The sequence below is a fragment of the Myotis myotis genome, unplaced genomic scaffold (genome assembly GCF_014108235.1).
Source record: "Myotis myotis isolate mMyoMyo1 unplaced genomic scaffold, mMyoMyo1.p scaffold_m19_p_5, whole genome shotgun sequence".
NCBI classification, from domain to species: Eukaryota; Metazoa; Chordata; class Mammalia; order Chiroptera; family Vespertilionidae; genus Myotis; species Myotis myotis.
In genome coordinates this window covers 4965517-5036578 of record NW_023416357.1, presented here as the reverse complement: position 1 = coordinate 5036578, position 71062 = coordinate 4965517, and the positions used below count along the sequence as shown (strand labels likewise).

The following is a 71062-nucleotide window of genomic DNA, read 5'->3' as shown; positions in this document are numbered from 1 at the left end:
GGGGGCATCTCAGCAACACGAAGTTTGGCATTCTGTCCTTTGTTGGGCGGCTCCTTGCTGGACAAAATCTCCAGGCGTTCCTGGTAGCTGAATATCTGGTATGCTTGCTTGGATTTCATTTTCTACTAAGTGCACAGACTGCCTGTCTGCCATCTCCCAGCATCCCATGTGAGACTGGATCTGGTGGACCTGCCTGTGCGTTTGCTGGTACAGCGGTTCCACGTCGCCGGCCCAGCCGGGTCCGGCTCCGGCTTCCTCCGAACCTGAATCTGCTTCTTGAGTGTGTCCCTTATGTATGCGAGGAGTTGAAACCTGCATTCTGCTGGGCTGGGCTGCAAAAACGCCAGTGGTTCTCTTTTTGCCACTAGCACAGCTTGGGTGGGGATGTAAATTGAGTAGAGCAGGGGTCCCCGGGAATCACCAGGGCGGGTCCAAGGGCAATGGCATCTCCACGTCTCCTCGCCTCTCTGTGACTCAGCGTCTCGCATCCCCGAGTGCCGGAGAGCAGTTCCATGAGACAGCCACTCTCGCTCTCCGGCCCATTGCAAGGCCGTCCCGCCTCTCCCTGTAGGGGTCTGGGACCTCAGAATTCCGCCCCAAACAAGCTCAGTGGGCTCGAGAGTCTGCAGCCCCTTCCAATTGAAAAAAACCACGCATCCAGTTGCAGCCCGCCTGGCGCGCAATTCCGTACCTCCGTTCTTGGAGCCTCTGCACAGCCTACTCAGTCTCAATGCTCTTCTTTCTTTCCTTCCAGTTGTAGAGCTTCCGCTGGGCCAGCTTTCCCATGGTTCTGAATGATAACTGTTTGTTTTATAGTTGGTAGTCTCGATGTTGTTGTGGGAGGCAGCATGCTCAGGTCTGTACCTTACGCCGCCATCTTGGTTCTCTCCATAAAATTATTTTCATTGCTACTTTATAACTGTAATTTTGCTACTGTTATGAATCGTAATGTAAACATCTGATATGCAGGATGTATTTTCATTGTTTGCGACCCACAGTTTGAGAACCGCTGCCTCATCTTTGTTTAGAGCCTCATCTTTACATGCAAGACAATATACTAATATGTAAAGAGCTTAACACTGTCAATGGCTTTTAGTAAGAACTTAAGTAATACCTTTTATTATTACTGAAACTACCCGGTGACCTTGGCTTTCCTCTTTAAGTAGCAAATAAAATAACATGTAAAATGATTTTAAAAGTATAGGTTACTATAAAAATACATGGAATATATTGAAATGTAATAAATTTGAAAAATTAACCCAGCATTAATGTTACTCTGGATTGCTGTCCAAATCAAAAGAGGTGTACGAAGTGGGGTGGCGGAGGGGGGAGACTTACCTTCAAAAGTTTCATTCATTAGTTTAGTTTGTTCGCTCATATTTAATGATGCTATATGTGATGAGAGCTTTCTGGCTGTTTCTTTTTAGATTCCACCAATACAGACACCACCGTGTGGATCTTTGTGGCTGTGCTTTCTGTTGTCGTCTGTCTGATTATGGTCTGGGCAGTGGCTATGAAGGGCTATAGGTACTTCATTGTCTATCAACCTTCCTCCCACCATGGTTTATGGGATAATGATTTTTTTTTTTAAAGGCGAAAGCAAGATGATGGAAACTTACAGATAATTCAAGCACCTGATTTTAGCCATTAGCTCCAGTGTGCTACCCATAGGAAAATCTTGTCAGTACCAGCAAAAGTCGCAGAATGAACTCATTTGAAGCTGGTGCTCTTTCCATCAAACTGAGGCTTGCAGTTGGAAAATAGTAAAAAAAAAAAAAAATAAAATAAAATAAAAAAAAATCTGGCAAGAGCAGCTAAAATCAAGAGGAACAGCTAGTGCAAATAATCCACTAATTTACAAATCAGCCCCTCAGTCAGCCAGAGCTAATTTTGATGTTGGCCTCTATAATTATTGTCTTCACCACTGATTGTCAATTTCATGTAGCCCCGCCCCCTCTCCCGCTCCCAGTTTTAACTCCTTTCTACCATAGTCCGTGTAGCAGCTATTTATAGGTAATACTAACCTTTTAGAAATTACAAAGTGATCAAATGAGTCATTTTTTCTATCTCACGCATTATTTTACAGCATGCTGACCTGCGTCTTTCCACCAGTTCCTGGGCCAAAAATAAAAGGACTGGATATTCATCTGCTGGAGGTAAGTGCCAGAGGTGGAGCATGTCTCCTGCCTCTACAATAACGTCTACAATAACGACCTTTACACATGCACACACAGTCCCCATCCGTTCGGCCTGGCTGCCTCAGTCACCCTTGCCCTGCTGTCCCTCCTCTTTAGAGAAAGATGCGTGAGGCATGTGGGTCCTTCCTAGGAGACATTAAATGTCAGAGGGAAGAGAGAGGAAGCCAAGAAAATGAGACAAAACATAGTCATGCTTTCTAGACTTACCAGGTCTATTCATAAGCACAGATGTGAACATTCTGTACAAATAATCAATTTAGAAAAAAAGGTGAATATTTTGTTTAATACAAAAAAGGGACCTACCGCCCCCCTGCCCTCCATCACACTTTGGTGCAAGCTTTCACTTGAATGTTCTTTACAGAAGGTCATGGTGACAGAATAGCCTGCTGCGTTGTTCTCTCTGTTTGGGCCCACAGTTGAGACTGGGTCAGCGCAGTGGGCTGGTGTCTGCCAGGGCCCATTTAGGCTGATTCAAGTGGGAATTAAATGTAAGTGTTTTGAATGAAAAAGTGGGTTAGAACATTTTAAATTTCTCTGCAGGTTGAAATATTTAGTTTCAATTTGACCTTAAGTTTAACACCGATATTTATACAAGCAATTGCCTTTGCAATATATCATGTGACCTAGCCACTGTGAGGCTAACAGTACAAGAATGTGAGAAGTGAGTCCCCGAGAATTTGGCTTGACTACATTCACTTTGACTGCAAATATCATAGCAGGGACTCAGGCCCTGAAATTTGGGTTCCTCGTTCAGTGCTTTAACCCTACTGTCCTTTGAAAACCAGCATGAACATCTCAACTAACTAAATTAAGAACTACTTGACCTTATAGTCACAGGAGCTTAATGAAAAAAATAACTTCTTTTTGTGTCACAAACAAACAAAAAAGAGTCATTGTTTTCTCAATCACATGACCTCCAATCCTCAAAAGAAGCCTCCCATATGACACTGTTATTCCCATTTTACAAATGGAGAAGCTGAGAACCATTGAGCAGCCTGTTCAAAGTCAATACCCATTAGTAAATGAAAAAGCCAAGATTTAGGCACAAGTGCCTGCCCTAAGTCAGAGGATCAGGAAGAAGAGTGGAAAGGAAGAGGAGAAGGCAAAAGGAAGAACGAGGGAGAAAGAGAAAGAGGAGGGAAAGGAAGAGCAAGAGAATGGGAATATACATACTAGCAGGAAGAGAGAGGGGAAATGCAGTAAAGAAGAGAGAAAAGGTGGATTGGAGAGGAAGGGGACAGAAGGAAGGAATACAGAAGTAGGAAGAGGAAATGATGAGAAGCAACTTAACTGCTTCCAGATTCTAGAAAGTAGTGGAGGAGGTTAGGAGACCAGCAGCCAGATCTTAGAGCCTCTGAGTCCCAGAGTAAACGTTTCTTCTTTAACAGTTATGTTTCTCATCTGTGCATATACTGCTGCCCATTAAACTCATGGTCATTACTGCTTAGAGAGAGACGAAGTTAAAATCATGAATTGACTTAAAGAAAAATATTAGATGAATAGAAGTCTAGGAGGTGATTATAGATGGCCTGGTGCGCAAATGTCTACGGTTTGGGAAGTGCTGCTAGACCAGCCGTGGGCAAACTACGGCCCGCGGGCCGGATCCGGCCCATTTGAAATGAATAAAACTATTGAAAAAAAAGACCGTACCCTTTTATGTAATGATGTTTACTTTGAATTTATATTAGTTCACACAAACACTCCATCCATGCTTTTGTTCCGGCCCTCCGGTCCAGTTTAAGAACCCATTGTGGCCCTCAAGTCAAAAAGTTTGCCCACCCCTGTGCTAGACGGTTACAGCTTCCAGCTGCCCGTGGCCGTGAGCACAGCTGCGCTTTGGTGCTGGTTTGGAATGTTCTGAAGCTCACAGCCCTTCTTTGTGTGTCTGTTTTAACAGAGGGGCAAGTCTGAAGAACTGCTGAGTGCCCTGGGGTGCCAGGACTTCCCCTCTGACTGTGAGGACTTGCTGGTGGAGCTGTTAGAAGTCGTTGACAGCGAGAACCAGCAACCGGTGCAAGTCCATTCAAAAGAACACCCCGATCCAGGGCTGAAGCCCACACCCCTGGACCCCGACAGTGACTCTGGCCAAGGCAGCTGTGACAGCCCTTCCCTTTTGTCCAACAATCGTGAGGGGTCCCAGGAAAGTCCCTCCACAGTCCACACTCCTGGGGGCATTAAGGAGCCAGAGAACCCTGAAGGAAATGGTGCCCACACCTGGGACTCTCAGAGCACCAGCGTGGAAGGCCGAGTCCCCAGTGTCTGTGCTGATGGACCCAAATCTTCAACATGGCCTTCATCGCAGCCCCCCAACCAGCACAACCCCAGATCGTCTTACCACAGCATCGCTGATGTGTGTAAGCTGGACCCGGGCACGGCAGGTTCCTCTGCCACCGTGTTGGACAAAACAGACAAGTGTGCTCTAACGTCTTTGGAAACCACTGAGACTGGCGGGGAGGAGAAGGCAGCCGAGCAGAGGGGGGTGAAAAGCTTCCATGCCAAGACTGACCCAGACACCCCGTGGCTACTGCCCCAGGAGGACACCTCCGTTATCTCTGCTAAACCCTTGGATTACGTGGAGATTCACAAGGTCAACAAAGATGGAGCATTGTCATTGTTCCCCAAACAAGAAGAGAACGGCAACCAGGCAGAGAAGGCCGGCGCTCCTAAGACCAGCAAGGAGTACGCGAAGGTGGCCGGGGTGGTGGAGAGCAGCATCCTGGTGCTGGTGCAGGACCCGCCCGCCCCCGACCTGGCTTTGTTTGAAGAACCAGCCGAGGAAGCCCCACCCTCCTTGCCACAGAATCAAGAGGAGAAAGACCTGGCCGCCTTCGCCATGACATCGAGCAACTGCAGACTGGGGGGGCTGGATTACCTCGACCCCGCGTGCTTAAAGCACTCTTTCCAGTGACGGCTTGATCTTTGGCATGGTTGGTTAAAATGTGATTTTTCTTCAGGTACTGCTACAGCGCACATGAAATGTCCTCTCCTAGAGAATGTTCGAGAATGGGGTTCGAATGACACTACTAAAACTCACAGTTCACTCTTCTTCATGCTCCATTTTCAACCAGTGGCCTCTTTTTCCAACAGCTGATTCCGGATTGGATCATTTTGTTTCCTGTGATTTGCTGATCTAGTGTTTGTTTTTAGTTATAAAATCGTATGTTCAATGCACTAGAAGTGCACTGCTTAGTATTCCTGAGGGACTGTGCCAATAGGTAAAGCCTCCGGAAAAGGCGCCCATGGCTGGGCATAGGACAGGAGGAAATGAAGGAGTTAGCATAGCCCAGCGCAGGACGATGATAGATGAGAGAAGAATGCCATGTAAGCTGCTTTTGAAAACCAGTTGCTTATCCTTTGCACTCCTCTCCTATTTTATTGAGATTAACCAAATATAACACATTACACGAAAGGATGCATTCCGGAACCGACACGTCATTTACATCACTTCCTGTTACCTTAGTGACACGTTGCTGACATGCAAGTAAAAATCATGCCTCCATTTCTTTTTCTTGAAATAGTTGGAATCAGGTAAGCCTGGATTCCCCTCTCCCAAATTGTATTTCATCCTAAAGCCTCTAGAAAATATAGTTTTGGAGAGAGATTTTCTCACACAGGAGGCAAGTGAATTTGACGTGATGGATCCTCCTAAAACGGTTTCCTGCTTCATTTCAACACAACAGATAATTTATTATACACCCTAGTCTTCTCTTAGTGGAAAAAAAAAATCCCCAAAGACTAACTTTAATTTCAAAGATAATCACAGCGGGATGGTCATGGAGATACTGCCTTACTGTACATACAGATTCTACTTTACTACAGACCCGTAAGTTTAACAATGTATTTTTGAAGACTATTTTTCTACCACTTAGGTAAAGTAAATGAGTATTTTCTATCTTCCCAGTACAGCTGTTTACGTAGTCAGAGGGTACAGTCTTTTCTGCTGAGGCTGCAGGGAGCATTTACAGTCCATAATAGTATACGCAGTCCCTATTTGTGGAGCAAATGCCATACCAACCAAAGCCCACTGAGGAGTGTGAGGTGGGTGACAAAATTCAATTTCCAATACAGCATAGTATAGTTTACCTGATTCTTTTATCTCCAGATACACTAACCAACAATCACCAATAGTGTGTTAGGACTCTCCACACACAGAAATTTTTTCTCCTGTAATTTAGGGCTAATCTGGGGCTCCTGCTCTTCTCTGGGTGAATATTCTAGAAGTCATCATGAAAAAGGAGGGTGGTGACATCCAGCATACTGTTTTAGAGAGAGAGTTTTGTTTTGCTTTGTTTTTCTGAGCAATCTAGGACAGCAAAGATATTTTCAGCAAAGCCATGAGTTAGTTATCTCTCTGGAGTAGATCCATTTGCAAAATCTTGGCAGAGACAACATTCACGTCAGAAGTTTCCAAATAAATGGTTTGAGAAACAGCACCTGTGGAGTGGTGGGCACAGCTACAAAGACCAGGGTCTGGTAGTAAGAATCTCTGAGTCAGTGCCAGGGGCAGGCTCCCCAGAAGGATCAGAAGCCTGGATCTCCATCTTAAAGAGAGCTTCCATAACTCATGAGCTGCCTCCCTCTCTTGTTTATTCCACCTGATGGCAAATCCTTTCTCTCTGTCCACTCCCCAGCTGGGCTTAGAGAATCTGAGCTCACCTCTGTGAGTTAAGTATTCCACCCAACAAGCCCATGTTGATGGGAACTGGAGGCAGAGGTGACCTGATGGTAGAAAGCGAATACACTGTCCTGGCGTCCAGATTGCAGAAATAATAGACCTGAGGCTCTGTTCTCCCAATACATCAACATCGTAAGGGTACGCGGAACATTTGGAAAAGTTGTCCCCAAGTTCATTCAGCCTCCTAGATCCGTGGTCAGCAAACTGCGGCTCGCGAGCCACATGCGGCTCTTTGGCCCCTTGAGTGTGGCTCTTCCTAAGCCTTAGGAGTACCCTAATTAAGTTAATAACAGTGTACCTACCTATATAGTTTAAGTTTAAAAAATTTGGCTCTCAAAAGAAATTTCAATCGTTGTACTATTGATATTTGGCTCTGTTGACTAATGAGTTTGCCGACCACTATCCTAGATCCTTGCTACTTAAAGTCTGGCCTGAGGACCAGCTGTGTCATCATCACCTGAGCTCTGCATGGAAATGCAGACCTCAGTCTCCCTGGCCCAGAACTACAGAGTCAGAACCTGCATTTGACTAAGTTCCCCAGGTGACCCCTGTGGGTAATGAAGTTTGAGAAGTACCGCCCTCCATGATCACTTCTCCTAAAGGCTGTTTTAGCACATGGAAACTCCTCTCTCGGAAAGTACAAGTCAAGTCTGTTTGACTTTCACTGGACAACACTGTGTGTAAGGAGAAGGCATAATTTTTTAAGATCTATCTGTACTTTAAGATTCACATGATGGCACAGAATGACCTGCGAAAGTACACACAACTTCTAAGAGGGCCAAGGGATATAGTCCACCTTGAGTAGCATTGACCAAGACTCTGCCCTTCAAAGCCAATGCAGACTAAAATGTTCCCCAAATAGGCCATTGTTCTCCAAGATGTATATCAATCACTCTGGTAGCTTGCAAATTAAAAAATAATCTGATTTTGGTATTCATGAAGAAATGTTATGGGTAAAGAGTCAACTTGAACTGAATTCCTATAAAAACACCAATTAGCCACTCACTAAGTCAAGCCAAGACTATATTTCTTTGTCAGTTAGGACTCGTATTTGAATTTAAGTGTTTTTTTCCCATGGGTAGAATATTTTCTATCTAGGAAACAGCTAGTCGGATGGAAAGATGCAGGTTGTGGGTCAAGAGTCCCAGGCTCTAGTCCTAACTATGTCACATTGAACAGATCAATTCCCTTCTCTGGGCCCCAGTTTCCTCTGAAAGAAATATTGGTCCAAATAAATTCTAATGTCCTTTCAAACTCCAACTCCCTGATTCCATGACTCACTATTTTCTAGCCAAGATAATTTAACCAATAAATGCCTTGTATCTTGCTGACAACTAATTGCCCTTCACCGTAGGAGTGCAAGTACCTTCAATGATGTGCGGATGGTTCCCTTTTTGATCATCAGTTCCAATTGGTCCTAACATACCGCACTGTGTATTTTATAAATTACGTAGGTACAGAATCATAGTCTCAGATTGTGTGCAAATATGTGTGTAGCGAGAAGAAGAGGCATGAGATTTTTTAAAAAGACATTTTGAATGTGGCTCTACTCTTTAGAAAAACGATCTTTTGCTGAATCAAGCCATGCTTACTTCTTGCTGAGTCCAGCAGCCCCACATCCCCTTTCTTACAGCTGGCTGCTGATTCTGGCATTCTTTTCTCTCTCCTAGATTACCAACCAACATTGCACAGTTGGTGTAATTTTCTGAATTATGAAAAGTCGCATTTTATAAACAAAAGCCTAAATATTCATGTTACGAAGCACATGGAAAAGGGATAGCCATTGGGTGATATAGGGAAGCCTATGGCCCAAACTGCAAATGTGCTGTGGTCGGTTTTTACAAATGGGTATTAGGCACCTCAACATGAGCACAAGTTCTTCTCAGCCATGTCATTGACACTTAGCTGACTCTTCTTTCTCCTAAGTGCCTCAGGCCAACCCTGGTTGGCAGTTATGGATTGAAAACTTGCCTTCACCGGTTTAGGTCCATCTCTTAGCACCTGTGCAAGCCAAGGAGTTTGACTGCTTTTCCCATGGTGACCCAACTGAATCAGAGAGTCCTGAGAGTTAAGGGGCGGCTGGAGGCTGTGGAGGAAATCTGGCTCTTTCGCTGGCTGCCCGCGGCTGCCCATCGCTTCCAGAAAGACGTGGCCCTGCCTTCAGAAACTTCCCTATCTCCTTAGAGTAGACGAGAAAGAAACAGATTTGTACGCATTCTACAAAGTGCCTTTCTTTACTTTTATATTTTTTTAATGTTTCCTTTTCACAAAAAGTGTATTGATTGGAAAGTAAACTTTCCTTTTTTTATGTAAATGAATGAAGAGGCCAGAATGGAATGATGAAATGGTCTAAAGTCCAACCAGCAACTGCTCAGAGGCTGTTTAAATTTATAGTGTAACTGAATGACCACTGAGTCGATGTGAATCCTGTGACTTCCTTTGATAAGCAGTTGACTCTGGCTAGGGTGTAGGGAGTCAGCCTGCCTCCCCCAGTCTTCAGCTTACAAGCACATTGATGCCCTTATGAAAGGCTGTGAATTGCGTGCCTGGCCCTGAAAAGGCAATGCACACACAATGGAACTGTGCACAGACAAGAGAATGTGAAGGACTCTAGGTTACCCCCCCGTGCTGGCTCATGCAGACTTGCCATTGATAAAGACGCCATGTGTACGTCAGTGAACATATCTCCTTTTCTGCCTTTCAGCTGCGGCACAATTGTGTTGTTGCTAGGGTAGCGGTTGAGCGTTCAGTTTCCAGGTCTAGGGCACATTGCTGCCACTAAACAGGCTGTTGACTTGATGCAAATCCTTTGAACTCTAGCCACCATTTTCCTCACCTATTAAATATGTAGGTTGGCCTAAAATCTTTCAAAGACCGTGTTACAACTCTAACCGTCTCTGACTTTCATGATCTAAGTAAAATCTAGGGTTTCTGGTGAAAGGCCCAAGTACAATCAGAGAAACATTGTTGCTGTGCCCTTAACCTGAAGCAGTGAACAGTGTGGCTGGAGCAATGTTTGAGAGAAAAATAGAGATCCATCCCTCCCAGTCAGATGGACTTGATTTAGCATCCTTGCTTCTCTTCGTGATTGTCCATACTTGTAGGCTCTTTCTTCTCTCGCTGCAGGGCCTATAGTTACTCATGGCTGTAGCAACTTTAAGAACTGCAAAAAAAAAACCTGAATTATCCCTAAACAATGACAATGGCCCTGCAAAAGACTGAGTCAGGTGTTGTCAGCCACCCAGCCATCAAGGCCCAGGTTGAGGGTCATAAGTAACCTAAGTTGGAGATTTGCATGCTTAGAGATTCTAGCTCTATTCATTAATTACTAAAGTAACTCAAAAGCCATTCATAAATCCAAGCGACATTGACAGCTCGGTCCTAGAGGTCTTAAACAGAAACTTAACGCTATAGAATGATTGCTGAGGGCTGGTGGTCTCACCAGGAGTTCTATGTCTAAGTATGGCTTGGATGTGTCCCACGATGTGTGAATCAAGTGGGAGCTCTCTCCTCAGACTGGTGTTTTTCAGGAAGGTGGTTTTTGGCCTGAGATCCTCATAGCATCTATTTCAAAGAAAGGAAAAAGATCGAAAATAGAACATTTTCAGAGGTTTGGGCATCTCGGGAGTCCATTAAATGCTAAACCCAAATTTTATGAAACCTGGTGAATCCATAATCTATTCAGTGTTCTGAATTGAGATGTACATAACTCACAACACCATAGGCCCATGGATTCCTTTGACCTCTGCTCTGATTTCAAGTCAGGATGAGCTGAGACGTGCAGAGTGGTAAAACATATCTTATTCATATGACGTGGCCAATGAATAGAGAGAGACCTTGGATAGTCTTAGTCTATTAGTTAAGTTTCACCTGCTTCTGATTAAACAGAAAAAACAATTAACTCACAAAACTTTGGCTACGGAAGTAGTAATAACAAAAATAATATTTAATAGCTGTGGTCAAATTATGCGTCACCTGGATAAACTTCAAAATATAGTCTGAGTTTTTCCATGCAAATTTCACAAGTCCTGGAGGGAAAGAAAGCATTTTTTTGTTATGCTATCTGAAATTGGAAAACTACATGGCAGAGATACTTCTGAGAAATAATTTGTTTTGTAAAATTCCTGATGAAATGGTTTTTTAATTTTTCAAAATAACTACCTCCCCTTCTTGTCCTAATGTCCTTTCTTCAAAGCTGCTTATTGTTAGAACGAAGGGTGTCACGTCTCATGCTTCAACTCTTTTTCAGTGGTATATTTGTTGTATTTGCCAGGTGATATTCCTGACTTTAAAGCAACTATTATATTATTTTACATTGTCATGCTTTATGTGGTTCAAAAACCCTAAGACACATTGAAATACTAGTGTATAGTCAATCCTCATGTTGTGAAACTCATGTTACACAAACAAAAATAATTATTTAATGACTTACAATCTATTCATATGTAGTTTCAATATGATTGTGTCTGTGTCTGTAAAACAAAACTGAAGGAAATATGTAATCATACAATTCTGTTGAAACCGTGACTACACTAATTTTTTTCTTAATCTTTGTGTAGAAGTAGTATAATATGCCATTTGTACAGCTGAGCTGGGCTGTTAAGTGTTTAAAGTACAACCAACAATTGTTTGAAAGTCAACCAAGCCCTCAGCTTTGCTTCGCGTGACCTCTGATGCTTCTTGAGTGTTACTTGCATCATGGGGCCTGCTTTTGTGCTTGATCGTTCATTTTTTTTTAAATTTCAGAGTCTCGTGTGGAAACCAAAGCAATGTTGAAGCAGCCTGTGTCTTCTGTAAAGCCATATTGAAGTAAAGACTGTGTAATAGCATAAAGTTCCATATTTTCAAAGCTACCACTACCTCTGCTTTGTCTCTTTCCTAGAAAATGCCAAGCAGAATTCTTCACCATTAAGTGGAAAACTAGAAGCCATTGTTACAAAAGCTGTTGGACAGTTGTGTTTGTTTGTTTGCTTGTTTTTACATGAGACAACACCTTCTAATTCACCATTTTGCAGGTTTATGCTAGGTTGTCTCAAGAGCCATTTCTACATCTACTAAAAACTGGATGATGAATAAGGACCAGAAAGAACACATAGTCACTGATGAAAAACCAATAAAACCAGAGAGCAGACTTGTTTCCTAACCATAAATCACCTGTTGCCCAAAGTCATGATGATGTTATCTCTCAGTTTGATTTCCCCAATTCCACGTAGAAATAAGTCTTTTCCTTATTTGATTTTAGACATCAAATATATTATGGTATGGGAAAAGTCAATCATATATCATAACTAATCTTGTTTCAATTTTTAAAATTTATTTATACATGTACTTATTATAATGATGATTTTTTTCTTTTTAGCCTTAAAGAATTATAGATGATAATCATCCAATTTATCCTGCATTTTTAATTCTGTAAATCTTTGGTTATTGAACCTTGTGCTTTCTGTTTTTCCATGGATTTACTCCTTTGTCTCTTTCCATTTTGAGGAGACACCGTGGACAGTTACATCTTTGTCAATCGTATGGGAGATTATGCTAACTGCTGTTACCCTAACATCTTCATCTTTTTTTGCACGCCAGAAACAATGCTTGTCAAACAAAATCGTAGACGTCCCAGTACAATACGGTCATTATATTTCTATTCATGTTATTGAAAATTCCCAGCTCAGTGCCTGGCTCAATAAATGTTTATTTCCCTTGCCTACCCTTCCTCTATTTTTTTTTTTTTATTTGACATGGAAATGAGCAGAATATCGTGTGTGTGGTTGAAACAACTTTCTTGAGGAATGTTTGCTGCAATAGGATCTGTTATCCAGAAATTGTTGGTATGCAAACAATTCCTTTTCCTCCTTTATCGTCATCCTTACTCATGGCTGCAAACATAATGGCCCCCTTTACCTGCCCTTCCACATGACAAGCTGCTCAAACTAGAGGGAGATGGAACATGAACATGGGGAGCAAATCAGAGAAGCTCATTTAGATCTTGTAAAACGGCCCTGGCTGGTCTGGCTCAGTGGATAGAGCATCAGCCTATGGACCAAAGGGTTCAGGGTTCGATACCGGTCAAAGGCACGTACCTCAGTTGCAGGTTCCTCCCTGGTCCAGGCCCTGGTCAGGGCTCATGCAGGAGGCAACCAATCGATGTATCTCTCTCACATCAATATTTCTGTCTTTCCCTCTCTCACTCTCTCTAAAAATCAATAAAAAGATATCCTCGGGTGAGGATTTTTAAAAAATTAAATATTGTAAAATAAAGGAATGACCAAACCATTAAAAAATCATAATAAATTAATTTATTTAAAGCAGCATGGATTTTCCATATTATGAACATCTTTTCTGATGAAGCCCATCAGATTAAGGGCTCTGCTCATGCTTGGGGTACAGAAATAGGAGCTGGTGTGGGTTTTGTTTTACAAACTTCTCTGCCTCCTGGTTCTTTCATGCCATGTTTTCTGGGGCCATGAAGGCTTCCCTGCGTATCACGGTCCAAAACTTGGCCTCCGTCAAACGCGGACTCTCCCGTGCTTAAGTGGGTATCATCCATCTTCAGTACTGGGGCGCACTTTCACTTTTAAGCTGCAGAATTTGGAGGGTCAGCCACCAGACACAACATTCGAATAATTTACGAGGAGCTGGAGAAGCAATATGTAGCTCGTTTTCCAAAACCATTGCGTGTGCTTTTCTAAAAGAAAACGGAAATTATGTATTGCCGCATCTTGCCAGGATTGCATTTGCAACTTTAACCCCACCCGGCTCCCTGTGACTTGCTAGCCAAGTTTTATACATTCTAAATCTCCTCTAGTTTTTAGGGATTGGGAGTAGGGGGTGTAGGGTGAAACGAGAGGGTCCAGGAAATGAGGCTCCTGCAAAGCCCCCAACAGGGACCTCACTGGCCACAGAAGCAGATTCTTGCTGATTGACCCCTGAGAACCTTTCCCAACCGCGCAGGTGGAACTGAGCCTGGTACTGATGTTGTAAAAGACATGCGACACCATAAATCTATCTACCACCTGCCCCGCCCACCGCGCTGTCCATGTTAAGGCCCTTTTCTCTTGTTACTGAGCAGGTTCACATTAAAAGTCAAGCTTATAATCTGACTTGAAGCACAGGTATTTTTTTTAAATGTGATAAAGAAATTTTTAAGAGAAAGCTGTGGGACGTTAGTCAAATAAAACACCCCATGGATGTCGGTTGGCGAGCACTAGAATAAGAAAAGGGCGCGCAGGGATTTTTGTTACTGCATGTACAGATGTGTTTGAAAGAATTTGTGTCCCAGGTACATGGTTAAGGTGACACCTTCGCTCCGTCAGTCATCGAAAATTCCAAGATGAGCTTAAATGACATCTGCCAGTAGTTTTACTTCACGTGACCAATATTGATGTTGTTACTGAACCATGTAGCCTCGTGATGCATTTTTCAATTCTCTTTCCAAGCGACTGCTTGCCATGGCCGCAATGCCTAGTTTAAACTGAACCAATAAATTGCTGCCTGAGTGATGGCTTTGGGAGGTTCTCATTATGTACTTATGAAGCATGTATTTTATGGGGGAAAAAATGTAACTTTCAGAAATTTGTCTTGGCTTCAACAAACTTCATTAGGACTCTAAAAAGGAGGAGAAGAAGAAAAGAACAGCATTCAAGCGTCTCTGGAAATAAAGCACCCACACACATGCTAAAATCTGTGTCTTAGAACACCCACCCAAGGCATTGTTTTCAGGCACACATCCTGTGTGCTCGTCTTTCAACACATTCTCTCATTTTATTTTCCTGCTAATTCTAAATCAAAACTGACATCTTGCTTCCAAGCCAGCTGAATTCTCCATCTTCTCTTTTCCCCGTCTTCACTTAGGTGCCAGACCCCAGCCTTAAACGCGCACACATGCTTGGAAGCACTCAGGAGTTCCTGGGGCTTCTGGGAACAACGGGAACAATCAGAAGGACACGTTCCAAATCTGACAAACACTCAACATTCCCAAAGGAGACTTAGGCCATAAGCCTCAGTGCCAAGGAGCCACACTTCCTTTTGTTTGCTTCTTCCTACCTAGAATTATCTTCCCTCTTCACATGAAACTCTAGTTGTGATTGAATCTGCCACTTATGATCTTTTCTTTATTGCATAAAATATTTTGCACACACTTGAAAACTACGGAGTGATGCAACTATCCACTTACCAACACTTATTATTATTATTAATTTTATTATATTATTTTATTATATTATTATTATTAATTTGTTTCACAAATTAATATTTCATCACATCTGTCCTCTACCATTCTATATAATAAAGAGGTAATATGCAAATTGACCCTCACACCCTCGCACAAGATGGCTGCCCCCATGTGTTCAAAGATGGCCACCACAAGATGGCTGGCAGGGGAGGGTAGTTGTGGGCAATCAGGACAGCAGGGGAGAGCAATTAGGGGTGACAGGGCTGGCAGGGGAGGGCAGTTGAGGGAGATCGGGCCAGCCGGGGAGGATAGTTGGGGGCAATTGGGCCGGCAGGGGAGCAGTTAAGTGTCGATCAGGCTGGCAGGGGTGTGTTTAGGGGGTGATCAGGCAGGCAGGCAAGCAGTTGGGAGCCAGCAATCCTGGATTGTGAGAGGGATGTCTGACTGCCAGTTTAGGCCCAATCCCACAGGGACATCCCTGGAGGGTCCCAGATTGGAGAGGGTGCAGGCTGGGCTGAGGGACACCCCCCCCCCCAAGTGCATAAATTTCATGCACTGAGCCTCTAGTTTTTTAAATAAATGAAACATCACAGATGCAGTAATATTCATCTCTCAGTAACCAAATTTTTGTCTTTCTCTCCAGAGGTAATCACAGTCTTGTAGCTGTTGTGTATTCTTCCTGGCCATTTAAGAAATGCTTCTTTTTTTTTAATATATTTTATTGATTTTTTACAGAGAGGAAGGGAGAGAGATAGAGAGTTAGAAACATCGATGAGAGAGAAACATCGATCAGCTGCCTCTTGCACATCTCCCACTGGGGATGTGCCCACAACCCAGGTACATGCCCTTGACTGGAATCAGACCTGGGACCCTCCAGTCCGCAGGCCGACGCTCTATCCACTGAGCCAAACCAGTTTTGGCAAGAAATGCTTCTTTATGTGTATCTGTAACCAGACAACCAAGGGGTCCGGCTGCCTGTCACTACTTGAGCCAACTTAGCAGAGACAGGGATGAATCATATATGAGCGTTTATTCTAATACTGGCAGCACAGGAGAGCAGCCACCTGCTCTGCCCCCACCATAAGCCAGCTGCTTTTATATATCCTATCTAATAAAAGAGAAACATGGAAATTAGCATACGACCGCTACCCTTCCCATTGGCTAATCAGGGAGATATGCAAATTACCTGCCAGCCAAGATGGAGGCCGGCAGCCAGGCAGCTTGAAACTAACATGAGGCTTGCTTGCTTCAGTGACGGAGGAAACCAACTTTCCCCGCCTGCCTTGCCAGCCTCTGAGCCTGCAGTTTGAAATATTGTAACAAATATAGAAGCTAAACAAAACCCCAGGAACCTGCTTTCAGCGAGCCTGGATCTCAGAGCTGGAGTTACACATTGTTTCGATTATAGAACACAAACAAACCAGATACCTGCTTTCAGCAGCAGAAGCCTCAGAGCTGGAGCCAGAGCTAAAGCTGGCCCAGAATAAAAAAAGAAAAGAAAAAAAGGAGCAGTTGGGAGCTTCAGCCCTCAGCCCCTCAACCAGACTGGCCAGCACCCCAGTGGGGACTCCCACCCTGAAGGGTGTGTGACCAGCTGCAAACAGCCATCATCCCCTCACCCAGGCTGGCCAGGCACCCCAGTGGGGACCCACACCCTGATCCAGGACACCCTTCAGGGCAAACCAGCAGGCCCCACCCGTGCACCAGGCCTCTACCCTATATAGTAAAAGGGTAATATGCCTCCCAGCACCGGGATCAGCGGAGCCGCGAGGCCTCCCAGCACTGGGATCAGTGTGACAGGGGGCAGCGCCCAAACCCCCTGATCGCCCTGTGCTCTGTGTGTGACAGGGGGTGGGGCCACAACCTCCCTATCGGCTTTGCTCTGTTCGTGACAGGGGAAGGCGCCCAAACCCCCTGATCAGCCCTGCTCTGTGCCTGATAGGGGGGAGCTCCCCAACCCCCTGATTGCCCTGAGGCTCTGTGTGTGACAGGGTGCAGCACCCCAACCCCCTGATCAGCCCTGCTCTGTGTGTGACAGGGTGTGGCGCCCCAAGACCCCCCCCCCCCCCGCCACGGGCCCTGCTCTGTGTGTGACAGGGTAGAGCCATAACCTCCCCATCGGCCCTGCCCTGAGTGTGACAGTGGCGGTGCCCCAACCCCCTGATCTGCCCTGCTCTGTGTGTGACAGGGGGCAGTGCCCCAACTCCCCTATCGGCCCTACTCTGTGAGTGACAGAGGGGAGCTCCTCAACCCCCTGATGGGCCCTGCTCTGTGCATGACAGGGGGTGGCGCCACAACCTCCCCATCGACCCTGCCTTGAGTGTGACAGGGGGTGGTGCCCCAACCCCCCAATTGGCCCTACCCTGAGCGTGACTGAGGGTGGCATCTCAACCTCCCGATCCGCCCTGCTCTGTGCATGACACGAGGTGGCACCCCAACTCCCCAATTGGCCCTGCTCTGAGCCCGACCAGGGGCTGCACCTAGGGATTGGGCCTGCCCTCTGCAACCCGGGAGCAGGCCTAAGCCAGCAGGTTGTTATCTCCCGAGGGGTCCCAGACTGCGAGAGGGCACAGGCCGGGCTGAGGGACCTCCTCCCTCCCCCCCAAGTGTACAAATTTTTGTGCACCGGGCCTCTAGTGTGTGTATCTATGTGTATATATATATATATATATATATATATATATATATATGAAATATGCTAATTAACTGCGATGCCGTAATGGGTCAACTGGACAGGAGGAGGTTGCACGCACAGCATCGGGGGTGGGGCGGCAGGGGCCTCCATGCACCTGTGCTGGGGGAGGGCCTGATCAGCAGTGGTCATGGCTGCTTCAAGGGCCAGAGAGGGAGTGGGCGGCGCTGCACGATTTTGAATCACACGCTGGGCTCCTAGTCTATATCTACACTAATAAAAGACAAATATGCAAATTGACTATACCTTTGCTATGCCTTAAGCCACGCCGACCAGCCATTCAGAGCGACTATATGCAAATTAACCCAACCAAGATGGCAGCCGGCAGCCACAGAGCTGGAGCAAGCAGGAGGCTTGGTTGCCCCAATGATGGAGGAAGCCAAGCTTCCCAGCCGGCTGCTGCCTCCTCTCAAGGCAACAAAGTTTCAATTATAGAAGGTAAATAAACCCCAGTTACCTGCTTCCTGTCGCCATGGCCACGGAGCTGGAGTGAATAAAAAAAAAACACAAAAAAAGGAAAGGCTGGGAGCTTCGGTCGCCTGGGGGCTTGGTCAGTCTGAAAACAGCCATCAGCCCCTCACCCAGGCTGGCCAGGCACCCCAATGGGGACCCCTACCCTGAAGGGGGTGTGGGCAGCCTGAAAACAGCCCTCAGCCCCTCACCCAGGCTGGCCAAACCCGCATGGGGTGAGGGTCCCCACTGGGGGGTTTGACCAGCCTGCAAACAGCCATCAGCCTCTCACCCAGGCTGGCCAGGCACCCCAGCGGGACCCCCACCCTGATCCAGGACACCCTTCAAGGCAAACCAGTTGGCCCCCACCTGTGCACCAGGCCTCTATTCTATATAATAAATGGGTAATATGCAAATTGACCCTAACAGCAGAATGACTGGGAATGACTGGTCACTATGACACACACTAACCACCAGGGGGAAGATGCTCAATGCAGGAGCTGCCCCCTGGTGGTCAGTGTGCTCCCACAGGGGAAGCTCTGCTCAGCCACAAGCCAGGCTGATGGCTGCCAGCACAGCGGTGGTGGCGGGAGCCTCTCCTGCCTCCTCAGCAGCACTAAAGATGTCTGACTGCAGCTTAGGCCTGCTTCCTGCTGGCAAATGGACATCCCCCGATATGGCTTTTCTCTCTTATTAATTCAGCACGTAAATTATTACAGAGAATTAGAGAAAATACTTAAATGTTAAATTACCCTCAGATTCTTGGAATGAATTCTATTTCATTATGATGTTTTTCTGCAAACTTTATTGCCTTAGATTTGCTGAAATTTCATTTAGGATTTTTGCATTTATAAGATTTATCTTTTTGCTAAAGTGATCTGTAAGTTAAAATCTTCAGGGATTATGGAAATTCTTTTTTCTTCTTTAATACTATCAATTTTTGCTTTATATAATTGAGGCTATATTATTAGGTGTAAGAGATTTAAGTGTTCAATCTTCCTAATGAATTATCCTTTCATTGATAAATCTGATCTCTTTTATCTTACTGATTCTCTTTGTCTTAAAATCTTTTTTGTCTGATACTGGTATTGCTACATTAGTTGCCTTTCCAGTGGTAATTCTCTAGTGAGTCTCTTTCCATTCATTTACTTTCAATTGCTCAACGTAATTATGTTTTAAGTGTGACTCTTATAGACAGCATATACAATAGTCCCCCCCCTTTTTAATTAAATCTTTATTGTTCAGATTATTACAGTTGTTCCTCTTTTTCTCCCCCCATAGCTCTCCTCCACCCGGTTCCCACCCCACCCTCTGCCCTTACCCCCCGCCCCACTGTCCTCATCCATAGGTGTACGATTTTTGTCCAGTTTCTTCCCGCACCCCCACACCCCTTTCCCCTCCACCCGAGAATAGTCAGTCCACTCCCTTTCTATGCCCCTGATTCTATTATATTCACCAGTTTATTCTGTTCATCAGATTATTTATTCACTTGATTTTTAGATTCACTTGTTGATAGATGTGTATTTGTTGTTCATAATTTGTATCTTTACCTTTTTCTTCTTCCTCCTCTTCTTAAAAGATACCTTTCAGCATTTCATATAATACTGGTCTGGTGGTGATGAACTCCTTTAGCTTTTCCTTATCTGTGAAGCTCTTTATCTGACCTTCAATTCTGAATGACAGCTTTGCTGGGTAAAGTAATCTTGGTTGTAGGTTCATGCTATTCATTACTTTGAATATTTTTTGGCACTCCCTTCTGGCCTGCATAGTTTCTGTTGAGAAATCAGCTGATAGTCGTATGGGTACTCCCTTGTAGGTAACTGACTGTTTTTCTCATGCTGCTTTTAAGATTTGTCTTTTGCTCTTAGCATTTTAATTATGATGTCTCTTGGTGTGGTCCTCTTTGGATTCCTTTTGTTTGGGGTTCTTTGTGCTTCCTGGACTTGTAAGTCTATTTCTTTCACCAGGTAGGGGAAGTTTTCTGTCATTATGTCTTCAAATAGGTTTTCAATATCTTGCTCTTTCTCTTCTCCTGGCACCCCCATAATTGGGATGTTGGTACGCTTGAAGTTGTCCCAGAATCTCCTTACACTATCTTCGTTTTTTTGGATTTTTTTTTTGGTTGTTTTTCTGGTTGGGTGTTCTTTGCTTCTTCATATTTTCAAATCTTTGACTTGATTCTTGCAATCCTCTAGTCCGCTGTTGGAACTCTGTATAATATTCTTTATTTCAGTCAGTGTGTGCTTAATTTCTAGTTGGTCCTTTTTCATATGCTCAAGGGTCTCACTGGATTTATTGAGGGTCTCACTAAATTTATCAACGGTTTCTAGAAAGTTCTTGAAAAACCTTAAAAGTGTAGTTTTGAACTCTATATCCAGTAGTTTGCTTTCCTCCATTTCTGTCATTTGTGACTTGTTTCTTTGTTTCCGCATTTTTTATGGCTTCCCTGTAATGATAGAGTGGCTTTCTGTGCTTGGTGTCCTATAGGCCCAGTGGCTCAGCCTCCCCAATTACCTGAGGTGGACACTCTTGGTGCACCCCTTTATGGGCTTTGTGCACAGTCTTGTTGTAGTTAAGTCTTGATTATTGTAGGTATCACTGGGAGGAATTGACCTCCAGGCTGTGAGAATCAGCTGTGTCTACAGTGGGAGAACTTCTGTGCTAGAGATATCCTTATGGGGCAAGACTTGCTTCAGTGGGGCTTTGGTGCTCACTGAATCTGCCCCCTGAGTGTGTCCCTTATCGATCTGAGGAGTTGTAATCTGGATGGTCCCACTCTGACCACTGGGTACACTGGCTCTTGGATCTCTAAGGAGGTGCTAATTTAGCCTCTGCCTGAGGCTACCCAGCAGGAGCTATGGAGAGATCTGCAAATTCCTCTTCTTTGTTTGGGGTTTGGAGGTGCCCAGATGAGGCCCAGCTGTGAAGCAATGCAAGCTGCTGTGGGGCCTTGAGCCTTCTTTTGGATGTTCTGGTCTCTCTGACCCAGCTGCAGTTTGTTAGGTAATTTTAGATTGCAAAGGGCCAGGCCCTTTCATATGCAAAAGCCTCTGCACACAGCTTGGGTGGGGCGGGGTCTCAGGGAATCAACAGGGTGGAGCAGACAGCTATGGCTGATCCTCAGCCCTGCCCTAAGAGGCCCTGGGTCTCAGTGTCCCGTGGTAATTGCTGCAAGCACCTCTGAGAGAAAGCCGCCCTTGAGTTCCACCTGCTGCCAGACAGTTCAGTTTCTCCCCATATGAGTCTGGGTCCCCAGAGACTCACCCGGCACTGGAGTTCAGAGCAGTCAGGAGCTTGAGACTCCCTCCCGATTGAAAAAACAACAACTGTGTCTTCAGTTGCCAGCCCTTTCCACGTGCGCCTCCGTACCTCTGCACTTTATTTCCGCACCTCCTCTGAGTCTCAGTGTGCTTTTCTCTTTCCTTCTAGTTGTAGAATTTCCACTCAGCCAGCCTTCCTGTGGTTCTGGATGATGTCCGTTTTGTCTTTTAGTTGTATTTTTGAAGTGGTTGTGCGAGGCAGCAATTTCTGGTGTTTACCTATGCTGCCATCTTGGTTTCTACACAATAGTCCTCCTTACCCACAGTTTCTGTTATCTGCTGTCAATTAGAGTCTGAACATGTTAAAAGGAAAATTCCAGAAAGCAACAATTCATAAGTTTTAAATTGTGCACTGCTCTGAATAGCATGATAAAATCTTATGCTATTCCTCCCTGGCTAGCCCACGATGTCAATCATCCCTTTGTCCAGCAGATCTACACTACATACACTACCCACTTGTTAGTCCCTTAGTAGCCATCTGCTGGGGTCCAACCCTAGCAGGTCCAGGGGTCCCCAAAGGTGTGGACGGAGTCAGCAAAGAAGGAATGACATGGAGACAGCGTTCAGTTGATCAGCAGCCTAGCCAGGATCTCTAGGCACGATCTCCAGCCAAGTTCTGTCCAGGATCTCCAGCCAAGTTCTGTAGCCAGGTTCTCCAGCCAGGTTCTGGTGTTTATTGTCTTGTTACATCTGTATTTATACCAGTTGATTTTAATCCTGTCAATTTCTATTGCAAAGGTTAAGGCGTTTCTTATCTCCATTCCAGGGAGTAAAGATTATGTAGCTTAAGCGTGATTGTTTGTAGTTAAAGTGATTAACTACCCACCTGGAACTTAGTTAAGGGGTTTTATCCCATCCCTAACTTCAGGGGAAAATCCCTACCTGGGGAAACAACCTTTCTCGGAGAGGTGACCTTGGTTAACACATAGCGCCAAGAAGGGGAGCAAACATATTAAGAACAGTATGCCATATATGCCAGGTCCCTTGAAACATATGCTGTGCAGATGTTTCTTCCCTGCAGCGACTGTGTCAAGCAGCAAGGATGGACCGGCTTCCAGCAGCCATCTAGGTTATCAGAGAAAGAGGTGGACACCACATTTGCATAACTTATATTACAGTAAATTTTTATAACTGTTCTATTTTTTTATTATTTGTTGTCAATCTCTTACTGTGTCTAATTTATAAATAAGGTTTTATCATAGGTATGTATTTATAGGGGAAAAACATAATATACATAGGGCTCAATACACAGTTTCAAGCATCCACTGGAGGTCTTGGAACAAACACATCCCCCATGAATAAAGGGACTACTGTAGTTAGATTTTTGTGTTCTCATTCTATTTGAAAAGTTCTTCCTTTAGGTGATAAATCAGTTCAATTTTTTTCATCTGGTGCACCTTTTCCTTTATTTTTTTATTTTTTGCAACCTAAATGTCTTTGCAATTTGAATCAGCCAATTCTGAAATAATTATTATAGGAACAAGATATAATTAAAGGTCCTAGAAAGATAATTTACTGTATCTGAGGGCCCCAAGTCCAGGGGCAACTCTTTCTCATTCAAGAGCAACCCCAAACTTAGGGAGGCAAATTCTAAGAAATGCCATCCTGCTGTGATTGGGAAAAACAATATGCTTTGATTGTGAAGTTCAAGAGATGAAGAACTGGAGAAGTCCAACTGTTATGAGAGGGGCCTGTGCACAAAACTATATCTGCCATAACATTCTACCAAAAGAACATTGACTTGGATGTTTATACCCCTCCTTTTAAATATGAGTCTTACTCAATTAAATTATCTGTCAGTCATTCAACCACATCCATTTTTGAGCAACACTTGACGAGCTCTGGAGGCCAGGCCCTGGGCGAGGACACAGTAAGCATTAGGGCATGCTTTCTCCCTCCTGGGGATTACAGTCCAGCGGGAACACTGAGGCAATCCACGTGCCCCCAGGTCTCACCAGACTGACTTTTAAATTATAGTAAGTCCAGCACTCCAGATGAACCTTGTCCAAAGAGTTTGTCCTAATAAATAAACGAAAGGACTTTGACTCGACACAATTTTTTCAAGAAAATCATGACTGCATGAAGGTGATTGCAGGGTTACAGTATCTGAGCCCCATCTCCATGCAGTTATTCTCCTGGCACACCTGCCATCTCTGCACCTCCGTCCAGGCACCCTGCACACGCCATCCTTTGTAGTCAATGCACTGTGAAGACAATCCCTGTCCATTAGGGTTCATCTGAATTTCTCCCCAAATTTGTCCATGTCCTTCCATTCTACCACTTTTAAATGAGTTAGGAAAGGAACAGGATCACTTTGGGAAAACTGTTGTTTGTCCTCAGTAACTCTTACAAAACTCTGCTCTGTTATCGGCAGAAGGACTGGGCAAGAGGCAAAGTTCAGTTCCACTCAGGACTTAATCACTCAGGCTAAATCATTGATTAACCTGTTGAAAAATACCCCCCTATAATCATTAACATGACAACAGAATTTCCATGTTTCCCCATTTTTCAATTATCTTTTCCAAGAAGAAATTCCAGCGTCCCCCTACCTCATGGAATATATTCTGTACCTTCAAAGTCATTCATTATCTGGGAAATGGAGATGGCGGCAAGAGACAGACTTCTTGTTCCTCCTGTTTACCATCCTGTGAACTGTAGCTTTTCACCTCTGCTTCTCTATAAAGTGGAGAAAATGACACCTGATCTGCTTGAAGGAGAAAGAAGAAAAATATCCATAGCAGGTGTCTCTTCAAGCCCCTATCACTGACAGAAAACGGCTGTTTAAAAGGAGTATTGTCTGTGAACCCAGGGTAAGAGACCTTGGATTGGTATTTCAAGGACTCCTAGACTGAGGGTGATGCCCTGGAGGGAATCTGAGTGTTCTTTCCACCCATCCCAGTTTTCAGATTCAATGGATACTACAGTCATTCTAAAGAGGTCAAAAGGCCCAACATCTTGGAAAACCAGTTCTGTGAAATGTTAGTTAAATTATAAATTGAGGACATCTTCTGGAGTACATTTAAAATGCACGTACACTTCAACTTAGAAATCTCTCCTCAAGGAATTTACCCAGAGAAAAACATAATTAGCACAGTGCACCAAAGTCTATGTCCTGGGATGTTGGACAAATAAAGCTTTCCATCAACAGAGATTTATTTCCTAAAATAGATGGAGTCTTCCAGCTTTATCTTCAGCACACAAGGAGATTGGAAGTTGTCACTTCCATTTTTAAACAAGAAGCTGGCAAATTGAAAACCAATGACTTTTTTTTTTTAATACATCAGAGAAGTGAGGTTGCGAAGTGACTGGTCACTCTTAAAATCTAGAGATACAGGCAAATCCTGAGTGCTACAGCCAAGACTTGCTTAACCTGGAGCAAAAGCCACCTGAACCTTAACTGGCAGGAACACTTAAACAGTAATTTTGACAAATTGCTGGAGGACTGGTGTGGTCCAGTGTGAGAATGAGAAACTCCCTGGTTGCCACAGTCTTAGGAAGACCCCAGACTTATATGGTGATGATCCCTTTACACCGCTTTCATGGTGATGATCCCTTCACTGATGTGGCTGGCAAAGGGGAGCGTAATCATTGTGAAATGTGCTCAGAGCCTTCTTTTTAACAAAGATCTATTCTCCAAGGGAAATGACTTTGCCAGATCCCACATCAGCTATGTGAGGGACATCCCCCCAAAGCTCCCTCTAGTCTTCCTGTCTCATCTATAGGATTAGAAAAAAGAAGAACAAATTCCATGGGTATAAGGGCTTCAAGGCACTAAAATGGAAAAATTAAAGCCAAAGAAGGGAGTCAAGAGTGGGATCTTTTTTCCCAGGTTAAACTCCTGGAGAAACACTTGTGAAAGTCACAGTCCAGAGACAGAGGCCCATGAAAAGACTGAGATCACCCATTAGACTTTAGGGCACCTGTATAATAAAATGGACTCTCTTTAAGAAGTTCTTAGGAAAGGCCTAAGACAACAGAGGACACAAAAACAAAGACACTCAAGGAATTTAAGTCCTCTGGCATCTGCAGCTCCAGCAAACACTAAACACATCCAACTCCCAACCAGAAGAATATAAAACATTACATTATAGCTACTGACCTCAGCTTTTCCAATGCATCGTGTCCAGCTTTCATCAGAAGGTTGCGACGTTAACCAAAGTGATAGGAAAAAGAAACACAGTCTGAAAAGACAAAGTAAGCATCCGAGACAAACTCAGATCTGACCCCAGGTATTGGAATCCTGACCATTTAAAATAACTATAATTAATGTCAAGGACTCTAATGAGAAAAGTAGACATTATATCATACCAAATGAGTAGTGTAAGCAGAGAGATGGAAACTCTAAGAAAGGATCCAAAGAAACTGCTAGAAATCAAAAACACCATAGCAGCAATGAAGAATGTCTGTGATGGGCACATTAGAAAAAAATGAGTAGGAAAGAAACAGAACAGAACCCTCAAGAACTGTGGAACAATTTTAAAAGATATACATGTAATGGTAATACCAGAAGGAGAAGAAAAACAGAGAATAGGTGAAGTACTAATGGCCAAGAATTTTTCAAAATTAAATACATAATGGAATATTATGGAAAATAATTAAGAAAGGTGACTCAGGTTTCTATTTTTGCATGAAAAGCTATAGTTTTGCACAAAAAACTACATTATTGACTTTAGGCAGTTTATAAAATGGTATGTATATACACAAGTATACACATATAAAATGATTTCTAAAAGAGTCTTTACTAAAATATAATGGTCAGATTTATTGTGATTTCATTTTCACTTATTTTGTAATTGATTTTTAGAGATAGAGGAAGGAAGAGAGAGAGAAATATCAATTGGTTGCCTCCTCTATGCACCCCAACCAGGGATCTAACCTGTAACCTACATATGTGCCTTGACTGAGAATTGAACCCACGACCTTCTGGTGTACAGGATGATGCTCCAACCAACCAAGCCACGTGGCCAGGACAGGTTTTGCTTTTTTAAAATTGAGGTCCACCAAAGGATGTGGCATTCATTCTTTAGCTCATTTTTCTTTTTAAAATGGTGATTATGTTGAAAAGGTCTGGGCAGAAATACTAAGCATTGGTTGTTTGGGTTAATTGGTTTGACCTTGGAAATCTATTTAGAGGCATCATAGGAAAATTAGGGAAGGAAACTTAATGGGGCACCGATACTGAATGCACAGGTGGGGGCCCTGAAATACCTGTGCCTTACACCTTCACTTTTCCATGTGTGGTGGCTGACGAGGCCCAGCAGAGTGCAAATGGTGGGAGGGGTGCCCGTTGTTCCTGATGTGGGCCATTGGGGTGTTCCTAGGAGGAAGGCTTCAGGATGCGGGGCTGGTGGCCGATGGCACCATGGGGTCCGTGGGGAGCCTGGACAAGCAGAACAGCAGTCGTTCTGGTTTGAAATGGGTGGGTGTGTTGCCCTGACTGGTTTGGCTCAGTGGATAGAGCGTCAGCCTGCGGACTGAAAGGCCCCAGGTTCGATTCTGGTCAAGGGCATGTACCTTGGTTGCGGGCACATCCCCGGTGGGAGGTGTGCAGGAGGGAGCTGATCGGTGTTTCTCTCTCATCGATGTTTCTAACTTTCTATCCCTCTCTCTTCCTCTCTGTAAAAAATCAATAAAAAAATATTTTTTTAAAAAAAAAGAAAGAAAGAAAAGAAATGGGTGGGTGTGTCCTCAGGAAGAGTTAGATTCCATTAAGGAAGTTGATGTGTATGAAATTGTTGTGATGAGACGTCTTATTGTCTTGTTGACCTTGGTTTACTCTAGTTTGGTTGTATAGGTGGCTTTCTTAGTGGCCTGAGAGGGACTAGTTTTCTGTCACCCTTTCTCCATGGGGTTTGGTTCCTAACACATGCATTTGAGCATACTCTTATTATCGGAGAAATTGGGGTTACCCCTTTCTCACTGGGTGTTGGGGGTGGGGTCCTTATGATATCTTAAAAACAAGAATTTTCTGAGACTTGCACAGGAGGGTGAGTGATTTTTATTTGCATGGAATTACATCCCTGACTTTCCAAAGTCCCATTCCAGTCATAGAAGAAGTGTAGCTGGGGTTTCAGTAAAGCTAAAAGCAAAGCCAGTGTCCACAGCTTCCGTTCCATGTTGCAGCCAGGTCCAGTTCAGCATGAGGCTGGTTACAGTACATTAGTCCATTGAGTGTGGGGTCCGCATGGCCCTGGGGAGTGTCAAGCTCTGACTTCCTGGTGAAGCTGTCCAAATGACTTGCCTATGATACTTGGCCTTCCCTTTGTTCCTTTCCTGTTATTAATAACTAGATTGATTACAATGATACCACTCTCACCGTTTAATAATGCCTTCTACAAGGGCAAGACCTGTCCCCTCCCTTTAAAAGTCTGTCTGCCCTTGACGATTATTCTTGGGTGAAGCTCCGTGGTTCAGATACATCACCCCAAATGGAACCCAATTTCTTTAAACCAGTCAGGAACTTCCATGAACTTGTAATGTTTATTTAAAAATATTTGCCACTGTTATTTCACATTGAACTCTAGAAGTTTCACTATCGATGTGTTTAACTTCTCCAGAAAAACTCATGAACATTTTCCTTTCGGGAATTACATCTAAATCCTGGTAACTATTAAAAGGAAGACCTGGTTTATTTCAATGTCGAGTTTTACATTTTTTTCTTAAACAGCCAAAACCCATCTTTCAACTTCTTAAGTTGAGGACATTGTCAGGTACAAGGAGATAAAAATATATAAGCTTACCTAATGTGTTTTTCACCAGTGCTTACCACATTACTAAAATGAAGTAATTTGAAAAAAATGCATTTACCACAAACAATTCACATTTTACAAGAACACATACCAACAAAAAGATATATATTAAACACATCAAATACCTGCCTATGGAGATTGGGGAAGGGGGAGGCAAGAGTGACAAATGGGAATTTAAGAAATTAAAATGTAATAAAAATAAATCACCCTAACGTCTCAGCTCTCGGCTTCTTGCCTCATACAGACACCTACAGGGATGCCCCACTGTCCAGGCAGGGCCTTCCCTAGCCCATTGGTGCCCCTCTCCTTCCTCTTGGAGTGTCCCCTGCCCCATTAATCCCTGTCCTCTTTCTCTACAGCCCCCCCCCCCCATACCAACACCTATTTCCTTACCCATTCACTTCATGCATATTCTCCTTAACTCTCTCTCTTATTCACACCCCTCGATCTCAGTCTCTAACCCTAACCCCACACCCATTACCACCCTCCCAAGCGAGAAGCACACCCCATCAGACCCTGACGAAACACAAAACTAAGAAAACTAGTCCAGAACTCCTTCCCTTTGCCTGCCTGCCTGCCTTCTCTCTCGCCTCTCTCCTCCTTTCTTTCCCCCACTCCCTTTATCCCTCTCTGTCCCTCAGGCACTGCTGCTGGGCTGGTCAGTAACCACTCCAGGACGCCTCTCCCGAGCTCCTCCCCTGCCCTCCTGAGCTCAAAGTCCATCCGGTGGGTGAGCAGGTGAAACCCTTCCTCCGACCTGCTGCGTGGGAATTGGCTTCCTGGGCAGGAGAGATGACTCCAGCCTGGAGACATTTGCCAAGAGCTTTGCGCCTGGAGACTTCCTCACCCTGGACCCCCAAGACATGCCCTTCCCTGAGCCGTGAGTGGAACCCAGGGGGACGTGGGGCAGCAGAGGGTCAGGGAGAGGGAAGGACGGAGCTCTGGAGCCTGTACCTGGGATTCTGAAACGTTAGACCTGGATGGGATCTTAGAGACGGGGCAGCAACACAGCAGTTCTCACCCTGTTGGGTCCAAAGCCCCCTCCCTTGTCCAGTATTTTCCAGTGAAATTGTTGGATAGCAAAAGCTGGCTATACACACTTTCAAAATAAAAACATGACGCCGGAGCTGTAATGTAAAAAGGAAAGGAATGCAACATACAGTATTAACTGCAATATATAGATGCTCAAAGACAACCCCTTTAAAAGACATAGGGCATCCTCACAACTTTCCACCACCCCCTCGATTACCAGCACAGACACTGAGACTCAGAAAAGGGCAGTCATTAGCCCAGGGGCACCCCAAAATCTAGGACTTGACCTTGAATGCATATTCTCCTTAACTCTCTCTCTTATTCACACCTCTCCTACTCAGATTCTTCTCTTTCCAGCAGGAACAGAAAATGGGAGGGGACCTGGGGTAGCCAGCCATGTGGCTTCATGTATTTTGTCCCATGTGCCTGTGATTTTCACATCTCTCATTCCACTAGAACACCACCACGCCCCCAACAATCTCCCTCATGCAAACATGAGCGTCAGTAGCTATCCGCACGTTATGTGCCATAGTGGGACCTGGGCCTCGCGAGCTCTAATCAGGCATAGAAAACCCTTTTCCATTCCCTATTAAGATCAATTTTATCCTCATTTTCTCCTCATATTTCCTTGTTCTCTATCCTTTCTTCCTCCCCTATTTGCTTCTCATTCCACCCCAAAAACTTAATACGCCTGACGTTTTATACTATTATCTCCTTTCATCTTCAACCAGACTTGTAGGTGAGTACCAGTATCCAATTTCACTGATGAGGAGACAGAAGGATAAAGAATGATTAAAAAATTTCGTCAAAGGCAGAAACATAGAAGTGACAACATGGGACTCAAAGCCAGCTCTGTCTGAAAGGCCCTCTAACTCCAACGTCAGAGTGATTCCACCGGGCCCTTCTCACCCACCCTTCTTCCCATCCTGTTTGGATTTCTCTTTTCCCTTAGTCATCGGTCTCTTGCCAAAACATCAATTAACCCCTAAATTTTCTAAGAAAGAGTTAGAATGTTAAAACCCAGGGTTTTATGCTTGATAAGAAGGACACTCTGCTGAAAATACCAGTTGTTGACAAAGCAAGGAGAAATGTCCTCTCTGTGGCCCCCTCCTCTTCCCTCCCCTGGCCCCTGCTGGTTGCAGAGCTGGGCTGATGGTGGCAGCAGGTGTCTTAGAAATGGCAGGTGAGGCTTGTTGCCTGGAGGTCCTGATCAGCTCATTGGAACTCCTTAACGGAGCTCCACTACAGAGAAGGCACCTTGCAAACCCACACCATGTAGACATGACTATCAGACTTTTTACCTTGCCTTTTACAATCCTTCAGAGTTTGGCCCTGGCCAGGTGGCTCAGTTGATTAGAGTGTTGTCCCAATATGCTAAGGTTTTGGGTTTGATGCCCGGTCAAGACATATACAAGAATAAGCCAAATAAACCAATTAATGCATAAGTAGAACAACAAGAGTCTCTCTCTCTCTCTCTCTCTCTCTCTCTCTCTCTCTCTCTCTCTCTCTCTCCCTCTCTCTCTCTCTCCCCTCCTCCTCCCCGCCCTCTCTCTCTGTTCCTTCCTCGCTCTCTAAAATTTAAAAAATCACTAAATGAAATCATTTGAAGTTTGATTTCCACTTTCTTACCTACTGTATCTAGATGTATTCCTGCTTGTGTTAGTTCATCCAACACACTCATTGAACACACTCTTCTTAAGAACTTTCTGTGTGCAAAATACATACCCACTTGATGTATCTAGACTTGAGATGTTATCTAGACTTATTTCACTTATTGACTAATCATTTTTCCTACTTTTTTGCTATCTGTCTTCCTTCCTTTTTTCCTTCTTTCCTTCCTTTCTAAGAACAGGATTTTATATATTGCATTTGGAGCCCTCATCCCACCATTGTATTCCTATCAGTTGGGTGAATGAATGAATGAATGAATCTGCTTTGACTGTTGAAAACTCAGGCTTTCCTTTATCAAATCTTTCTTTCCAATTCTCTTTCCCTCTCAGCCTACTTTCATAATTCCTGTAACCGTGAAGTCAAGAGTGCTTAGATCCTTCTCAATAGGCAACTCCAACTTTGCAGGTAGGAAAATGAGACTGAAGGAGTGAAGGAAATTTGAATTCTTAGAAACACTCAGAATTTTTCTTTTATCTCAGAAAAGTAACTAATGCAGAGAGAGACACAATGAAAAGCTTTTTGAAAGGTGAAATTCTCAGAAAACTTAGAGTTGGTTTTGAGGGGCTATTTTTATGTATGAATAGCCAAAAGCCACTTGCTTTTAAAGTAAGAGCAAATTAATGACATGTGTGATTCTTTAGAGCAGAAAAGTGAATGAGAGCTCTTTGAAAGAAAACACATTCAATGCTGTTACACTTCCTCTTCCTTTAAAAACACAGTTGTTCATTGTGTTTCTCAGGACTGTGACTTCATAGCCACACAAAATACCAACACTTCATCTGTGGATTCAAACCTTCGGGCTGAACAAGAGACCTCATTGCCTCAGCATCCCCAATTATCTTGATACTGACCTTGAATCTTCAAAATTAGCAGCATTCTTTTCCAAGACTATTCATAAAGTCTCTAGATGTCTCTTCCAGCTCTGGTCTTTTCTGGCCCATTATTCCATCAAAATCTGTGCTGGAGGGGAGGGTTAAGGGGGCCAATGAGTAAGGGGAAACGTCCAGGGCTGGAGGTCAGCGACGTGGAGTTTCATTCTTGTGCTGCAGCTAACTAGCTTGGTGACCTTCAACAAATTAATTCACCGTTTTAGGCTGATTTAATCATCTATGAAATGAGTATTTTAACCCAAAGATAAAATTGAAGGTCCCTTTTAGCTCCAAATATTTCACAATTCCTCTGGCTCAGCTTATCTTTGCTTTTTTTCATGGTCTTGTGTAGCCATGGTCTTTGTGTTGTATTTTGGAGAACGGTTTCGTCTTTCTGGTCTATTTGCGCATAGTCTTTATTAATATAGTACATTGCCCAGCATCTCTGTCTTTAATCCCTATAAGAAAAGTCAATAAACATGCATTCCTTGATTATTGACACTGGGGTGGGTCCTGGGATTCAGGCACTGGGCAACGCACCACTTAGAAAGTACCTCTATTAACAGAGGGGACATATTCCAGCAGCACACAGCACTGCAAGAAGTTTGGTCAACTGAAAAGAGAAATGTAGTGGGCATGGGGGGGGGGGGGGAGGAGCTTTCCGAGCTTGTGGCGACCCGGATGACTTCCCCGTGTCTCCCACACCTTTCCTGACTACATTTGGGAGAAACTATCTTTTTTCTCCAGAAAATTCATTCTTGAGATACCTCAGTTTTTAAATCCACCTAAAGATGGATGGAAATGATTTTTTAACTAAGAAATGAAATACCCTAAGGACTTTGGTTCAGGTAACAAACTGTAGGTGATTGATACAAATGGGCCTGTGTGATGGTTAGTTGAGGATCCTAACTCACTTCACTTTAGTAGGTGCTTTCTGGAGATCTGTAACCAAGCTCGGTCTTCATACGAAACCCAGAATGCCTCCATGTGACTTCACGCCTGAGAGGTACCAGGTAAGAGCTCGAGCTTTAGGGAAACCCCAAAGAGGTGGATCTTCTCGAAAAGGCTAAGTTAACTGTTTCCTCAAGAAGGACCCGCAGCCCGGCCGGTGTGGCTCAGTGGTTGAGCATGGACCCATGAACCAGGAGGTTGCCAGTTTGATTCCCGGTCAGGGCACATGCCCAGGTTGTGGGCTCGATCCCCAGTGTGGGGCGTGCAGGAAGCAGCCGATCAATGATCCTCTGTCATCATTGATGTTCCTGTCTCTCTCTCCCTCTCCTTTCTTCTCTGAAACCAATAAAAATATTTATTTTTTAAAAAAAAAGAAGGACCTACAATCAGCCCTGCCTACTGAGCATCCCACCCAGATAGTCTCTCCTTTAAGTCACTGGGAGCATCTGAACCCCCTGGCTCTTTCCAATGCCATGGTGTGAATGGCTGCACATGTTTGTGAGAGAGAGACAGAGCAGAGGAGAGGTGGGAGGCAGAGAGAGACAGAGTGCATCCATGACGATATATCACAGGGACAGAGATAGAAATATGCACATAAGACATATATCACAAAATGGTTTGGCACACATTAACTTTAAACAATGTTGTTCTGATTTTGATTGTCTCATATGGCAATGCATAATCTGGCTTTCCTGAGTTCTCCACCAAAAAATATAAAGTTATTTTGCTCCCAAGCTAATAAATCAGTCTCTCTCTCTCTCTCTCTCTCTCTTTCTCTCCTTTTCTTTTCTTCTCTCCTTTCCTCTCCCCTCCCCTTCCCTTCTCTCTCTCTTTCCCCAAACTTTTTATTCTACGTAATATTCATAGGTTAGAAATTACATAAATAATTGACAGTCAGGAGTGACCCACAAAGAAGAGAGGCAGAGGAGACAGGAGTGGTAATTATGAGCATAAACATCACCAGCACTTCATGTTTTTATTTTTTAAAAATATGGCAACATTTAAAAAAATTAAACCCGACTTATTGCTTCAGATATTCACTTTCAAAGTCTTTTTTTCCCCCCACAGCTAAAATCAACTCAAAGCCAACAAGACTTTCCACTGAGCGGTAGAAATGCCCTGTCCCCTTCTTCATGTCTGATCTAAAAGGGGTCATCGAGGGCCACCTTCCTACTCCCCTACCTGCGAGGAAGGGCCCTGGTGTCCTGCGAGGAGGGTGTGGGCAGCCTCCCACTGGGGAGCATGGGGTGTGGGCAGCCTCCCGCTGGGGAGCATGGGGGGGGGCAGCCTCCCTCTGGGGAGCATGGGGTGTGGGCAGCCTCCCGCTGGGGAGCATGGGCGGGGGGCAGCCTTGCGGGGTCAGGAGAGAGGCGAGGCCCTGCTGCCCTGGCCGCTGTGGGAAGAGCCGCGGGGAGAAGGAGAAGGAAGACTTTGCATACTAGGCGCTGTCTGTCCACAGTCCATGCCCTACAGCCGCGTCCTGGAGGTCTACAGGGAGCACCTCTCCCCCGAGCTGGTGTACTTCCCGGAGCCTCTGCTGCTCCACCAGGGCCACATGCAGTGGCTCTTCGACCACGAGGGAAACAGATACCTGGACTTCTTCTCGGGGATCGTCACCGTCAGTGTCGGCCACTGCCACCCGTGAGTAGCCTTAGAATTCTGGGTTTCCGCTCCAGGAGAGTGTATGGGGAACAGGCAAATGGCCACCTTAGTGATTCGGGCCCTGATGAAAAATTCTCTCTCCTGAGGCCCATCCCAGTGTATGGCTGACACGCTCCCTGCTGTGTCCTGGGCAACAGAAAAATCTTAACGCTGCCCCTTTCCCTTGGCATCGCAAGTTTTAGTCATCTCAGGGCCCGTGCCGTGGGGAGGGCACCGTGTGAGCGGACTGCTGTGCGTGTGGCTGCGGGAGGAGGCTCCTCACTGGTAACTGCTGCCCAAGAGAAGACATGCACGTGGAGAGGCAGAGGCAGAGAAAGGGAAACAGTTCTCACAGCACACGTGTGTGTGGGGGGGGGGGGGGCGGTGAGGAGAGATGGGAGAGCAGTGCCAGCCTAAGGCTCTTCATCAGCTACTCTGAGCCATGGACGAGGAAAGGAAGGAAGACAGGAGAAGGGTGTAACATGGCTGGAAAGTTACATTAGGAACATATGGGCGCATCAATCGTGAGGTTCTCTGCTACCTTAGTCATCAGCCCAACTAACACCATCTCCTAGCAGTCTCCTCCTCCCACACCCAGAAGGCCACCGTACCCTCCCAGCTGGACTGCCAGCACCAGTCTCCACCCTCCCCCACCACTCCATTCCACCTGCACGTGGCTCTCAGATGCATTTCGCTAACAATGCTTTGGCCAAGGGTCTCTTCTGACTGAGCGTTTATGGGCACTCCACACTTTTCCAAAGGGGGTTCCATGGAACACTGACCACAGGAGAGGTTTGTTGGGAAGACGTCCTTGGGAGAAATAAGCTCAGGAAACACTTTAAACTATATCGCCCTCCTGGGGAGAAGTTGTGCACATGAGACTGTTAAAGGCACTGAAAAGTCCTGCAGTCAAGAAATCTGTTTGATCTTGCATTTCTCAAAGCTGTTCAACTATTAACTGATCTTTGGGGTGGGACAGTTCTTAATAACAGATTGGTGCATAACAAACTTCAGCCCTTGCTGTTCTTTAAATCAAGATCAGACATCTGCATCTGGCTTTGCCAGGCATTCCAAGCCAAGTCCTGCCTGTCTATCTGCCCTTAGTTCCTACTGTCCATCAATGTCACCCTCCTTTCACAGAATGTGGTTTCATAGTTACAAAATATTCAACCTTCACCACTACTAAGACCCAGATATCAGAATCTTTACTGAAGGAGAAGAACATTGACCTTGTCTGCATGTGCTTGGCGGGTCTGTAGCTCTTTAAAAAAATAAAATGGGCAGACACCATGCTGGCATCTAGTGACTCTGGCTTCCAAATGATTGAAAGTGTAATTACTAAGAACACCTTGTTGGAAGAGACTCTAAGTCCAAACTCCCCCCTACACGAAGAATTCCTTTTTTAAAAGTTAACCATTTAGTCTCCTTCATTGCCTTTGGAGGCAACGTTGCCAGACACCCGTGGTGGTTAGCGCTCTTTCTCACATGCGGGTGAAATCTTTGCGCTCAGTGGCCAGTGTGTGTGCGGTGAGGGGCGTGCCCGCCTGCAGCGTGGGTAACTCTGCTCCCCGGTTTATCCAGGAAGGTGAACGCAGTGGCACAGAAGCAGCTGGGCCGCCTGTGGCACACAAGCGCCCTCTTCTTCCACCCACCCATCCATGAATATGCTGAGAAGCTTTCGGCACTTCTCCCAGACCCTCTAAAGGTAGGATGCTCCCAGCTCCCGGGGTTGGAGCCTCGATCCCAGAGGCGCGGCCCGAGGAGGCAGGGATGTGGACAGGGAATTGGGTGTGTGCATTGAACAACTGAATAGTGAGCCAGTAGCTGTATCTGGAAGTAATCAAGAAGAAAGGAGTTTGCCCTAGCCGGTTTGGCTCAGTGGATAGAGCATCGGCCTGCGGACTGGAGGGTCCCAGGTTCGATTCCGGTCAAGGGCATGTACCTGGGTTGCAGGCACATCCCCAGTAGGGGGTGTGCAGGAGGCAGCTGATCGATGTTTCTAACTCTCTATCCCTCTCCCTTCCCCTTTGTAAAAAAAATCAATAAAATATATTTAAAAAAAGAAGAAGAAGAAGAAAGTAGTTTACAAATCGCTGGTGAAACCAGCTAGTGTTCACTTCCTCAGCTCCAGGCCTCTGGTCCCCACCCTCATCCCTTAGCAGGAGTCCCTCCCCCTCCCCCACTCTCTCCTTTATGTTCCCCAAGAGGTTTTCACCTTTTTGATTCATAGCCTCTCTGCAAAGTCATTTGCATTTTTTTTTTTTACAAAGAGGGGAGCCATTTTTAAATAAAAAATATACCATTCAGTTCATTTAGTCTAAGAGGCACTTAGAAGTTTTTACTAAATGAGATTCTTCTATATCTGAAATGATTGGATTTTTTAACTGAATTGAGATGATAAAATGTTGACCAAGATTTGCAATTAGGGATTCAATGAGTTAATACATATGAAGTACCTAGGACAGCACCTGTGTTAACTATTATGATTTTACTCTAGTACCCAGATACTCTATTGACTATAGTATCTGGAAGACATGAAAGTTGGAATAATTGTAACCAAAGTTCAGCCCAGTCATGTTTACGAAAGAGCAGAAGCCAGGAAGTCAGCAAGGGCACAGAGCATGCCTACATGCCCGTCCCCAAGCCAGGAGGACTCATACCCTTCTGTTTGCCCCTTTTGTTTGGCCAAGATGAACTGCATTTTTTTGTTTGCTTGTTTTTTTCACCATTCACACACAGCTCAGGCTGGGATACCCTTCGGGCTGCAGGATCAGGGAGCTTCCTAGTCCCAAGCCCTTAGATCAGGTTAGGGTTAGGGTTAGGGTTAGGGTTTGGGTTAGTTAGGTTCAGAAATCAACAGACCTGGTGCTCGGATCCACTCAGCCACTAACCACTGTGTATAACTCAGCACATCTCCCCACCTAAGTATACTGCAGAGCGTCAAACAAAGCCAATGAAAATCCAAAACGTTTCACACTGGGACAATCCCTGAGCCATTTTTGCATCTCTAGCTGTTAGCAGCTGCTCAATGAAAAGCTGTAGAATTACTACAGTAGTCAAATGACAGAACTGCTAGGAAACGCTCCTTAATAATCTGGGCTGGGACAGTCTTCAGCAATTTTGAATGAATGGATAATAAGAAAATAAACTGAAGTATGAGGCCACATGTATTTCCTTCCCTCCAGGTCATTTTCTTGGTGAACAGTGGCTCAGAAGCCAACGACCTAGCCATGCTGATGGCCAGAGCACACTCAAAGAACACAGACATCATTTCATTCAGGTAACCACACCTCGGAACATCCAACTTGAACGGCATTGACTTACCCCAACACTAAATGTCTAGCTGTAAAATACAGCGTGGAGGGTATGTTTCTAATTTTAGGTTTTAAGGCAAGATCAGTCCAATGAATTTTACGACTGGATGACCCCATCCAAATTGGCCTGATCCGAAGTAGGGGTCCCTGACTGCGTAACCAACAGCGTGAAGTCTAGTAATGTCATAGATCTCCTATGGAAGCGAAGGTCACATCACAGCTCTTTTTACTTTGAAGATGTACTTGGATGATGACATATGCCAAGTGGGGAATTACTGGTCTCCACTCATAGAAACTCGTGACTCTACCAGAGGAGCTGGGCCCACTTCATCTCTGCTTGTGATAAGGAGCCAGTCGGCATTCACAGTGCCAGCTGCACCAGGCTTCCACGTTTTCTTCTTTTTCAGTCCATACTTCTGTTCCCTTGGGGGACTTTTGAGAGTTGGTCATTTAATAGGTTAATTATTAACCCTTGATGGCTAAATTATTAGCGTTAGAAATAATAGAACACTAAGAATTTTGCTTACAGTTGCCTCCCTCAGGTAATTTTATATAGCACATTTAAACACGATTACAGCAAGGTTTATGCAAAAGACAGGAGTGAGTTATAGTAAAAATTGATGGAATAAAGAAATAGTCCCATTCTTTCCACCATATTATTCATGGCCATAATTTCTGTCTAGATTTGAAAGAAGATTTCATTTCAGCACAATTTTACTACCAAAGCACACCCAATAGTACAGATTCCATATAAAAAGCACATATAGTGATAGCAGGCATGAGCAAACGTTTGCTATTAAAGAAATATGACTGTAAAGAGTTGTGATGGATATTTTACCTAAAGTAACATTCCAGAAGATGTATGTCCAGGCAAGTATTAACCTATTCAAAGCAGTCACGGTGCCACTAGGGCTCATCACATATCTGTGTCTCCTCTTTCAAGATAGATGACCATCTGTTTGCATAGGATTGGTCTTCATTCAGTCCTAAATCTGAACTTTGCGTGATTTTGATTTGGGAAATTGCCCAAATTCATTTGAAGCCAAATTGATGATTAGGATGATTTATACTGAGTAGGATTGTTTCAGGTTCAAGAAGAAGCAAATCCTGTGTTTCTTCTATGGCAAATCAGGTAGCTTTTAAGGCACTTTTTAAAAAAGAGTCCCCAACGGTGTTGAGCATCAGCTGCATCACAGGAAGAAACATTTGGCTTCTCAAGGTGACTATTTCAAGGACAAATACTCATTGAATATACAGGGTGAGGCAAAAGTAGGTTTACAGTTGTAATATGAGAAACATAATGTATTCTTATACTGGAGGCCCAGTGCCACCGATGGGGTCCCTCGGCCTGGCCTATGCCCTCTCGCAATCCGGGACCCCTCGGGGGATGTCAGACTGCCGGTTTCAACCTGGTCCCCACAGGCCAGGCTGATGGACCCCACCGGTGCATGAATCTATGCACCAGGCCTCTAGTATGCATAGAAGATCTTTGGTTAATCTCTTCCCACCCTCCCCCTCCCCCTTTCCCTCTGAGATTCATCAGTCTGTTTCATGTTTCCATGCCTGTGCATTGAGCGTCTGCCCCCTGGTGGTCAGTGGGCATCATAGCTACCGGTTGAATGGTCGAACAGTCACTTAGGCTTTTATATATATACTAGAGCCTGATGCATGAACTTTGTGCAAGGGGCTCAGCCCTCGCAGCCCCAGCGCCTCGGCTTCATCCGGAATGTCGTCTGGATGGTCCTTCAGCTGTTTGGTCTAATTAGCATATTAGCTCTTTATTATATAGGATAGATTATTTATTAATTATTGTATTATTTCCATATGTACAACTGTAAGCCTACTTTTACTCCACCTAGTATAATTTTTGTCTTGTTGCCGGAAGAGGAGTCTCACTACTTTAGAGTAACCGTAAGTCAGGTGGTAAGGTCAGAGTTCTTGGCTAGATGGTCTCCAAAATCTCTCCTACAATTTCAAATCTATGACATCGGCAGGAAAGATACATAAGTTAATTTGCCTGACATAGGCTTAGAGGATTTCTTAGAAACCACTGGAGTTGCATGAAATGGTGCTCCATTGCATCTCCACGGCCTCCCGGGGTTTCTCCGTTGTCCTACTCCGTGCTTCACAGGCCAGAGATCAAAGAATAATGAACTTAACTCTGTCCTCCGACTGTGTTTTCTCTGCAGAGGAGCCTACCACGGATGCAGTCCTTACACAATCGGCTTGTCAAACGTAGGGCAATTCAAGATGACACTCCCTGGCGCAGTGGGCTGCCAATCAGTGAGTTTTGAGATTTTTTGTCTTATTTCTCTAAAGGCTGCTGGGTAAGCGGAACAATTGACGTTTAAAATAACTGCAGATTTTCCGGGTATTAGCCTTAGAAACGAATATAAAGCCCATCATTCACCCGGGGCTCAGTCTGACTTAATTGTCTAAAGACCGCTGGGGGGAAGTGTTCCTTAGAAAGACCTTCCAAGTCTGAGTAATAGGATTTTTAAAACTAGTTTTACTCTTAAATAAAATCAAGTAAATTTCAATAAATGCATTGAAATTAGATCGCAAACCTTTAAATGCATAAACTGTCTATAAAAATCACCCCTGTCCTCACCTCTTCAGCATCAGACACCTACTTATTCTTATTCTTTCGGATGCCCTCACCCACCGGACCCTTGAGCAAGCTGTTTCCAGGCTGACGTTGAAACCAGTTTCCTTTGTAGAGGCCCACACACCTTTTCCTAAGGAAAAAATGATCCCTGCAGAGCAGAAAAATTAGGTTTTCACCCTAAGTGGGAGAGGAACCTCGATATCAAATTAAGAAACCCTCTTGCCTTGATTGGTACCATGTGCTCCCCTAGTTGGCTGTCTTCTGCTCATGTTTTGCCAAACTTCTCCTTTTGTCCTTTGCAGACAATGTGCCCAGATGTTTTCCGTGGTCCTTGGGGAGGAAGCCACTGTCGAGACTCTCCAGTGCAAACGATTAGGAAATGCAGCTGTGCACCAGGTCCCACGGGTGGGGAGGGAGGGACCTGGTGGAAGGTCGGGAGCGATTAAGTCACTTGGAGAAAGGCTGATGCAATTCCGGGGAAAAGTGGGGAAGGAAACAAAACTAGAAAGCAAGCCCTCATTGAATCACTTCTCATGCCCACTGCCACTGTCCCACCTGGCTGTGAGGAAAAGCACCGCCTGCTCCCACAGCCACGCTACACACAGACCGTCACCTGGTAGTTACTTAAAGGAGCTCTGTTAGCTCTGTTAGCAATAGCTCTGCTATTGATCTTAAAAGAAAACACGGTTGGTGAATCATTTACCCATTTCCAAGGGAGGGAGGGGAGAGGAAAAAGAATACTTTTAGAAATCTCAAAACTCCCCAGGGACTCAGATGCCAGCCAAAATGAGGGCATCTGTCAACACATAGGGCCATTCCTGAAAGCTGCTGACATCTCTCGCCAATGTTGTGAAGGCATTCTCACAGGGAAAACTTCTATTTATCAAACGCATTGTTTTTGCATGTTTTACACGAGGGAGGAGGCATGGGCATGGCATCTGTTCTTTGCTAATCACCAAGTCCCACCTCAGATCTGTCGCCATAGTTCAGCACCGTTCCAGTGGCTGCTCCTCAGGAGAGCTGAAGGGAAGCACTAGATGTGCGGGCTGAATGAGCCTGAATAGAATAGTGAGTGTCACTGTGCTGGAGGGAGAGTGCAAATGGAAGTCTCTAAAAGCAGCTTGGAAAGGAAGAACAGTCGCAGGCATCTTAAAATGCAGATGGGATAAGGCAGATGGAGGTAGAAAGATGAAAGAATGAGCATTGGATCCAGATGTCAGGGGCACAGAACTTAAAACCATAAGGAATTATCCAGCTGTCATTCAAACCCTGTACAGATGAAGAAACCAAAGTCCACACCTAGGAAGCAGCACAGCTAGGACTTGAACCCAAGTCCCTGACTCCAAAGCCAGTGCTCCCAACCTCTGAGCACCCTGGTTTACACTAATATCCCAGCAGGATAAACCCAGGCTTTGAAATAACGCCTGTTCCGCTGGCCGGGATCGAAGAGACACATGAAGTCAGGAGGCCTGGATCCCACTCCCTGCCCGACATGAGAGAAAGCCCCATCTTTTGCTTACGTTTTCTCATTTGAAAGATGGAGATAAGAATACCTGCCTCCCTGACCTTTAATCCCAGGACTTCATGAGATCAAGGCAAGGGAATTTTTGTAGAGGAAGGCAGATCATAGCAAGGCCAAGTACAATCAGACCTGTATATCTTATCTGTATGGCATCAAGAACCAAACTCACTTGGGTTCACCTCACAGACCTCAATATGACTGCAAAACCACCAGCACAGAGCCTAGTAGACAGAAGCACTCAAGGGATGGTCATTCCCTCACCTCCCTGCCCTGTGTCCCCCTCTCTCTCCATTCTCTCTGCCTCCTCCCTCTTTGAGGTCTTTCCCTCAGCCGTAGGCCAACTAGATAGAAAATACCAGAACCTCTCTGGTAGTAATCTCTCTATTGGCAACTAGAAGCTAATTGATAGTGACAGGCATTCATCCCTGCTCCCCTGAACTTGTTGTCTTCAGCATTCTGAAGTCAGCTGTTTTGCTAACTCATATTTTCAAGAGATAAGGCTGACACCGTATCTTTAAATGGAATTGGAATGCAAAAAGAGACTTTAGCCTCTGCTAGTGCTTTTAGGGCCTGAGAAGTTGGTCTTTGCTGTAAAAAGGTTTATTCAAATATGTTTACAAAAACATTCCAACACACAAAGTACTTTGGGTAGAAAGTTCCCATTGTCGGGTTCCTCTTAGGGTCCACTCAAGTGCCAATCTCCATAGAAGATGTTTCACCTCAGCATTATCCCATCACTCCCCACATTGACCTAAGCAGTGGTCCGTTTTGTGAGCCTAATATAGGGGGTCGTGTGGCAGATTGCATTGTCCCCCTTCACCCCCTCCTGAGGGAACTTTGATTCCCAAGTGTTCATTCCAGGCCCTGAATTGCAGCTGTAACCTGTGATGAAATTCACCGGTCAATAGCCACTGACCCCACAATGTCCTCAACCTGTTACTGTTCATGTCACTCTTCTTCACCTTTTGCAAGACAAGTCTTCTTTTTCTTGATTTTTCTTTCTTCCTTGGCTCCCCATTCTGCTTAACTCTTTCTACATCATCAGCTGAAAAAAGAACTCTCCCTTCTCCACGCTGCTGCTTGGCTGGTATCCCACAGAGCATCCACTCTCCACCGCCTTGACGTTGTCATGGTGACACCACTGCATCAAGTCTCTCTCCAGGGCCAGCCTGACCTGGAGTTACAGCAATGAGCCAGTGAAGTAAATGTGAAGTGAAGAAAAGCTCTGATGACAGTGGATGGCCCCTCCCATCACTGAGTGTGTGGGCGGTGGGGGTGGTGGCATCAGGAAAGGTCTAGCTCAGAGTCAAGCAAAATATTATCTTCTCTGGGTTTGGTTTTGTCCAAATTTAAGACATTGGGTTGATTTTGCTCTACCCTTTGATTTCTCTAATTATAAATGGGCTTGATAAACATCCAAATTACATCTTTTGGACATGTGTCTGTCCATCCTTTCAGGTCATCCTAGACTGTTTTCCCTTCCTTTCTTAAAAATAAGAAATTCCAATCTCTAGAGGCATACATTTATTTGTCTACTATATCCTGCCCATCCAACAGTGTAGCTGATGCTAACCATGTGCTTGCTGGGTTTGATATCCTTTCTATTACTCCCTTCTTCACACCCCAACCCCCAACTCTAACTAACCCAGGATATCAGGTAGCTCTGTCAAGCCAGCTTTCCCGAACATCACTTATGGCCTAAAAAATATGTTGGGGGCCAGGTAGTGATTTTCTCATTTTCCAATGAGGAGCTGGAATACGAAATAGATTTATGCTTCCATCCTGAGGGTGATGACTGAAGGTCTCTATTCCTCATCTCTAGCCTTCAGGAGACAGGCTGTAGCCTTGCCTCTAAGTGAGTGTTAGGGTGGGAGCTGGTGACTCGTCTTCCAGACTTCCACTGTCACTTCCTTTGCATCCGCATTGTCCTGGAGGTCCCTCTACTGTCCACGGACATGAGTTTTTATGTTCAAAGAACCCATGGGGCTGTTTAGATCCAAGTTACAGGGGCAGGTAGAAATTCTGAAGGTTCAGCCATGTGGATGTGTCCATCAGGGACCTTTTGCTATTCCAGAGGGGACCGCTTCCTGCTCTCCTCGCTGCAGGGATGGAGGTCACCCGGCTCTAGTATATTCCTCTGTAGACTGAATTCTAATTGTTCTATAAACACGCTGACTAGCTGAAGGCTGAGGCACTTCATAACTTTAAAATTGTGTAGCAACTTAAGTATCAACTAAAGGTACATAGAGTTATTTTCAAATAGATTAACTGCCCCCCCCCCGCCCCCCATGACATTTGAATGAAATCCATGCGGCTGAGAGGATGGGTCTCCTTAGGGGAAGCAGCCATCTATACCAAACTCAATGGCACTTCCGGGCATTTCCTCCCCAGACGGAAGGACGGAGCGGTTTGTTTATGCCTTTGTGGTTGCCTTCGTCGTGCTGCTGGAGCCAGAGTGCGAGCCCTTCTGACAGAATGTTCCCCCTTCAGGAATCAGGACCCTGCCATCCTGGTTTTCTGTATTCCGAGGGACTGCAGGCCATTTGTTCTTCCTGTTTGCTTGGTCTGTGTTTTCCCCACTCCTCTGATGCCACTGCACTCCTTCACACACGTGGGGGCTTCGTTTCTTTGTTGGTTGTTATCCGCAGACTGCTGCCACGCTGAAGACCAGTATATCGAGCAGTTCAAAGATACTCTCAGCACTTGTGTGGGCAAGTCAATTGCTGGATTTTTTGCAGAACCAATCCAAGTGAGTATATCAGCCTGAGATAGTCCCTGAGTTTACAGTTATCAGAGTTTTAACTCAGACATTCTAGAGAATTGTGAAATCCTTTAACCATTGCCGTGTCCCTCTCCAAAGTCAATTTATTCCCTTGGTCCCCTTGGAAGAAAAGAGAGCCCATGATTTTCAACTGACTTATAAATATGCCATCTTCTGAATTTCTGGGCTGGACAGATAAGATAGATAAAACTATAAACTCCTAATATTCTGAACAACAGAAAACCCCAGCAATTTTTAGTTGCTTAATACCCACACTGTGAGCAGAGGCCTTTCTACACGGTGGGACAAAAGTAGATTTGCAGTTGTTTGCATGGAAATAATGCAATAATTAATAAGTCATAATGCAAGAATAAACCCTGTGTTTCACGTACTCACAACTGTAAACCTACTTCTGCCCCACCCTGTATGACCTTACTAAATCCCCTTAATTTACTCTTATTCTAATCTCAGGAAAGCATACATTTGCATTTTTTCCCCAGAAGGCATGGCATAGGAATAATGGCCTCTTTTCACCCATAGTGGAAGCAGTTCTAGAGACTGTTTTAAAAGTTGCTGGAATTCCAATTCCGGTGTAAATGGCAGAATGGGTGTCTGCCTCCTCCCGTGACCACATCAAGTTACCACTAACCTGCAGGACAGTAGCCTGGAGACCCGCCCGAAGAGGAGCTGGCGGAAGTGCTGTAACCAAGGGTAGAAGACGCCAGGACAGAAAAAAAATTTTATTTTGAGTATAAAAAAGTGGCTAAAAGTACTAATGATGATAAGCGATCTTCCTTTGTTTTTTCCAGCCGTGTTGCTGTGCTAAGTCTCCTGGGTTTGGACTCTTGCAGGGGGTGAACGGGTTCGTCCAGTACCCGAAGGGGTTTCTGAAGGAGGCCTTCCAGCTGGTGCGGGAGCGAGGAGGCGTGTGCATCGCGGACGAAGTGAGTGGCCCTGGAACATGCAAAGTGGGGCACAGGGGCAGCGAGGCGCAGGGAGAAGCCCTTTTGATGCCCCTCTGTATTCCAGGCAGAGAAAGGCCAGGGTGGGTACAAGTTAGTGGAGCTTCTGCTATTGGCCGGCTGGTTTATTCGTGGATTAGTCGGTCTTTTGAACAAGTACAGGCAGCAAATTGAAGTCTACCACATATTGCCATCATTGAAAATATCTTTAAATTCCGATTTGGGGTTACATCAGGGGCCACTTAAAAACCACAGAGGAAACTTAATCTCGTAACCAAATCTTCATCAAGTGATTGTTGCCGAGAGAGTGTTAACCATGCTGGCCCCATTCGCCTTACCTTAGTAACAAAACTTGTTTGGCAAGGATATTAAAAAAGAAAAAAGCCCAGCCTCTAAGTTAGAAGAGGGCCACCACTGGGGATACTCAAAAAATAGTTTCCGCCCTAACTGGTTTGGCTCAGCGGATAGAGCGTTGGCCTGCGGACTGAAGGGTCCCAGGTTCGATTCTGGTCAAGGGCATGTACTGGGTTGCGGGCACATCCCCAGTAGGGGGCGTGCAAGAGGCAGCTGAATGATGTTTCTCTCTCATTGATGTTTCTAACTCTGTATCCCTCTCCCTCTCTTTTCCTCTCTGTGAAAGATCAATGGAATATATTTTTTTTTAAAAAAATAGTTCCCCAAAAATTCTAACATAGCTTGAGTTAAGGCCTTCTTGGAACAGCATACTGCCTCAGGGGACGACTTTAAAGAATAGACTTCATTGCTTCTGTGAGCTCTAGCCTGTGTGTTTTTAAAAGAGACCAGTTTACTTATAATCACACCTCATATTAGAGTCTATTAAGAAAGTAATGTTTTGCCTCATGAGACTAGCAATGGCGATCGATGGGCAGAGGATGGCGCCCAGGCCCCCAAAGGTGCTCCTGGCTCCTTCATCCTGATTCCACCAGCAATGGTGGCCCCACCAAGAGCAGGTGGGGAACTCCTATGCTGCATGCAGGTTCCAGATCTGCCATCTTTGCCTGAACCAATCAACTAATCAACTTTCCTCAACTAATCAACCCAACGCAGATCTCGGGCTCCCCCTCAAAATTTTTTTTGTTTTGTTAATCCTCACCTGAGGATATTTTTCCATTGATCCAATGATTTTTAGAGAGAGTAGAAGGGAGAGAGAGACATGTCAATTGATTGTTTCCCACATACACCCTGATGGAGTGGGCAGGGGGAATTGAGCCTGCACCTGAGGCATGTGCCCTTGACCGGAATCAAACCACCTGGACCCTTCAGTCTGCAGATCAATGCTCTATCCACTGAGCCGAACTGGCTAGGGCCCTCTCAGATTTTTTCTGCAGTTTCTACACATGCAGCTGGGTCTCTGTTAGCCTCAGGGGGACTGGACCGCCTCGCCCACCCCCACCGCCCCTCTGCAACCTGCTGGCTCAAGTTTAGGGAACGTCAGCTAATCAAAGTCCTAGCTGAAGAAAGTTAATCTGTTATTAAAAAGAAGAAAAATATATTCAATAGGTTTGCAACTCGCTCCATCAGTGAAAAGAATGAACTTTCACCTTTGGAGTCAGTGCAGCCTGAAGCTGCCACACTTGCCCTAAGCAGAGGGAAGGCAGACTGGATTCACAGGAAACATGAGCTGCAGGGTTTTCTGAGACGTGGTTTTGTCACTTGCGAGAACAAGATGGGAAAGTAACTCAAGGTGACCTTGGAAGGGCAGTTGGAATGGCCAGGCAACGCGAAGACTGGCTGGAACTTTCCGAACACTCCCTGCGTGCCAGGCCCGTTTGTAACGCTTCGCCAGCTAATGCCCCTGGCAGCTCTGTAAGGTACGGCCCATTGTCATTCTTCCTGCTTTCTAGAAAACTGATTTGAACTCCAAGCCGGTTAAATCAGCCTCCAGGGTCGTGCAGTTAGTAGGGCCAGAGCCAGACTCAAACCTACATGATGTCATTTGGGCAAATCCGACAGCTTGCCCAGTGGCCCAGAGCTAGGAAGTGGGAGACCCCCAGGCTGGGGCCCAGGTCTGTCCGACTCCTGGGTCTAAGCTCGGCCACCTGGTTTGCCATCATGTCATTCTAACCCCTGGAGTCCGCCTGGGCAGCGCACCCTGGAGAGAGCGGGAGCCATAAGAAGGTCGCCTGGAAGGAAGCTCATTCAAGTACATTTCAGAGGCAGCAGCTCCGCACCTCGGTCCCGACCTGCAATGTGTGCATTAGAGATGGAGACCGACAGACAGGCCAGGAGACAGAGCCAGGGAGAGGTCAAGGAGCCGTGGCCACAGAGGCCCTGGCCACGTCCGATGGCAGTGGCATGCTGGTTGGCTATGTGCGCTTAGGCGCTCGCCACGCCGTTCCTTCTCCAGACCCTACGTGCCTGCTTTTACCAGGCGCTCTGCGGTGTTCTGGATCAAAGGAGGTGTAAGATACAGCCCCTGGCATCAGACAGGTACCCTGGTGCTGACAGCCTAAGGCGGGAGGTTCCGATGGCAGAGGCGGCTGGTTCCGATGGCAGCATGCCCAGATGCCTTGACTGGGGGCCCTGCTGGGAAAATCAGCCTTGACCACAGGATGATGAGGAAGCTGTGCTTGAAGACAAGAGGAATTGGTGGCATGAAAACAGGGACGGAGTCTTCTAGAAAGAAAGAGCAACATGAACAAGACAACAAAGATCAACTTTGGGCCCTGAGTTACATGGCCCAGCTGGGTCCTCCTGGTGACGGAACCCTCAGGAAGAAAGGAGGTCTCCAGGAAGAGGAAGGCTGTCCTATCCAGGCGGGTGGCAGGTGCCCCACCCCCACCCGCTTCCTGTAATTGCTGCCTCACCCAGCCGGGGGCAGGGGCTGCTCCTCCAGGCTCCACCCTGCCGCCTTGCACACAGGAATCGCTAAGTTTTGCTAAATCATAATGATCCTTGCCAATGCATCGTGTGTACGGCCCTCACAGCAGGCCTGTGACGCGTGGCTACTAGCATTCCTACTTACCAGAGGAAACACAGGTACAGAATGACCTCAGAAACATAGCCAGTCACACAAAGCTAGTAAATGGCTTTGGGGGCCTGAAAGCTCAGTCACAGATGAAGCGTTTTGTCAATGATGGTACAAAGATGTGGTGACAATGGCTGGCAATGATGATCCTGAGGAGGAGGAGAGCTAAGCAGGAGGGGAGGGGAGGGGAGGGGGAGGGGGAGGAAAGTGAAGATGTCAGGGTCAGAAACACCAGCGTTTCCTGAAAGTTTCCCAATGATTTGGATTTGCTTCCTTCAGGTGCAGACGGGATTTGGAAGGTTGGGCTCTCACTTCTGGGGCTTCCAAACCCACGGCGTCCTGCCAGACATCGTCACCATGGCCAAAGGGATTGGGAATGGCTTTCCCATGGCAGCAGTTGTGACAACGCCAGGTAGGACCTCCGGGCAGTGTGTGGCTGCTGCCTGGCCTCCTGCATCAGCAACTGGAGAAGGAACTCGCATTGGAATGTGTATGGGTTGGAGACGGGTAGGGGAACTCACATGCATTTCCCAAGCAATGAAAAACAAAAACAAAAAAGGAACAGTCTGCCTGCCAGATCGTGGCCGGATGAAAGCAAGCGGCCCCTTCGCCCTTGCTGCAGGGCGGACTAATTCTCCCGCCTCCACCATGAAATGCAGGGTTCAGACACACTGCCAAGGAATAGGGAAATGTGCCACCAGCCCAAGGGATCCTTGTTAACCAGCCTGAAACCAACCCTGGAATTTCCAAGGGCTCACATTCTGGAAGGAAACTCTAACTCGGTCTCGCCACATTAAGAAGCTATAGACTCAAGGTCCAGAGCATTAGATGTGTCTGTGGATGTCTCATCTACCAAACAGCTAAATATGGCACAAGCTCACTTAGCCAGAACATGAACAGTAACTGAATTCTGCATTTTAGTGAGGTCTGACAGAAAACAATTTTTATGAAATTCCTAAAATTATTTCATTTGTCTTCCCCACATGAGGCACGGAAAGCTAGTTAGGTATTTTTATTAAATGACTTAAGGTACAAAAATACGGATGTACTGGTAGAAAGTCAAGTATAATGAGCTGAATATATACTCACCCTGAAACAATCCAAAAATTATATTACTAAATCTTTGATGTGAGGAATTTTTTTTTCCTCCTTAATCCCAAAAGTGAAAGACAGGGGGGGAAAAAGGTTTTATTAATGAAGGTTCCGAGTTAAATTTCACAAGTCAAGATTTAAGGTACTTCTCAGTTCACAGGGCACATTCAAGTCTTTGTTAGCCAACTCCCCATTGAGTAAACAAGCTATGATTCCTTGTGCGCCGTATTGGTCAGCCAGGGATACCAGAACAAGATACCACAGGGAGCAGGTTAACCGGCAGACATTTCTCTCTCCCAGTGCTAAGACTGGTGGTCCCAGGTCAAGGCGCCAACAGAATTAGTTTCTGGTGAGACCTCTCTCGAAGATGGCTGCCTTCTTGCTCCGTCCTCACATGTCCTTTTTGACAGAAGGCGAGAGAGCTCTGTTGTCTCTGCTTTTGAGGACACCAGTCCTGTGGGATTAGGACCTACTCTTTTGGCCTCATTTAACCTTAACGACCTCCCTAAAGCAGCCACGTAGTTAGGGATTCAACATAGGGACTTAGGTGGGGCGACAATTCCATCCATAGCATCCGCTATGTGGTGAGTGAGGGATGAATTGGATATGATGTCACTTACAACGTCCCCCAAATGTTGTGATGGGAGGTTATAGATGGGAAGGTGTCCCCTTTTACCTACCTTTACCTTCTCCTCCTAGAGATTGCCAAGTCTTTGGCTAAATGCGTCCTGCACTTCAACACCTTCGGAGGGAACCCCATGGCCTGTGCCATCGGATCGGCCGTGCTTGAGGTATGTGCCAGCAGCCACATGGACGTCACTCATGTCACAAAACGACAACTTCAAAGCCACACACACATCCTCATGACTTTATCACATCGCATTATTGGAGAGGAAGGCTAACTATTAGTTCATGAATTAAAGTTAGATTCCCAGATTTTATTATAATTACTAGTTTATGAATTAAAGTTCGATTTCCAGTTATTATTCTGGCACCTGCCCTTCTTTTCTTAATGATCTAGTTTTGGTGCTCGAAGTATTGAGTAAGAAATAGATAAGAAACCTCACATGCATGGGAAATGTACTAGTAAGCATTCCCCTAGCTCCTGGTAGCACTGAAGTGTCTTTGTTATTTGAGTGCTATTTTATGGATAGCGAGCAATTGTTATCTTTAATGTCACTTCTTTACTATCTTTACATAAACAAGCTCTTTTTCCTTATAATAGTTTAATTTTGGCTCTTATATATTCTTTCTTGTTTTTTTAAAAATTTTTTATTGATATCAGAGAGAGAAAGAGAGAGTTAGAAACATCAATGATGAGAGAGAATCATTGATCAGCTGCCTCCTGCACGCCCCCTACTGGGGATGGAGCCCGCAACCTGGGCACCACCAGGAATCCAACTGTGATCTCCTGGTTCATGGGTCAATGCTCAACCTCTAAGCCACACCGGCCTGGCTTCATGCCTTTTTTTTTTTTTTTTTTTTTTTTTTTTTGTACTGTCATAAATTAAAAGACTACAGCGGATCTGTGATATGTGATTACCAGGTATTTTAGCTACTGTTTAGCCCCACTCCATTGATTTTTGCCTGGGGTCACATCTGTAGGAGAAGACGTTGTGAATGCACTAGCTAATATGCTTGAAAGCATTGGCATAAATAGGTTTAAAGTATTTCTGAAAGAATGTTCAAGAAGTTGTGGGTCGGATGTGTCATTTATTTCATTCTGTAGACGCCACCAACTTTTTTCAAAAGTGCTGAGTCACCTCAACCAACATGGAAAGTAGAGAGGACTTAGGTGGACAGAAAGGTCTTCAACACGTCCAGGTTGGCCCGAGTCGCGCGGCGGCTATCAGTGAAATATAATGCAGTGCATGTTGCATGTATTGAGTCAGATCACAGTCTCGCTGTGCGCACAAGAGAGTGAGAATCCTGTTGTCTGTTCAGGTGCCCTGACTCTGGGCCACACGGGGCCCTGCTCAGCTCAGCTCAAGAGGCCAGGGCCCTGCAGGGAGGCCCCTGGGCACCTGGGGGCAGCTGGGCAAAGGCCAACAAGCTGCCAGGAGGGCAGGCATCTGTGACCTTTCTGCCCTCAGAGCACTTGTCTTCTTAGCCAGGGTCGCCCAGTGTTCAGCAGAGCCAGGCACTATAGAGCTCAGGATTATGGGCTCTGTGACAGACTCATTGAGACGTGGCTTCCACTCTTTCCTAAATTCTCACCCACCCTGGAGATGAGGAAGGAAGGGGGAATGGCCCCGCCCCCAGCACTTACATTCTCCTCACAGAAATCTTTCTGTAGCACGTGGTATGGCCACACTGGACCTGGGTTCCATTCGTCTGGTCAGGCTTCTATAAAGAGGGCCGCCTACACTCACCTCTCCTTGCTTCTTCATTTTAGAACTTGGCTTAATGCAAGGGCTTTGGGGCTTTCTCTCAACAGGTGATTAAAGAAGAAAAGCTGCAGGAAAACAGTCAAGAGGTTGGCACCTACCTGCTGCTGAAGTTGGCTAAGCTGCAGGATGAATTTGAAATTATCGGAGACGTCCGAGGCAAAGGCCTCATGATAGGAATAGAAATGGTGAAGGATAAGGTAGGTTCTGACCTGCTGCTCTCTCTCTGTGGCTTCTGGGGGCACCTACAGTCCAAGTAGTAAGCACCAGCCGAAAGCTGACTTCACTCACTCCCAGGAGGGAGCCCGCAGCACAGCACCCGTGTTGAGTGAGCACAGAATGCCCGCAGGCTCTGGAGAGTGCTAGAGGGTGAGGGCGGGGACTTGGGAAAGGGAGCTGGTCTTCTTGCCACACTAGGCAGAGAGCGTCAGTGATGACTGAATATTTAGAACTACAAATGTGGGCAAGGCAGGAAATTATTTGAGGGGGGAGGCAGAGCAAGTGGTCCAGAGAGCTGGTGGAAGTAAGTGGGGAGGGCTGGGAGAAGGTTGTGGTAATGGTTACGGTAAGGATATTAAAGATCTGTGGGGCGGGGGGGGGGGGGGGGGGGGGGTGTATGTGTAGATTTCATTCCCAAGTAACCAGGGAGGAATGATGTGACTCTCTGATGGCATTCCCCACAGTGACAAACTCAACATGACAGCAATTACACTTAGCATTTTCCCCAACCAGTTATTCCTCCCATGTTCACTCTGTTTCTCACCTTCCCAGCTCCCCAGCCTCAGTATCACCACATAATCTGCGACTCCTTCTCTCCCCACATTTCTCACCTCAGTGTGCGTCTCTCAAAGCCTCCTTTGTCTCTACAGCTGCCCCTGCAGCCCCTGTGAGTAGGAAATTGTCCCTCCTCCCCTCAAAGCAGCCCTAGGTCCTCTAGGAGCCCAACAGCGGGAGAATCCTGGCCCAGGGAGGAATATGCAGACCGACCCCTTTCCCCCAACTGTGTCCATGGGGATTCAGTTTTCCCCTAGTGACTTTTTTTTTTTTTATTGCTTAAAGTAATACAAAGGGTATTACATGTGTCCATTTTTCCCCCCCTGCCCTAGACAGTCCCCTAGCCTCCCCTATCCCCCAGTGTCTTATGTCCATTGGTTATGCTTATACGCATGCATACAAGTCCTTTGGTTGATCTCTTACCCCCCTACCTCCTGCCCCCCCAACCCTCCCCGCCCCCCCTAGTGACTTCTTGCTATTTGATCTAGTTTAGAAGAATCAATGGTCCATTCTTTTAGTCTTTAGACAGGACCACAGGTATACACTCTTCCATTAAAACCACACAGCAGAGCCAGTAGGAAGCTGGAATGTTTAAACCAGATTTAAAGCTCAGGGAGGACAACGGGAAAAGAAGAGGAACATGAGACCAGACCACAAGCCCTGCAGACTGACCTTCAGCTTGGGGCCCAGTCAAGGGCTGCTTTAAGGCTCAGAGTCCACCCTGGCCCCCAGCCAGGAGCTCCCTCCAAGACCGCAGGCGCCTCAACGTCCAGACTCCCCAGAGGAAAGCCCAGCGAGCGAGGAGCCCCCCTCCCCCCTCGTTCCCCCCACCCCCCTACCCCCGCTCTCAATCTTCCAAACCCCACTTCCGCCCGCGCATGGACAGGTGACCAAAGACGTTCCTCAGGCCTCGATTTGTCCTGGTAAAACGTCAAGCCCTCCCACAGGCTGCACGACGACATCTCAGGTCAGTGAGAAGACCTGGTCCTTCCCTCCCTCCCAGGTCCTCCATTGCCTAGTGGCCTGAACATGTGAGGATGACATTCCTGATCTTAAGGCTCTAAGACAGACAAAAATGCCCAGGCCTATTCCTCACCAGGAACCGAAGATTTGGGGAACGAGTTGGATGAGGTGTTGGGGGGACGGGGGTGGATACTGAAGCCTAGAGGAGGGGGGCAGGAGCCCCAAGGAGAAGAATGAAGCTGGGAGCCACCTCCATCTCACAGGAGGGAAGGGCTGGCCCCCAAGCCAGGACCTCGTCCTGGGCATCTGGAACCAGAGCCACAGCCGGTGCTGATGCCCGAGAGGCTGCCCGCAGCTGAGGCTGAGCCCTGCGCTCAGATAGGAGCTCCCAGTGCGGGCTCCCAGCCCCGCCGCCTGGGGGGCCGCCTGGGGGGCCCTTAAGGAGCACGGGTACCTCCCGCTCCCTCGGCGAGGCTGGTGTGAGCCCCGCTCCCCGAGCTTGGGAAGACGTTATACTGACACAGTCAGACTCGAGGGGACCAGGTCAGAAGGAGGCGCCCGTACTCAGCCTCAGGAGACAGGAGACCACAGAAAGGGGACCCCCCGCACCCCCGCAGGGCCCCGGGGGCTGGCACTCCGGGACCCACAGGGAGGACCAACCTCAGAGGCCTCGGGACCTGGGACAGCCTGTGGCTCCCGAAGCGCTTGCCCCCGCCCCCGTCCCCCCGCCCCCCCCTCGCTGTCCCCCGCCCCCCGCCGTCCCCCGCCCCCCGCCAGGGAAAGAGCAGATTTCACTCGCAGGGAAGAGGGGACGCGCGGGCCACCCCCGCTGCCCAGGCCATGCTGCCCCGGGAGAGCGTGGCTGTCCGTGTCCTCGTGCAGGTTCTGAGCCACTTCCCGGCCTGGGAATGAGCTCTCCACGTGGCAGGACGGAGAGAAGGGGCGCGGGGGCTCCCGCATCCAGAGCCGACTCCGCTCCCGCTGGGGAGGGGCCGGCAGCAGGCGCTAGAGCCCAGCTTCGGGCTTCTGCCTCCGGCTGCTGGTCTCTAGGGATCTGGAAATGAATCGGGATAAAAACAAACACCAGATAAAATTAATATCTAATAACACCCCCAAAAGATCCAGTCTGGCCATGAACAGCCTCATCCCGCTGCAGGGGGAGAGGGACCCGGAGGGACGAAGAACGCGGATTGCTTGAGCTGCTTCCCTTCCTCTTGGGAACAATGTCTCACCCGCCAACACCAAATGGAAAATGTGTTTCATTGGCAGACGAGCCGCCAGCCCCTTCCCCGGGAGGAAGTGAGCCAGATCCACGAGGACTGCAGGCAGATGGGCCTGATCGTCGGCCGAGGCGGCCTCTTCTCCCAGGTGAGGGGAAGGCTGGCTTCCCTGGCGCTGTAGGGGGGCCCCTCCCTGACGCCCCAGGCTGCCTGGTCACTTTTCCAAAGGCGTGTGCTGGGGGACCGGCCCCTCTCTCTAGACATCAGCTCAGATATTTTCAAAATGAAGTGGCAGCGGCGCCTTAGGGCCACGAGGGGGCGCTGTGTCCGCCGGTTTGGCTGTCAGCGTTCTGTGGGGAATAGCTAGAGGCAGTCTAACAGCATCAGCAACAGGAACCGGCGACCAGAGGATTTACGGGTCATAGTAACGTCATAGCCGTCGTGCAATGAACAGCGTGCCTCGTGTGTGAGTTCCCTGCAGCCTGTCAGAGCGATCCTGGCTGTCCTTCACTGAGCCCTGGGCTCTGGCTTTGTAAACCCTAACCAACCCTCTCAACACATAGTGGCCCCTGGGGCCAGGAGCAACCTCAGAGCGCTGGCAGGCCAGGTGACCCGCAGGAGAGATGGGGGGCTACCCAGGCTGGTCCCTAAGGCAGAGCTCCAAGTCAGCCTCTCCCAGCGCCCTTCGCCCTCAGGCTGGGGGTGCAGACACCAAGCTCCCATGCTCCCTGGGAAAGCAGAGTGCAGCTCCCCGGGAGGACTGGTGTGGCCCTGGCCGTGCGCGGGCTGCTGCTGAGAGTACAGCAATCTGCCCCTCGTCCCCCACACAGCAGGACGCTCACAGGACTGGCTGGGGGCAGAGATCTAAGGTTTAGGGCAACCTCTGCCCCTCCCCTACTTTGTGCCTGTCCTTTGCCATCTTTCTCATTTTAGACGTCAGTCATTCTTCCCAGCCTCCCTGCTCCATTCCTGCCCCTCACTCTGCTTCAGTGAGCACCTGCCTGTACTTCTCTGAGGAAATGGAGCTACTAGGCAAGATCCTATGTGCACCCCTCTGTCCCACAGCCGTTCTGTACCGCCTTTCCCAAAGGCCCGGAGGGGAGGGGGCACTCCGGCTCAGACTCCGTGCTCTCGTCTCTCCCCACCGGCATCTGCAGCTTTCCCTTCCCCTCAGCCTCCCAGCCTGCAAACCAGTAGGCTTAGAGCTGTCCCAGCCCAGCCCACGCCGGACCCCAGAGGGCCAGAGCGAGCACTTCTGCTAGGACATGCTCAGCGGGCTGTTTCTGGTCCCGGTCACAAATATTTTTCTGCACAAATCAGACAGGGTAACGATTGAAAATCCTAAGATGGGGCGTCAGGGAGATGCCCGACTTACGCAGACATAAACCAATCCATGGCTGACTTGCTCAGTTATGCCTTAGTTACCCGGCAAACACGTGCAAAGCGGCCATCGCTGTGCCGCGTACTAACGCTGCGGTGACCAATCAGATCTGGCCCCTCCCTTACGGCGCTGGCAGGAGAGAGGGACATGGGAACAGAGAAGTACAACAGAACAGAAGCTCGCAGCAGCTCTAAAAAGGAGGAAAGAGAAGGGACCCCCGAGGCCAGCCTTTCTGGCTGCATTGAGCCCTAAACGATGAGATAAACACTGGAAGCGTGGGTGGAACATGGCAGCGTGCAAAGAGCTGCACGCACACGCACACAGTGTGGCAGCAGCCTAGGGCAGGAGGCAGTCACTGAGAAGAAGAAGACGCCTATTTGTCAGGCTCGGTTCTAAACACTTGGCACGACTCGTTCAGTGCTCTCAACAAGCCTATGAAATAAATACTATTATCACCCATGTTTTGTAGATGTGGAAAAAGAGACACAGAGAAGTTAGTTAAACTGCCCGAGTCACACAGCTAGTCAGTGGCAGAACCAGGATCCAGGCTCAGGCCGTCTGCTGTCTGGATCTGCTCGGAGGAGGGTGAGGCTGAGAGACCGGACTGGAGGCAGGGAGTCCCGGTGGGGGTTGCCGATGCTGCCTGAGCTTGAGCAGCCGTGGCTGTGAGGGCGGAGGCCCCAGAGAACAATCCTGGAAGCGACATGCCCGGACGGCATGTGGAGAAGGAGAGGCAGGGATGGAGCCCTCGTGTCTAACTTGGTTCAGGATAAAGCTGACTTGGGCTTTGACCGTGCTCCATTCGAGGGCTTGATGGGCATCCGGGCCTGTAGATGAGTCTGTAGCTCAGCGGAAAGGAGGTAAATATCACAGTTTGGAGCTCATCAGGGTGAGTGGTGAGCTGAGGACATCTCCTGGGAGTGTGTCTGCGTCAAAAATGCAGGGAGGCGAGGCTGGCAAGCTGTCCACCGACATAGAAAGGGCAGGTGGACGAAAGCGTGCCTGAGTGGAGACAAGACCAAGGGCGGAGAGGTGTGAGGAAAGCTGCAGGGTGTGGAGCAGCAAGAAAGTGGACAAGTTCAGAAGGAGGGACCCAAGTGCCAAGCGCAGCAGAGAAGGCCAGGAAGGCGAGGGCGGAAGCACGCCATCGGGTTCCGCACTCAGCAGGCCCTGGCGGCTCGAGCTGGGGTGCTGGTGGCAGGCTGACAGGGGCAGCCGCCACCCTGCAGTGGGTTGAGATGTGAACAGAGGGGAGAGGAAAATGATGGCCAACAAGCATCAACCTGTCTTTTTAGTGAATTTGCATAAAAGGAGAAAATAACGTTTGTCTGACAGCTAGAGGGGCCAGGGGACCAACAGATGTTTACTCGGTGTGGTCTGGATGTGGGTTATGAGAGCCTTAAACCTGCTTGTTTGTGGCCTGGGAGAAAGTTGAAAAGAAGTTGAAGATGCAAGAGAACGCGGGCTGTTTCCTGGGGTGACGGTGATGGGAGCCCCCGGGGCCAACGGCACAGGTGGAAAATGAGGCGCTGAAGAGCAGAGACACCTCGTTCTCTGAACGTTCAGGTTGGAATGAGGTTCAGGTTAGGATAGAAGAACGGATGTGGGAGAAACCAGCTCTACGGAAAGATCTTGCCTTCCAGTTTCTGAGAAACATGAGGCAAGATCATCTGTGAAATAGAGCCAGAGGCGAGGGAATTGAGAAGAATGAAAAAGGTGTAGAATGAAAAGGGGAATCTGACAAAGAACAAGAAAAATGTAGGGGACCAGCAGAACTTGGAGGCCCTGCCTACTAGTGCTCTCCGGCTGCCAAGCAGCGTGATGTTCTTTAACACTTCTTGGCCACCTCTGTTGGCGCAAAGCAGTTCCATTATAGCTTGGATCAGGGCTGGGACTTCGTGGGTGGGCGTGGGTGCAGCTGCAGAAGGTGGAAGGAAATGCAAGCACAGTGAGGGGGCAGGTGAGAGAGTAGTTCACACGATCAACCACGTGCTCCAAGCTGGTTAGAAAAAAAAGAGATCTGAGTGGGGCGATAGATCTGAAGATAAATGGAGGGATGAAGAGACAGAAGCTTTCATTTTAAGGACAGACATAATGGGAATCAGAAATTGAATTATTCCTGGTGAAGGGCGGGCTCATGGCACCGACTTGGGTGTGAATGGATGTGGAGAAGCAGAGATGAAGGTTCTGGGGGTCGTGGTAATCAAGAAAGTAAGAAGCTAGTTTGTTGGCTTGTACACACATGGACATGAAGGTCGCCCTCAGTGGTGGCAGAAATGGGGTGTAGGTAGGTACCTAAGACCTCAGTGCAGGAGGTGGAAGGGCGAGGAGGTGAGCAGGTGACTAAAAGGAAAGGGAGCACAGCCAGATGGTACAGAGTTTTTACAAGACCGGAAGTGAATGGCCTGGGTACCGCATTGGAAAGGAGACCAGCCCACCAAGGAGACGCAGGAAATGCCGTAACAGCAAAGTCTTAGATTCTTAGTTTAGGGCATTCGCTCACCTTCACGTTTGATTCTCTGACGACCCCTTTTTCCTGTCTCCTCAGACGTTCCGCATCGCGCCCTCGCTGTGCATCACGAAGCCAGAAGCTGATTTTGCAGTGGACGTATTTCGCGCTGCGGTCACCCAACACATGGAAAGAAGAGCTAAATAAAATCTAAAACATAAAAACCCACAAGCCTCAAGAACTTCCCACTGATGTTCAATTTGAGGGATTTCAGAAGCACCGGTATAAGTTGTAAAAGTTGACTGCCTACCAGCCAGATTTGTGAACAGAGCCCCTATTATGCTGGGAAATCCTTCAGCAAAGGATCTCTATCCCTCGCTCAGAGAATGAATCCTTCTTCACTAGGTTAGCTGTGCTCATTGAAGTCCTCTTTGCAATGATTGATTGGTGCCTGATACGTGGCCTATTTGGGGACAATGAAACCTGAAAGGCGATGTTTGGTGCAGGTGCCTTCGGGGGAAGGTTTCTTTATCCTTCACTCTTCATCACTCTTTATCATTTATTGTGATGCGACTCGCAAACCATATCAGCCACTTTGGGGCCATGAGACCAAAGCTTATGTGCTGAGTTTGGCAGGTGTTGGGAAGCTGAGTCCTTAGCGATGTCAGTGAGCCACTAACTTACCCAATCTAGACCAACCTTACCTTGAGGCTTCTTGTTATATGAGATGATAAATTCACGCTATTGCACAAGCCTTTTTTGTTTAAGTTTTTTCTTATTGCAGCCATAAGCATCCTGAGAAATGATGCAGAAAATACCCCAATTTTTTAACTTCTTTAAAATGTCTATCAGAGACTCCTCCTCCATTTCCACTGCCATCACCCCACCCTGGGCTAAACCCTCATCAATCCTATTACAATGGTCTCCAATATAAGAATTTCCCAAACTCTAGTCATTAGAATGCACATTCATCGTGTTTGTTCCCATAAGTGTTTACCATCTGGCTTAGAATTGACTTCATATTTTTCTTCTACTTTTTTCACTTAGGTGTTTCTGAGAGTAACCTTCTATAACTACAATAAATGAGAAATCAGTACTACTTGTCATAACTGGAGAATAATCATAAAACCAGAGTAAACACAGAGCAATGTACCCGGAACCAGTTGCATACAGTTGTTCTCAGCCCGTGGCTAACTCTCTCTTTGTTCAAAAGGGAGATCAGAAAGAATCTGAGGGGTATGAAAAGATGCTGGCAACGTGTGATCCTCTCCTTAACACACACAGAAGAGGATGCACAGATCTGAACAGGAAATAACTTTACCAGCATGCCATGCGATATTTATTTAAGCTGTGCCTGGTTTGAAGCATGTCCTAATGGTTTACTCTCCAAGGTGTCTGCTCCACCAACACATCCTGCACTCACTGTGAGATTGCCTCCCTCGAGCACTGACTTAAACATACTCTTACTTTGCACAGAACCTTCCAGTTGCTCCCCATTGTCCCCTGGATAAGATCAAAACCCCTTTAATGAGTCCTCCAGTGTCCAATATGCAAACAAAGCAAGTTCAGTGGAAAGGTCATTGAATTAAGAGCCAAATGACCCGAATTCTAAATTCAGTTCTTCCACTTATTTGCTATAGATGACCTTGGGCAAGCCTTGCATCTCTTTCTTACCTCACTTTGTTCCCAGGCATATCAATACTTGTCCTTCCTACCTGCTGAGTTGTCTTGGGAGTTCACTGAGGTAATGGATGTAAAAGTGTTTTGCAAACTAATGAACTATTCAAATAGAAATTTCCTGCCGAAACCGGTTTGGTGGATAGAGCATCGGCTTGCGGACTGAAGGGTCCCGGGTTCGATTCCAGTCAGGGGCATGTACCTTGGTTGCGGGCACATCCCTAGTGGGAGATGTGCAGGAGGCAGCTGATCGATGTTTCTCTCTCATCGATGTTTCTAACTCTCTATCTCTCTCCTTTCCTCTCTGTAAAAAATCAATAAAATATATTTAAAAAAAAAAAAGAAAAAAAAATAAATTTCTTCACTTCAGCCTACATATCTCTTTTTTCCTTCACTACAAAATCTCCCAAGAGCAGCTGGGGCTTCATTTATACTTCCTTGCCTCCTGTCCATGCCTCAACCACGAGAATCTCATTCCTGCCTCTCCTTCCTTGGAAACTGCCTTCTCAAAAGGCCACCAGGGCCTTTGTTATGGCCAAAACTTAGTTTCCTTGCAAGATTTTTTCTAAACTTCTGCTCCTTCTTGAATAGGATTCCCTTGGCTTCTGCAATGTGGTCCTTCTATCTCAGACGGCTCTTTCTCAATCTCTCTCCTGGAAACTCCTCCTCTTCAAGGCTCTGTTCTGGGGCCTCTCCTCTTCCATGCTACGTTCTCTCCCTGTAGGACCTCCTTCACCTCGGGAATGTCACCCATCCTTGTGGATGGTGATTGCCTTCCAAATAATCATCTTCAGTCTCAACCTTTTTCTGAGCCCAACCCCAAATGAGTCCCTTCTTGATTAATGATACCCATTGTGTCTCAGGCTCACACTGGGTCATTCTTTTTCTTCAAGTTATGTTTTTCCTTTCATATGACTAAGTCTCATGAATGCTTTCTACATCGTTTTTCCAATATGACTCAATTATACCAACGCTGCCTTAATTTGGACCATCCTCATCTCTCCTAAGTATTTAAACTGCCTCCTACCTGGTATCCCGGACTCCTTCCCAATCAGCCTCTACACTGACAGCAAAGTCACTTACTACAAGGTTCGATATGATCACATCTCTTATCTCTTGAGGCCTCTGGGGGCTCCCTATTGCCTGTGGAACAAAGTCCAAACTCCAACTATTATGGTGCCCAAGAGCCTTCACAATTGCCCCCACGCCACTTTTGCCAGCTTTACTCCCACCATTCTTCCCACATCATGCAACAGTTTTTTGTTCCCATAAGTCATCGTACCTGGAATGTTCTTCCCCTTTTTTGCTAGTGGAAATTATGGGGTCAGGAAGTGAACAAGAAAGCCAACCCTTAGTTCTCAGTTTTTCTTCAAAGCCTTTCTACCTTCAATATTCCTTTTTTGTTTTAAGATAAAGAAAAAGTATATTAAAAATACATTTATGATAAGCATTTAGAAATTTAGTAGAATATGAAGAAAAAACAATAAAACACAAACTTAAATTAAGTTTTCATGCTGAGGCCAATGTCCCTGCCACTACCAAGACATCCACCCCTAGAGGAAGGGGCTGAAGAATTTCACTGTTCAAATGAATCCATGGGACATATTCCTGGTGGCTTCCCCAGGCCTATGGGATCTTGTGTGTACCGAACAGTGTACCCCGGTAGTCTCTCACCTCGAGGGGGCATTGTAGAGTGAAACTCAGCAGTGGAATTCCAAAAGGCAGCCCAGCCCTGGGTCTCATTCCTTGACCATGAGGGTTGCATGGCTCTGTCCTGGGCCTGTTGGTCAAGCCAAAGTGCTCCTCGTTCTTGACCAGCAGTTGGGGACTTAAGATGCGTAAGCCACCAGAGACATGGGGCAGGAAGGACAAAGATGGTGGCCTCAGATCACGTATTTATCTCCTCCACTCACTAGTTCATAAACACGATGGTTTCCTACGGCTTTCCATGTGGAACCGTGGGCAGGAGGTTAGCACCACCCTTTCTCTCCCTTCCTCTTTCTGCGCTCCCCACGGGAGGTGGGAGGTGAGCCAGCTTGCATAAGGCAAGGAGCCCACATTCTCGCCAAGCTTCATTTTATTTCCTTTCTTGTTAAAAACTGTCTAGAGTAAAGCTAAGAAACGCTCAGCTCAAGTAAACTTTTTTCCACCCAAGGAACATATTGACAGTTAATCATGTGGTTAAAATACGACATTAAAATATTGGCAACTATTTAAAAACCCTTGGACTGACAATCCACTCAGGAGGGCCTAATTTTTTTAATCACATCAAGCTTGGTGATACCATTAGCAGTTATTATTATAAAAAGATTTAAAATAACACTTAAAATTGTTAATACAGTAATAAGCTATGTTATCCTCTTATTTGTGTTATAAAACTCCATCTTGCCTGGACAGTGTGGCTGTGGTTGAGCATTGACCTATGAACCAGGAGGTCACCCTTTGATTCCCAGTCAGGGCACATGCCCGGGTTTTGAGCTCGATCCCCAGTAGGGGGCGCGCAGGAGGCAGCCGATAGATGATTCTCTCTCATCATTGATATTTCTATCTCCCTCTCCCTTCCTCTCTGAAATCAATAAAAATATATTTTTTAAATAAAAACTCCACTTTACAAAAACTACATCAGTGTAGTTTTTAACTCTCCAGGAAGTCAAACTAACCTCAAAAAGTATGGGAGGACTTCATTCTTCTTCCACCTTCAGGTCTCACTCAAATCTCACCTTTCCTGCAAAGAACAATAAAAGAAGACTAAACACCATCGCCACCGTAGCGCATCATCATCGTAGCTCAGAAGCAGGTTTCATGGCCCTGTGAGCAGATGGCTCCGGTTAATTCCAGCTGAAGCCTCACTTCCCACCCGTGCGAACAGTAAGAGCGGCACAGCTCCGCCTCCTTGAAGAACACCACGCCAGGAAGTACCTCACCAACACAAAGCTCCGCCTAGGTCAGGCCTGGAGACAGAAACAGAAGCTTCATTCTCCCTGTCCCTTTGGGCTAAGGCAGAAGCAGGCCAGCCTGGGCCTGCCGGTGGCAGGTGGAAGGGGCGCCCGGTGGGACGGAAGGCGCTGTGCCGGTCATCCGGCCATGGAGAGACGTCAGGGACACGGTTTGATCAGCCTGGTCGGAGGGTCGCTGCAGAGCAGCTAATGAAAACACGGGCTTGTCATTAGGTGGGACAACACCACGGATGGAGGGAGCCGCAGGCGCTCTCCAGTTGATGCGTTTTGGGCAAATTGACTTCTCTGAGCTGAAGTTGCCTGGGGCCCAGTGGAAACCCCACAGAAACCTCGTGAGGATTTCCATGAGAAAATACATGGGCAGCTGCGCAATTAACATGAACTCTTTCCTTAGCGTCCCTTTCCCTTTGACATGGGACATCCTTAGGTGGCACTGGGTTCGCACCATCTTGGGCTCATGTTTCTTCTCCTGCATACACCTCATCTCCCTAACCAGGCCCTGCACTGCTGGCAGGGTGACCCTGTCTTCTCCATCCTCACATGCTCAGGGCCTAACGCTGGGCTCCTCTCAGAAAGGCAAGAACTAAGTCCTCAGGCTGCTGTGTGCGTTTTACCCATAGATGCCACAACGTCACCAGCAGCTGAAGCCGCAAGTAGCACATCTGAAATAAACAACGATCCATCTGATACACCTTTTATATGTGAGTATGTGTGTGTCTATTCAGAAACACATATATTTACAATGGAGAATATATATTTAGAAACATAATATCTAACTGGAAACATATGCACTGCAATATAAAAAAAGATACGTATTTAGAAATAGAGATTTAGACATCTCATGGATTGGTTTTTATGCAGTTTGCTTCCCAATGCTGGTGTACCACAGAGATTTCCACCTTGACCTCTTTTGTTTCCCTCTCTGTACACTTTACCTGGGTGATTTCATCCATTAGCTAGGAGGGCTACCACCAGACGCTGAGGATTCCCAAACACATCTCCGGGGCAACCTCCTCCTGGCCTACAGACTCGCCTTTCAGCAGCTCCTGAGACACCTTGCCCTGGGCACCCACTGCATGCTCTTCCTCCTTCCTGGCGCGCATATGCCCTCCTGGGCGCAGGGAGTAGTATTTGAACCAAGTGCCTTCCTGCTGCAAGTGCCTGGTGCCAGGAATCCCCCACCCACCCAGCCAGTCGTAACCAAACTTCTGATTCTTGCTTGCCTCCCTGCCCTCCCTGTGAGCTGCCCCATCTACCTGCTGACCTCAGCTTTCTTATCTATTCTCATTGCCCCAGCCTGGCTTCAGGGCTTATGGGCAGTTCTGTTGCTGGCTCTTGGCACACTTTGAGACTCCTTGGTCCTGCTCTGCCCTGTTCCCTACCTTGTCCCATTGCCCAGACTGGACGGTCAAGATCCTGATCCATGTGAGAGTGATCCGGGGCTGTCCCTGTTATCTAACCCTCCGCTCTCGCTAAAAGCCCTGCTCACAGGCCTCATTGCTTGCCACATGAAGCAAACTTGAAAAAGCAAGAGGTGGGAGGGAAGAATATGGACATTGTGCCAGAAATAAAATAGTGTTAGGATGTGATGGTACTGGGGGTGAGGTAGGTCAATGTAGTGTGTGAACTCTAGCAGAGGTGGCATTAAGAACCAGTGTCCCTTGCCAAAACCGGTTTGGCTCAGTCGATGGAGCATCGGCCTGCGGACTGAAAGGTCCCAGGTTCGATTCCAGTCAGGGGCTTGTGCCTGGGTTGCAGGCACATCCCCAGTGGGGGATGTGCAGGAGGTGGCTGATCGATGTTTCTCTCTCATCGATGTTTCTGACTCTCTATCTCTCTCCCTTCCTCTCTGTAAAAAATCAATAAAATATATTAAAAAAAAAAAAAGAACCAGTGCCCCGCTATGAGGGAAGGGGGTGGGGGTGAGAGGGTAAGAGATCAACCAAAGGACTTGTATGCATGCATATGAGCATAACCAATGCACACAGACAGTAGGAGGGTGAGGGCATGTGCTGGGGGGTGGGGACAGCCGGGGAGAGGTCAATGGGGGAAAAAGGAGACTTATGTAATACTTTAAACAATAAAGAATGTTAAAAAGAATAAATACATACATACATACATACATACATACATACATACATACATACCAGTGTCCCAGCTGAGCTGGTCTCCAGCTAGTTCCATGTGGCACTACCACCACCAGGACCGGGTGCCGGGGTCTGGTCCACGCTCCTTGGGAGGTGCTGCCAGTTCCACCAACCCGAGCGGGAGGGCCCTTTATTCTCGGTAACATCCCTGGAATCAACTCCTGGACGCTGGGAACCAGCTCCAGGGAACTCCTGCTTCCTTTCTTAAAGCAATACCCTCTCTCGGGCCCCCCCCCCCCTTTCCTCCCCTAGAGCACTGCCTGCTCCTCTTCGCATATTTCTCCAAATAGGATCTTTACACCCCAAATCCACTCCTCCCCTACTCCCCCAGCTCTTCCAGAGGGGCTGTGGAGGGAGGTGAGGGGGGGGGGGGAGGGGGGGAGCTTTGAAACAGGGAAGCAAGAAGTGTTTTCAGTCCATCCTTCCAGCGCAGCAAAGACGGGGAAGAATGTTGGGGGAGGGCATGACTGCATTCTCTCCCAAGGTGTGGCTGTGCTAATCCTGATGGGATGACAAGGAATTAAACTTGAGTTAACTAAACTTTAAGTAAAATGAGACCTGGATCTAGCAAGCTGAAGTTTCCACTTGAAGATGGATCATGGGGTCAAAATAGAACAATTATGTACAGTTCGTATGAAATCCCAAAAGTATAAAAAGGTAGACAGTGAAGAGAGAGTCTCCAGCCTGACCTTTTCTGATAAGGGTCAAATATCCAGCATATATAAAGAACTCCTACAGCTTAATAACAAAATAGCCCTATTCACCTGGCTCACCTTCCTTCAACCATTATAGATCACAAATGCATTGGTTGGTTTGTTTAATTATTTTTAATGTATTTTTATTGATTTCAGAGAGGAAGGGAGAGGGAGAGATAGAAACATCAATGATGAGAGAGACTCATCGATTAGCTGCCTCCTGCACAGCCCCCACTGGGGATCAAGCTCACAACCCAGGCATGTGCCCTGACCGGGAATCGAACCCTGACCCCCTGGTTCACAGGGCGACACTGAACCACTGAGCCACGCTGGCTGGGCTGTTTTTTGTTTTGTTTTGTTTTACTTAACATGATATCTTACAGCTTATTTTGTACAGTAGTTTATTAGCTCCTAATGGATAGTGAGGTTAGAATATTTTGCTTTTACCAAAAAAAAGGAGGGGGAGGTGCAATTAAAACCTTTTTGTATAAGTGTGACTACAGCCCCAGAACACATTTCTGGAATTATCCATTTTAAATATATTCTTATTGATTTTTTGAGAGAGGATGGGGCTGCCAATGGGCTGCCTCCTGCATGTCCCCTACTGGGGATTGAGCCTGCAACCTGGGCATGTGCCCTGACCAGGAACTGAACCAACTGAACCGGCAGCACTGCTGCATGGAATGACGCCCAACCAACTGAGTCAGACCGGCTGGGGCCATGACATTTTAATGGCTATCCTTGTACTGGCCTTTACACTGCTTGCATTTTATTTCCCCCTTAGGATAAATTCCTAGAAGGGAAAGTGTTGAATCAAACGGATTCCCCATTTAAAATGTCGATCCGCACTGCTGTGTTGCCTGCCCCAAAAGCGTGTCTGCTTGCATTCTAACCGCCGTGGAAAAGCAAGTTATAAAATGGTATCCAGAGGACAAGTTGTGTTTGAAAAGTACCTCTGCCTAGAAATAGTCTTGGAAGTACACATTACAGCTGGGTCTGTGTGTGATTCTAGGTGAGGTCGCCTTTTTTAAATTTGATCTTAGAGAATGGGAAGGGGGGAGGGGGCGGGGAGAGGGAGAGGAAGAGAGAGACATGGATTTGTTGTTGCATCCATTGGTTGCTTCTTGTACGCGCCCTGACCAGAGATCAAACCCACGACCGTGGTCCATCAGGATGGCACTCCAGGGCCTGGTCTTATTTATATTATTCTGAATGTTTCCCCAAATTTTCTAATTCCATTATTAAAACACACACAATTTTCAAACTAAAATGAAATCAGGTTTTGAGAAACTATAGCTCCTTTCTGAACAATGAAGATTAAACTCCAAAGTAGAAACAGGACAAATTGCCCCTGACAAGCTTGCCAGCAATACAAGAGCATGACTTGAAGACACCCAAAAGAGGAGGGGAGGGATTGACCAAAGAATGTATATGCATATATGCATAATCCAGGAACAGACAATAGTGAGGAGAAGGCCTGGGGAGGGGTGGGAGCAGAGTGGAGGGATGTCAATGAGGGAGGAAAAGGGGACATCTATCTGTGTTACTTTCAACAATAAAGATAATTTTAAAAAAAAAAGTATTTCCCAAATTGTCAATCTGGCAGATTAGAACAAAAGCATCATTGTGGGAATTAAGAACAATTAAATCAGTGCACATGCAGACGTCCTAAAAACAAGGCTGCCAGTAGAATAGAGCTGCAAACTGCATCCGAGTCGCTGTGACAGGTGGACGCTGGCATGGGCCTAGCAGGAGGCCTGTCATCAAGCCTTTGGCTTCTCCAGAACTGCCAGTAGCCCAGCCCAGCCCAGGCCCGGCTGCCCTCAGGGCATCTCCCATGGTCCAGCATCCTCTGTGGCCCTTCTGATGGACTGCAGTTCCAGGAACAGGGAGCTCATTGCGTCCGTAGAGACTGACTCCCCTGCTGGATGAAATGATTGACAATTCTGCTTCATAATATGCTGAGACTACTGGTACCATTGGGCCACAAAAGTCTGAGTTCTTACTCAATTTGAAAAGAAGAAAAGTGCCCCAAAAGATATATAAACTATATACCATTTTATCTAAATGTTAAGACTATGACCTTTTCAGTTTTTGAAATTGTTAGAGCCTCTGACATTCATATGATTTGTAGGGCAAAGGATAATTGGAGCCTTTTCTGTTTTCATGAGGCACACGGTGTCCGAAAGGACATGAATGATGCTGGAGCTCTGACTGGTTTTTCACAGTAATTATCTGTACAAATGAACTGCACCTGTAGCTTAATAAGGGTCACCGACCTTCAAGACAGATTCCATCGGCTGGGACGGTAATTAATATTCTAGTGGCTCTGTGCCCAACTGAAAATCAGAATTTGAAGAAGGGGAGAGTGGATATTGAGGAAGTGATAGCCTTTGCTACAATGCATTATGGAACATGCCAGGAACAAAATGGAGATCTGAACCCTCCTATTTCCCCTTCTACGTGGGTGTATTTCGTTAGCAAGAGTTGGAACATTGATTTGTACTTCTGGATATTTGAAGTATTTCATGAAAACCGTGGTAGTTAAGACTCATTACCCACCACCCAGAATTAACACCTGCTAAAATTTTCCTTCAAATCTTAAAAAAAAAAATTTGACTCAGATGAGGTCCCTTTTGTTGACACCTCCATTCCATTCCTCTCCCTTCCTTTCTGACTTTTCTGAATGACGATTTTCCCATTGATGTCTCTATATTTTCTCTTTACAAATAACTATTTTTAATTGCATAAATGGCATACGTTTCATCTTCTGGCAGCTCATTCAATATTTTTCCAAGGGCTAGCCACTGACACCTGCTGGGGTCCAACCCCAGCAGGTCCAGGAGTCCCCAAAGGTGTGGACGGAGTTGGCGAAGAAGGAATGACACGGAGATAGCGTTCAGTTGATCAGCAGCCTAGCCAGGATCTCTAGCCAGGATCTCCAGCCAAGTTCTGGTCTGGATCTCCAGCGAAGTTCTGGTTAGGATCTCCAGCCAGGTTCTGTCCAGGTTCTCCAGCCAGGTTCAGTCACCAGGTTCTAGTCAGGTTCTCTTGCCATGTTCTATAATCAGGTTCAGTCCAGGCTCTTTTGCCATGTTCTCTCGCTAGGTTCTGTCTCTAGGTTCTGTTGCCAGTTTCTGTCCAGGATCTTTTGCCATGTTCTCTCCAGCAAAGTTCTTCTGTCTCTAGGTTCTGTGTAGGTTCTGTCTTCTAAGTTCTGTCTTGTTACATCTGTATTTATACCAGTTGATTCCAGTCCTATCAATCTCTATTACAAAGGTTAGGGCGTTTCTTATCTCCATTCCAGGGAGTAAAGATTATGTAGCTTAAGCATGATTGTTCGTAGTTAAAGTGATTAATTACCCGCCTGGCACTTAGTTAAGAGGTTTTATTCCCTCCCTAACTTCAGGGGAAAATCCCTACCTGGGGAAACAACCTTTCTCAGAGACCTTGGTTAAAACACATAGTGCCAAGAAGGTGAGCAAACATATTAAGAACAGTATGCCATATATGCCAGGTCCCTTGAAACAGCAAGCATGGACCGGCTCCGGGCAGACACCACAGCTCAAGCTCACCCATTTTAGCTGCTTGACCGTTTGGCATTTTATAAATAGGCCATGATTTATCCATTTTCTTGCTCAAACATTTAGGGAGTTTCCATCTTTTCGTGGATGCAAACAGTTCAGCTGTGAACATCCACGTCAGGCTCCCTGAACATGTGGACACGGGTCCTCGACAGCCCTGCGTCTCAAGCCTGAGGAGCACAAGTGTGAATGCTGCACACTTTTGCAGCAAGCGTTCAGGATCTGGAGAAGCGGCTGACACACAAATGAAGACACTAGATAAGAAATATAAATTTAGAAATCATGGGAGAGCCAGGTGGAAACTTCTCTCTAGCGGAGAAGCTCCCCGAAGCCCTGAACTGATTAGCATTTATTCAATTGTAGATACACATCTTGCCCTCCGTTAGGCATGGCAATCCGGTAGCAGACAATCTCAAAGGTCAGTCAATATTAATAAAGATTTACTTTGAGACTATTAGGTCAGGAAATTGCTTCGAGCCACCACTATCTCGATAGAACAATCGGTGCATAGCTTTAGCGCTTGCTAAAGCTCAAGGTTCACCAGCCTTCCGAGTTCCTTGTTGCACTTTCATGATAGTGTTTGACAATAGATAGCTTCCGGCACATGAGTCTCCTGAGAACTTGTTAACCACAGACCCTCCCTCTGCAGGTCAGGGGTGGGTCTTCGAGCTGCATTCTGACAGAGCCCCCAGGAAGCCCGTGCTGTGCGCACTGAGAGAAGTGACCACAGGCATGACCTAGGGTTGCTGGGTCAACTTTCAAAAATCATCCAACGGAACCAGTTTTACTCCCAAAGAAATGAATGTGTTCTCTTTCCTCCACCCTCACCAACACTCGATCTTATCAGACCTTTCCCTTTTGTCAATCAGAAAGCATGAAATGAGGATTCAATCCTATTTTCCTCATTGTTAGTGACAATGACCACCATTTCAAGTTGTTTGACCATTTAAGCTTTCTCTGTTCATATATTTTATCCGTTTTTCAAATGCAGTAGTTCTGTTGTCTGAGGACCCTGAGGGCCCAGTGGGGAAGGGGGTCCACTAAGTCCTTCCTTTTCCAATTTCCCATCGTGTGACGTCCGATTTCCTTCATATACTTTAACACAGTGACTGGCTGCAGAAGTGGATATGCGGATCCAGCTATCTCCTGTTAAGCTAGACATTAC

At 46.5% G+C, this 71062-nt stretch overlaps 2 protein-coding genes across 20 annotated transcripts in view; both read left to right on the top strand.

Annotated features, from left to right (window-relative positions):
• PRLR (prolactin receptor) overlaps positions 1-12577 on the top strand; it is a 129601-nt gene extending 117024 nt beyond the window's left edge. For 14 of the 15 annotated variants that reach the window (XM_036309188.1, XM_036309178.1, XM_036309179.1 and 11 more), the window contains 3 exons: positions 1428-1527; positions 2087-2156; positions 4096-12577. In XM_036309188.1, the coding sequence (XP_036165081.1) occupies positions 1428-1527; positions 2087-2156; positions 4096-5106 (1181 nt within the window). In that variant the 3' untranslated portion in view covers positions 5107-12577. The remainder of the gene's footprint in view (positions 1-1427; positions 1528-2086; positions 2157-4095) is intronic. The other variant, XR_004967547.1, reaches the window with a different exon arrangement.
• Positions 12578-28962: 16385 nt separating this feature from the next.
• On the top strand, positions 28963-59591 carry AGXT2 (alanine--glyoxylate aminotransferase 2). Of its 5 annotated transcripts, none has more exons than XM_036310310.1 (16): positions 28963-29131; positions 32751-32836; positions 34234-34415; positions 35997-36120; positions 37601-37695; positions 39919-40012; positions 40640-40733; positions 44508-44608; positions 45472-45564; positions 48851-48983; positions 50363-50454; positions 52101-52250; positions 52886-52936; positions 53711-53791; positions 55057-55155; positions 58937-59591. In XM_036310310.1, exons 1-16 carry the CDS (start codon positions 29044-29046, stop codon positions 59042-59044), a joined length of 1671 nt encoding a protein of 556 aa, XP_036166203.1. In that variant the 5' UTR covers positions 28963-29043; the 3' UTR covers positions 59045-59591. The 5 variants fall into 5 exon arrangements, with proteins under 5 accessions (XP_036166203.1, XP_036166202.1, XP_036166204.1 ...); XM_036310309.1 differs by having other exon boundaries at positions 32748-32836; XM_036310311.1 differs by lacking the exon at positions 52886-52936 and having other exon boundaries at positions 32748-32836.
• The last annotated feature ends 11471 nt before the right edge of the window (positions 59592-71062 follow it).

Coding starts and splice junctions, on each gene's coding strand:
- AGXT2 (XM_036310309.1), top strand. CDS start 29,044: ATGACTCCAGCCTGGAGACATTTGCCAAGAGCTTTGCGCCTGGAGACT. Junction 48,984..50,362: donor AGCAGTTGTGACAACGCCAG/GTAGGACCTCCG, acceptor TTCTCCTCCTAG/AGATTGCCAAGTCTTTGGCT. Junction 53,792..55,056: donor GCTGCACGACGACATCTCAG/GTCAGTGAGAAG, acceptor TTTCATTGGCAG/ACGAGCCGCCAGCCCCTTCC.